Source organism: Apteryx mantelli, chromosome 20, assembly GCF_036417845.1.
Source record: "Apteryx mantelli isolate bAptMan1 chromosome 20, bAptMan1.hap1, whole genome shotgun sequence".
Lineage (NCBI taxonomy): Eukaryota > Metazoa > Chordata > Aves > Apterygiformes > Apterygidae > Apteryx > Apteryx mantelli.
Genome location: NC_089997.1, coordinates 7,723,987 through 7,784,934, shown reverse-complemented (window position 1 = coordinate 7,784,934; position 60,948 = coordinate 7,723,987). Strand labels below are relative to the sequence as shown.

Sequence of the window (60,948 nt, the reverse complement as noted above, 5' to 3'; positions counted from 1 at the left end):
AAGCACAGGTCAGTCCTGCTCCTGTCTGCATGACTCCCATGAAGCAGCCCCTTCACCGCAGCATTTCCTTCTTCAGGGAGACGACCAGAAGCCACTCCAGCCCCGGTGGCTGAATGCCCCAACTCTACAAGCTGCACAGGTAGCTGCTCCTCCATGTGCCCTTCTCACTTGTCCAGGCTCTCCCAGCTGCCCCAGTGACATGGGGGGTTCTGTGTTTTCCAGAGATGGAGAAGATTCGTGCTGTGGGAGGAGAGGACGGGTGCTCAGGCAGAGTGGAGGTTTGGCACCGCGGCTCCTGGGGGACGGTGTGCGATGACTCCTGGGACATGAAGGATGCCGAGGTTGCCTGCAGGCAGCTGGGCTGTGGCCCTGCTGTGTCTGCCCTGGGGGAGGCTGCATTTGGGAAGGGGACAGGTCCCATCTGGCTGGAGCGGGTGGAGTGCAGAGGGACGGAGCGATCTCTCTGGGACTGCTGCACCCAGCCTGGGGACAGCGGTGCCTGCCAGCACAAGGAAGATGCTGCTGTGAATTGCTCCGGTGAGTGGCAGTGCTTCGTCCCCTTGTTCCAGGACATGTTTCCCCAGCTGGGTCCTCACAAGGCCCCTGAGCTCCTCAGAGCAAGGACGTCCCTGGGGAGGTCAGGTGTCTGGTGTCAGGTGGGGAGCAGCTGTTGTGGGGCTGGGTGTCCTCAGGCCTCTGCCCGTGGGACTCCTGCAACCCCTGTAAGCACATCCCCTGGTCTGACGGTGCTGTCCTCCCTATGGCCCAGAGCAGAGGACCCTGGGCCTGTTATGGGGACCCAGAGAAGGACAGTTCAGATGGGACTTTAAGGGGATGTCCGTGTGCACACACACACACACGCACACCCCTCTATCTCTCTCTCTGCTCTGCAGCTGCACCGATGACGACAACGTCACCTCCTCAAGCAGGTAACCTCCCCTCTTCCCTGGGGTTGATCTCTCTGGGGCAGGTTGTGACCTGCAGCCCGAGGGAAGGGGCTCTGTGCTGGGGTGCGAAGCCCCGGATAGGAGGCCCTGGGGTAGGAGCAGGTGGCTTTGGGGAGGGCTTTGATTCACCCAGCAGGGTGGGAACTGCCCTGTGACCCAACCCGGTGCCCCCACCCCCTGCTGCCGTGTGTGTGTGGGGGGGTCAGGACTGGGATGTCCCTGGACCCCCACATCCCCCAGGCCAGGGGCCGCCTCGTCCATGTCCCTGCCCATGCAGATCCCATCCAGGGCCGTGCAAGGGACAGCGGGAGAATCTCGGTGCCTGTTGTCATCTGCATCATCCTGGGGGCCCTGCTCTGCCTGCTGCTGGCCCTCCTGGTGGGGCAAGTGCGAAGTGCCAGGGCTCAGCGCAGAGGTGAGTCCTTCCCCATCGGTCCCAGGGTGGGCGATGCCTCTTGGCAGCCCCGCGGGTGCTGTGGGGTGTCTGTGAGGGGCAAAGATGGAGCTGGGGTGGGGGTGCTGCCTCCTGCCCTATTCCCTGCCCCTCCACTGTTGGGCTGTGGGACGCCAACAACCAGGGGAGGAGAGAGTCCAGATGCAGGAGGAGATGGTGATGGGTGAGGAGAGAAATGGCAGCAAGAGGCTGGGGGAGACGGGAGCAGCAGGAGACATCTGAGGATGCTGCTGGCTGTGCTGTGGGCAGCGCTGGAGGGGAGGCTGTGGGGCAGGAGCGGTGCCGGGAGGAGCCCAGGGCAGGGGGTCTCTCAGTGCGGGTGTCTGGTCCCCAGGCTGCTCTCTCTGCCCAGCCCTTTCCACCCCTTGCAGGGCAGGGCTGTGTTATGGACCCATCTGGCAGAGAGCAGGGAGCTCCCCAGAGAGAGGAGCTGTGGGAGCTGCTCCAGGATCAGACCAGGGACCAGACTCGGGACCAAAAGGGGCATGGGGCTGTTTCTGAAGGGACAGGGTGAGGGTGACGTTGTCCCAGACCATCTCCACAGGGATGTTGCTGTCACTGGGGACGTGGCAGTGGTGCCTGGACAGAGCAGTGGGGCTGGGCAGTGGGGTCAGTGCTGGTCTGGTCTGGGGGGAAGGGCTGGGTGAGCACATCAGAGTCTGGTCTCCTGTCTCCATGTCCCTGTGCCGACCCTGCCTCTGTCGCCAGGCTCCAGGAGGTCTCTGGAGCCCTTCTCTGAGGCCGTGTACCAGGAGATTGACTACAGCTTGACATGGGAGAAGCAGGCGAGGTTCGGTCGCTCAGGTCGGTGTGGGTCCACTTTGGAGGGAGCACGTCTGCAGGGCCCTTTCCCCCAGCCCTGACCCAGGATGGGACCTTGGCAGCCCCCAGGCCAGTGGTCCCCACAGTGCTGGGCCACGGTGTCTGTGGGGAGAGCAGCCCAGGGAGGAGCTTCCTCCTCACCAGCTCTGCCCATCCCAGCCTGGGGCACAGCTCCTCCCTGCCTGCCAGGCTGCCTGTCCAGGGTTGTACCTGGTGGGTGAGGGAAGGGGCTGTTCCAGGGCAGCTCCGAAAGGCCCTTTGAGATGGGGTTTGTCCCATGGGAGCAGGACGAGCCCCGAGCCCTCCTCCCCATGCAGTCCCTGCTGTGTGGGTCCCCGTCCCCAGCAGTGCTGGCCATGAGCAGGGTCAGCAGGGCTCACCCCAATAACACCCGCTGCTCCTCTCGCCAGGCTCCTCTTTGGAGGGGTCCCTGACCAAGCTGCAGCCCGAGCCTGGGGACAGCGAGGAGGAGGATGGTCCTGGGTCAGCACCAGGTAATGGAGGGTGAGGCAGAGGAAGGGTTGGTCTCTCCTCCCTGTAGCTGTGTGACCAACAGCGGTGTCACTGAGTATCACCATCAGGGTGGGGAGGAATCGCCCTCGGGAGTGACTCCAGAGCCATGCAGAGCATGTGAGGGTCACACATGCCTGTCTGAGCTGGGTGCCTGCAGCCCTGAGCCCTGCGGGGTCACAGGGGGACTTCCGGGCTCAACCTGTCCCTGCCTCCGGCAGGCCCTGAGCTTACCTCAAGGAGCCATGCCTCAAGGCACCAGTGTCTCCACAGCCAGCTCCAGTGCAGAGCCCAGCACTGCCAACCCCGTGGCTGGGCGAGAGGGATCCCCGCTGCCATATGCATGCTCCCACAACCCTGGGGGAAGTGGGACGGATGCTGGGTCTCCTGTGGCCCTGCCAACACCAGCATCTCAGCCCCTTGTTCCTGCACATCCTTCCTTCCTCCATTCTGCAGGAGGGCTCTTCTCATTGCCACCAGCTCCCCTCTCCTTTCAGATGTCCCTGTCCTGCCCAGAGGTGACCCAGCAGATGGCTATGATGATGCCAGAGAAGTCTCTGACCCCGGGGAGGATGTTGTTCCTGGGCAGCGAGACTGGGAAGGGCCCAGGGAAGCAGAGGAGGGAAACAGGCCTGGGGAGGCTCAGAGAGGTGAGGGGGAAGTGCAGTGCTGCCGGCTCCTGGGGTGCCATCCCCAGTGCCCAGAGAGTCACTGCATACTGAAAGCCCGACCTCCTGGGACAGGGAGGGAACCTGCGCCAGGAGTTTTCCTGGTGGGGAAACTGGGGTGGGATAAGGGGCCGAACATCTCGGGACAGTAAGAGGAGGGAGAGGAAGGGGATTTACAGCCCAGGAGGGGCACGTGCATGGGGCCAACTGCAATGCACCGGCCTTGCTGCTTCCAGAGGGGAGCCTGCACTCCTGGGGAAGTGATGGGGCCCCAGGAGCCAAGAGAGATGCCCCATCCCTGCTCCCCACAGACACAGGGTACGATGATGCTGAAGAGGCAACTCTGACACATCCCCAAGAGGACACCAAGGCTGAGAGACTGGACCCTGGTGCCCAAAGGTCCCTGAGCCCGGGGCCAGGAGAGCCCACCCCTGCCATGCAGTTGGGTGCACCTGGGATGGAAGAGAGGTCTGTGCAGCTGGGAGAGCCGTGAGTGCCAGAGACCAGTCTCCCTTCTCCCACTGGTAGTGGAAAGAGCTGGGCATTTTGTCTATTTTTATTTGTCTACTTCTATGCCATGCATTGGTATTTGTTCTTATTAAAACCATTTGGGAGTTTGATCCAGAGCTGGTGCTTCCCTCCCCAGGTGTCAGGGTGTCTCCCCGAGGCTGATCAGGGAGGGTGAAGCACCAAGAACCAGCAGTGGGGAAGGGACACGTCTCAGGACCAGCAGGCTCTGAGACAGGCTGTGCGCCTGCAAATGCCCATGGACCCTGGAGTGCGGGAATAGTGAACAGTCCAGCTGGAGGATATTCCTGCTGGCAGAGACATTTCCATCCTGCAAACCACACGCAGAGCTTCCAGCCAAACTGGGTCTCTCTGCAGGGTCCTGTAATGCCCCCCTGGGCAGGGAGGTCCAGTCTCCTCACCCCGGGAGTGCCGCTGCTTGCTCTTTTCCCAGGGGCTCTGCCTGGACCACCCTGGTCCCAGGCAAGGATGCCACCACCGAGAGGCAGTGACAGGGTTGGTCCTGGGCTGTGGCCCCACAGCAGTGAGCCTGGAGGTGACAGCAGAGCCCTGAACACCCCAGCCAGCCCCAGAGGGACTCATTGCCTGGGGATCATCTCCCCACAGCAGTTGGGAGGCAGCTGTGCTTCCCACTGACCCTGCACATGGTGCAGAGCAGCTTGTTGGGGTGCCAGAGGCTGGGATTTCCCCTCCTGTGGCTCCACAGGGTCTCCCATTTCCAGGGGCTGCTCCTGGCTCCCGTGGCCCTCATGGACCCCCGAGCACTCCTGGCACAGCCCAGAGCTGGCTCCTTCCTGGCAGGGGCTGTGAGGCACCAGGGCTCGGGGAAGCCCTGGGATGCCCCCCTGCTCCCATCCACCCCCAGCCCTCTGCCCTCCCACTGATGGGCTGCAAGGGTAGAAGAAGGAGCCGCCTCAGCTGGGGCACCAGTTTGGGTCTGTGCAGGGGAATATCTGTGTGCAGACGCAGGGGACGGGAGCAGTCAGTGACAGGAGAGGACATTTCCTTCAGCAGGGTGGGAGGCAGAAGAGAGAGAGGGCAGTGGGCTGGAGAAGGGACCACCACAATATGCGGGCTCCAGCCCAAAGTCACGGTTCAGCGCCTGGCCTTGGAACAGGCCCATCCCCGAGGATGCTCACAAGGGCATATTTCCATGGAGAGAAGATTTCATGTCCACTCCTAAAGCAATTGCTGATGGGAGCTGAGAGAGGATCCCCGGTCCTAGGCCAGGTTTTAACCAACTGTGCCCCAGCGCCCACAGGTGAGAAACCCCTCACACAGGAGCTGAGTGGGGAGGAGGGTTCAACAGCTGTGCAGCATCTGGCACCCAAACTGCCCTCCCTCCTCCAGCCAGGGGGGGTGTCTCCACACCCCACTGGCTCTTCCTGATGGGTTCCCCATGCCACACACTGATGGGCAGTGGGGCTAAGGCCAAGCACACAAAAACACACTCCGCCTTCACCCTGGCTCATTTCTTTTCCTGCACTGAGCTGACACCTGAGCTACTGGGAGAGATCTCCTGGAATGGGGAGGAGTCACCAAATGCATCTGTATCTGTATCTATATGATCTATATCTATATGTAAAAAACATTGGGATTCTGTGACTAAACTGGCAGTTTCTGATAGTAGCATTTTTTTCCTGCTTTAACTTTCCTTTCCTACACTGAAATTATGTTCCCTACTTTTTCCCTTGCATTTTTCCTCTTTCCTTCCTTTTATCATCCCCCCACCCCACCACTTATGCATCCATCCTCCACTCATTTACTGATTTCAGCCTTGGCAGGCACAGGAAACCATGGGGCCATGCGACTGCCATCAGCTCTCCCTGCCCAGCTGCCCCAGCACAGCTCGCCTCTCCCCCGCAACGGGCACCATCAGGCCGGGAGACAAAATCAGATGTCTCTGCCCAGGGTCTGCTGCCTCTCTCAGGGAGGCAGAGGATAACATCCCCAGCCCCAGTGCTGCCCAGCGCTGGCTCTGCTTCGCAGGAGGCTTTTAGCTCTGGGTCCCAGGAGCCAAGCCGCAGCCCAGCAGTGGGGCTGTGTGAGCCCCCTCCATCCCCCCAGCCGGGCCAGGGCAAAGCCAGGCTCCCTGCTGGGAACAGCCACAGCTCGGTAGTGCTGCAAACAGCAGGACCCTGCCCTCCAGGAGAGGAGGGAGCCAGCAGCTGTCACCAGCACCCTCTCCATGGTAGTGTTTCCCCATGTCGTGCTGGGAGCTCCTCCAGCCCCAGGCCCTGTACTGACCCTCCATGGGCAGCAGCATGCCCCAGGGCTGGGGACATCTTGGCTTCTCTCCAGGACAGAGTGCTGGTGCTGGGGACCTTGCAGAATGGCAGGGCCGTGTGTGCAGAGCTGAGAAGGGATCGCGAGAGGAGCCTGGACCCACAGTGTAGGTGGGAGGGAAAAGTACCAGCACTGCTCAGCGAGGGGTCTCAGACATCTCTGTCCCACTGACCTCAGGGCTCAGCCCCAGCAGCACTGCATGTGCCAGGGCAGGGGGACACTGGGGCACAGAGGGGCTCTTGCTCTGGGGCAGACACCTCCATGCTGGAACACCCGCTCTGCAGGGACCTTGTCCTGCGCCAGGTGCCCCTAACCAGCCTCTTCTGCCCTGGAGCTCTGCCCACACCGAGCTGTGGCAAAGACCGAGATTTACACCTCAGGGCCATAGCGCAGTGCGAGCAAGGGCCGGATCCTGCTCCTTCCCCTCGCTGCTCCCAGACCAGCCGCTTTGCCCTTGGGGCTGGACAGGGGCCTGCATGAGCCCTGGGCTCTGGGACTTGCGTAGCTGCGAGGAGCGCAGGGCTCAGCTGGCGCTTGGTGCCATGTCCAGCCTTCGGCTGTGCTGCAGGAGGGCTGGGCTGTGCCAGCCCTGCTCAGGGTCTGCCCTGCCCTCCTGCCCCTTCCCGGGAACACGGCCCTGCTCAGCCTGGCTCTGGCCCCACATGCACTGCTCTCTGCCAGGGACACCCATGGTGTCACCAGCACAGCCCCAGGGAGGTGGGGCAGGGCAGGGGTGACCCTGGGGGCTCTGGGGGGAGCTGGGGCTCAGACACCACCTCTGTCCTCAGGACCTGGAGCCTCCCTGCTGGCAGCCCCTGCCCTGAGACAGCCCCCTCCCTCCCCAGTCCCTGGCCCATCTCTCCCTGTGGGAGATGCAGGGCTGAAGCCTGAGTCCCATGGGGAAGGGGGTTGGGTTTGCAGCACCCATGTGCATTACTCACCTCCATGGGGGTCTTGCTCTGCGAATACCTTTCTCCCATAGGCTTCCCACAGTCTGGCTGGAGACAAGTGGTGCCAGCTCTGCTCAGCCCCATGGCCCCTCCACCATGGAGTTAGCACCCGCTCAGCCAGTCCTGGGGCTGCATCAGGCCCTGCCCTTCCCCACAGGGACATGTGGGGCTGGGCTCAGCCCTCACATGAAGGACACGCTCTCCCCAGCATCTGGTGCAGGGACCTCTCTGCTCAGCTGCAGAAACGTCACTACACTCACACACATGGACATGGGCCAGAGATGGACAAAGAGTGACAAAATAAAGACATGCCTGTTCCATCCCTCGGATGATGTTTTTGGCATGCCCAGCAGATATTTGCCAGGTCCAAATCTCTCACCTTGGCTGCAGGAAATGGCACACCTGCTCTGAAGCTCCATGCAGAGCCCACAGCAGGGGCAGAGGGGCACAGCACAAGTGTCTGGGTCCATAACCAGAAGGTGATGGATCAAAATGATTTGTTTGCTTCACAAGCATTCATAGACAAAGTGTTTGTTAAAAAAAAAAAAATCTAATTCCTTTGGATATTTTGCTTAGATAATGCTCATTTAGGGAATCCAAACCTCTTGAACAAGATTCTTTTGTTGCTGTCCAGCTGTTGATGGTATTCCCTGTCACAAGTGTCCTTGCAATAGCATCTTCACCTGGGTCAGGTGACAGTCCCTCAGGGGGGTTGTTTCAATGAATCCTGATAATCCAGCTGGCCTGTGGTCCCATGTAACCACTCCAGAGCATGCACGATCCACTCCCATTGATATAGGACTATATCGGATAAATTTGAATGTCATCAGATAAATTTGAATGTCATCCCCTCCCCTGAGCTCTTCTCTCCATGGGGAAGGTTTTCTGACCTGCTTCATGACCTCACAGTGCCTGCCAGCTTGCTGCCCAATCAGATTGCTGCAGTAGAAGTGACCTCACAAACCAGCTCCCAGTCATGCTACATCTACATCTACATCTACATCTACATCTACATCTACATCTACATCTACATCTACATCTACATCTACATCTCCCTGCCCCCTTCAGGAGCTCTCCTCTCTCCTGGGGGCTTCCTCCTGCCCTTCATGACCTCACAGTGCCTGCCCACCCACCCACCCACCCATCTGCCTGCCTGCCTGCTGCTGACCAATCAGGCTGCACTCATAGAGGTGACCTCACAATCACTATGCCAGCAGTGTCATGATCATCTGCCTCTCCCTCCTTCCTCCAGGCTCTCACCTCTATCTCATGGGCTTTGTCATGCCCCTGATGACCTCACAAGCCTGCCCACCTGCTGCTGGCCAATCAGCTGCTGTGAAAGGAGACACCTCACAATCAAAGCCACCAATGTCACCTTCACCTGTCCCTCCCTCCTGCCTCCTCCCAAGCTCTCCTTGCTGATGGGCAGCCTCTGTGATGCTGTTCATGACCTCATAATGCCGCCTGCCCACTGCTGGCCAATCGGGGAAGTGTAATGGAAGTGACCTCACAACCAACACACCAGCCATTGTGCTTCTGCCTGACTCTCCCTCTCCTGCTCCCACTCCCACCTCCCCAGCTGCTGAATCAGCTCCTGTCACCTGCAGTGACCCCAGTGCCTGCTCACCTGCTGCTGGCCAGGAGCTGCTGGGACAGCAGTGATTCACCAGTGATGTCCCAGCTGGCACCTCCACCTGCCTCCCCTCTCCCCTCCTGCTGAGCTCTCACCTCCAGTGGTCAGGTGCATCTGATGAGTCTGATGCCCTCACAGTGCCTGTCTGCCTGCCCAGGGCAATCCTGCTGCTGCAGCTGAAATAACCTCCCAGCCAGCATCCAGTCCTCTCACCTTCATGCATGCTACTGACTCTTGTCCCACAGGGCTGCCATCTCTCCTGAGATGCATTTGATGACCTCTCAGCTCCTGCCTGTTTGTCTACTGCTGGCCAATCAGGTTGTTGCAATAGTAGTGACATAATGATGGCATTTCACCTGGGCAGGCTTTCTGATGATCTGCCTGGGCTCTTCCCACACGGGGAGCTCCACTTCCCACATGACACCCTGTCAGAGGGCAAGCCTACACTTTCTGGAGAGGAGCAATGCACCCTGTTCCCAGCCCTCACCCTTGTTGGGGGGGAAGGATGGAGATTCAGGACAAAAGCTTCCCCTGGAGATGCTGGGGATTGAACCCAGGACCTCCTGCATGCAAAGCAGGTGCTCTTCACTGAGCTACATCCCCTAAGAGCCTGCTGAGGGGTGGGACATACTCTTCTCCCATGATGTGCCCCTGACAAGCACAGCCCTGTTGGCCCCTGGTGCCCTGAGAGCCTCAGCAGAAAGCAGCATTTGAACCCTCCTGCTGGGCCACAGGCTGGGATGGGGGAAGTTGAGATTCCCTCTCAGCTGGGGCTGGTCCTGGACCAGGGCTGCATCATGGAGTGCTGCCCCTTCAACATCTCTGCAGTTGATGGGGGCAGGAGGAGACTCTTGCTGCAAGCGCTGCTCCCACACTCTGGCCCTCCCAGGGAGGGTCAATGGAGAGGAGCAAACCCCTTCCCCGACTCACCTCTGCCACCCCGTGCAGCACTGCTGTGTGTGTCACACCTGTCTTCGATGCCAGCAGCAGGAGCAAATGGGGTGAGGGAAATGCCCTCCCCAGGGTGATGTGCCCACAGCTCCAGTTACCCCCAGGGTGTGCATTGGAAGGGCCATGAAAGCAGGCAGGGCCGATCCTGGGCGGGGAGCTGCCCACAGCCCCTCACCTAGGTATTAGGCCTCCCTCTGCACTGCTCTGCCCACCAGCACCTAGCAGTGGGCAAATGGCAGTGTCCCCTTCCCTGGGGCTGGGGAAGTGGCCCTTTCCCTGGGGCTGGGGATTTGCCTGGGATCAGGAACATTCCCATTCCTGCAGCACCAGGAACTGGACACTGGAGCTGCCCCAGGAGAGCACCAGGTGGGGGTCTCTGTGGCGCAGCAGGCAGCGCATTCGGCTGTTAACCGAAAGGTTGGTGGTTCGAGCCCACCCAGGGACGTTGCCCTGTTGGTGGGGTACCTGGGGGATTGTGCTGCCCAGCACCCTGGGTTTTGCTCATAGTCATGGCCATGTCCCAGCTCTGGGACAGCAGATCTGCTGCTGGCTGGGACATGCATCATGATGTGGGACATCCTTTCTAGACCATGTGGGATGGCCAGAGAGGCTAGAGAGCAGCACGGAGGATGTACATGTGTCCTGTTGACCCTGAGCTGAGCTGAGTTGTCCCATCCCCTTGCCTGATGGGAAGGACAGAAGAGGGAAGAGTGTGTGTCAGTGCCAGGTGGTTGTGCCTGTACATCTCATTACTGAGTGGGGAGAAGGGAGGGTGCAGTGCCATGGGGCAGGGAAAGAGACCAGCTGAGTCCCTGCTCCAGAGACTGTGTGGGGATGTGGGAGTGATTCACACATCTGCCTGATGTGCAGACAGCTCTGCCACAGATCCCCCACCCTGTGGCAGGGTCAGTCCTTCATCTACCCCAAGCACAACATTGGGGTAGAGGACAGTGCTCTCCATCCAGGCTGTGCTTGATCCTTGGCCTGACTTGTTGGCTGGAGAGAGGCTGAGTCTGGAGACAGAGAGGGATGTCCTGGGTCGCAGTCGCAGCTGAGCTCCTGATGAGACAGCAGGGTTCATCAGCAGCAAGAGCTGCCAAGATGGCCAACGCAGCATGTGGGGCTGCAGGAGCAGGGCTTCTCCCTCTGTGCAGGGACAGGGGGCTGCAAGGTGCTGCAGCTGGGCTGGGCAGGGCAGCCTGATGGGTGAGTACATTTGGGTAAGGAAAGGGGGGTTTTTTGTGCTGTGAGCTGATACTGAGGGGATAGAGAACACAAAAGCAAGTCTGTGTGCAATGTTCAGGAGATATTAAAAAAAAAAAGGAAAGTAAATATGGAGAGCAAAACTGCCTGCCAGTCTTTGATCTGGGGCTGCTGTGAAGTCATGGTTTTACAGGCAGCTTTTAGCCTCCCTGCTAGACCCCAGGGGAGTCACTGCCTTTCTGCCCTGCCTTGCGCCCTTTCAGCAGGAAGGAGCTGATGCAGAGGGATGTTCAGTAGGGGTCCCAGACAGGTCCCTCTGTGCTCTTCCTCACACTGAAGTCCCTGCTCCCTGCGCAGATGGTTAAGCAGCCCCCTCCCTGCCACTCGCATTCAGCGCTTCTCCCTCTACATCTGCTGGGCCAGGACGCCAAGGACAGACCCCGCTGTGCACTCTGCTTTGTCTCTTGCCATACAAATCCCATCCTTTCTACAAATCCAGTCTTTCTCCCTCGCAGGCCCACTGCCCTTCAGAGGGCAAGGGCCAGGCTGCCTACTCACCCCTCCATCTCAGTCAGACATCTCCCATAGCATCGCAAATGAGGGGAAGAAATTGCCATGGGCAGAGCAGGAACTTTTAATGCAACCCTACTGGGAGGTTTGGCAGGTCAGATCAAATGACCCCAAACACCCCTTAGGACCTCAGCTTTTACTCTCAGCATCAGTGTTCATGGCCTTGCTTGAGCTTCCCCAACAGCCAGCAGCCCAACTATGGGACTTTAATAACGCTGGGACTTCGCTTGGACCACAAGCCCCCTTCCTCATGGTTCCTTGCCTCTTACGGATGCTTCTGGAAAACAGCTCCAGAGGAAATACTGGGGTTTCTTCAGATGAGTTCTCCAAAAGTGCTCTTCTCTCTTCACTTGCCTTGCTTCAGCAAAAGGCACAGGAAAGGGAAACCTTCCCAGGGCTTCAGATCAGAGGAAAGACAAGAATCCCCTCCCCCATTACTCTGAAGTGATATTCCACCTGGAGGACCACAGAAAAGAAACAGCAAAGATTATTACTGGCATCTGGTATTTTCCAGTGCACAAAGGTCATTTCTCATCCTCCCTTCTGCCCCTTGTCTTCAGCCTTCCTGTCAGCGCTCTTATGCCCCTAAGCTAATACTGGCAGGTCTGCAAAACACATATTTGCTTGGACCAATGAGCTAAATGATCACTGAGCTAAACAGAAACTGTCCATCCCCTATCCCTGAAAGGCCCAGCAGGTACATTCCCTCTAGAAACAGGGTCAAAGGGGAGGTGTTCTTCTGAGGTGTTTCCTGAGAATGCAGCAGTGACAAATGCATTGCAAAACTACAGCATGACCTGCACCTTTTAAAGCAAGGCTCAGACAAGGTCGGTCAACGGCCAAATGAACACGCAGGAAGGGGTCTTTCATACTCACTGCCCATAGAACTGTGCTTTTCCACAAGTCCATATGGCTCAAGGAGGACCTCACTCAGTAGCACGTACTTCTCCTGGCCACCTCTGGATTCTTGTAACCAGCTTCTCAGGTGGTGGCATGCCTTCAGCACTGCCCTTCCTCCTGCCTCGCTCCACCTTCCTTGAGCAGCTCCCTTGGATGCCTGGGAGCACGCTGAAAATACACATTGTGGGGAGGTGGTGTGAGCACAGGGGGAGTTTGGTCTCCGTCCTGTACTCACAAGCTGGGCAGAGACAGAGATCACCCCCAGCTGAAACGCCCAGGGCTGCATGATGTGCCCGCAGGAATGCTCAGCATGCCCAGATACAGGCTCTGTCTTGATGCGGCAAGGAGAGCAGCAGGGTCCTTTATAAAGACAGCCTCTAAGAGACACAGTTACCCCGTCCTCGCAAATGTATTAAACATTGCTCGATGGTCTCAGCTGCTGTGTGTTTAGGTATGGAAAACTGATTGTTCCTGGACACCCAGTGTCAAAGAAGGAGAAAGTGGTGTAAAGGCATTCTTGCCATCGAGGGATCAGGAGTCACTGCGACATGTGATAAAAGACATTCAGAGCTGCTATGAACCTGGTGTCCAGAGGAAACATCTTACCCAAACGAGCACAAGGGTCCAGGGTCACCCTCATCCATTCCTCCAAGTGTCTCACCTGCCATGAGGCACTTTGCCCTCAGCTTTCTTCCCCTTTCTTTTCTGCATAGTCGGAGCTGTTATTTTGGGTGGAGGATGCCTCCCTCTCAAGAGCAGGTGCTGGGCAGGAAGATTTCCTATAAGCAGGAGACAAGAAAACACCTCAGGATAGAATTGCAGAGACCTTTTGAAAAGGAAGGATATGCAGATCTGATCAAGCCTGTGATAAAACTGTGAGGCTTCCAGCTGATTCCTTTTATGTCTTCTTTCCTGGGTGGTCTTTGGCCCTTCCAGACACTGGCTTCTCTCTGTCTTTTAGATTTTACTGTGCAACATCATTTCTTGTGGTACTGTTTTTTCTGTTCTTTCATGTTCTATCCTAGTCACATTATGAAAAAGGAGGCTTGCTGGGATGTATTGGTGAATGATCAGAGTCTCTCTGGGGGCAACAATTTCACACAAGGGGAGCAGATCCTTGGATCTGTCTACTGATCTCATATGCCTGCAGTTCCTCTGGTGACACAGTCAACCCAAAGGCACTGTTTTGGGGATGTTTATGAGAAATTTGGAAAGAAAGGTAAGAACTCCATGTTTTGAAAATGAAAGGAAGTCTTGGCATAGGTTACCAGACTTTGTACCATCTACTCAAGGTGACTCTTCCCAGCACTTGAAAACACACTGATTCCATGAAATAGCTCAGCCCCTCCATTACATACAGCTCCAGGCACAATTTAGGATTCACATTGCCCAAGGACAGTCCTCAAGTTTGCCTCTCTTCTGCACCAACGCCTCAAAAGGAAGAGCAGTTTGCAGTGCACGCCAGGGCACTGAGTCCCGTGGAAATGGGGGAAAGTTTAACTTGGAGCTATCAGCTGCAGGTGGGAGTGTTGGGCTGCCCCGAGGTCTTGTTCCCTCAGGAGTCACTTGAGATTACCCATAGTGGGTAAGCAGCATCACCTCTAGTGCCTCATGCTACCTGAGCCATCCCACCGTCACCTTGGCTCCAATGCCCTGCCAAAGAGGACAGAAGGAGAAGACAAAAACCCCTGCCAGGAACCAGCTGTTTCATTACCTTTCTTGCCACTGGACCCATCTTTTCCCATCTCTTCTTCCCGGGTCGGCTTCACAGGTGCCACGGGTGGTTTTCTAGCTGTACCCTCAAACTTGTACCTGGAAATAGGAAAAAGAAAACAGTCTAAAGGGAGGGCACCACACTTCCTTTGCCCCTTGGGTGAATAATGAGGACACAGGGGCATTTGGGAGCTACTGGGAAGTCCATCTTTTTCCAAAGCAGAATATGAAGAATACACCAGATGCTGGAGGAGTGCATTAGCAAGCTGAGTGACATCGTGAAGACCTCCAGCACCTGGAGGGGCATGAGCTTCCTCACCAGGCCCTTTGAGAGCTTTCCTAGCCTTCCTATGAGAAAGCTCATTTTAACCCAGATCCTCTGTGCTGCCGTTGGGACCATCTCCCATCTCCCGTTCAATGTTCATGTCCAGGCAGAACACAATAATCTCCTCTCCTACAGCTTTCCAGCACCATTTCTAATTCCCGTCTCACCCTCCAAATCACTTGCAGGCCCTCCCAAGCTCATGTCCATCCATCTGTAAAAAGGAACCTCCATCTCCCAGACAAGTAATGGAACAAAACACTGAGCATGATGGGAGCCAGGACAAAGCTCGCCAAAACCCCCTGGGCACAGCCTTCACTTTGGCCTAGATAGGCCTCCCACAAAAAAACTTTTGACCCAGAAAACACATTCAGGACACATTTGATTCATGCAGGTCTCACAGAAGACATGAAAATGTCCCAAGCCAGCAACTAGTAGGGACCTGCACTTTGATGCACATTTCAAAGAGTTACTCTCAGATGAATTTCTGAGCAGCCTTCACAAGCACTGGCAACACAATGCTACCAAACATGCCGTGAGAAGCTGCTCGCTTGGCCTCCCAGGGGCTAAGAAGCAAACATACTCGCTCAGGAAAGATGATGACCTGACCAGAATGGGGCTGAGAAGCAGCAGTTTTGGTGCCTGAGAGGACTGAATCCCTCATCTCTGGCATCTGCAAAGTGACAGACATGTATGAGGTGATGCCAAGAAAATTATCTCAGTGCTCACAAGGGCAGCAAACTTTTCCACTGCTCAGAGAAGAAGCTGCCTCACTGAAATGCTGAATTTCTCCACTCCTCTCAACAGTCCCTCAGTTATGCAGCACAGAAGCTGGAGGGAAATAAATGAGAAAGGGTAAGAACACTGTCAGGCTTTTTGCAAGGCTGAGAATCCAGAGACTCAGTCAGGAGACTAGGTCTTTCCTAATGTAGAACCTGATGGAGGCAAGTACAGGGGAAGGCATTGCACTAGCTGGGGTTCCTGGCGGCTGCGTTTTCCCTGCCGGCTTGATGTGGGGTTAACCCCACAGTCTCTCCTAACATTCAGACAACTGCCTCTGCACCATAGAGGAATGGAGAGGCAAAGCGGGTAACTGGGAGGGCCAAACTTCTGGGGTGTGTTCAAGGGGCAGCTGCTCTGGGACCCACTGCAACAAAGGCTGGAGAAAAGGCCCTGGCCCAGAGAATGGACTGAAAAGACATCACGGACTAGGACAGAAGGAAGAGACAAGAGCTGGGAAGCAGGGCTGGCCTACAGCCTGCTTGCATCTCTGCCTTAACCCTCGAGGGGCTCACCTCAGCCTGCTTTCACATCTCACCTTTCCAGATGCACCTGAAAGACCAGCATGAAGGACAGGGCTGCACTAGAGACCTGGGGAAGGACATCGGTCTCAAATGATTCTCACTTTGACATGCTGCAGCCACGACTGCCAGCGTGCAGATGCACACATAAGGACAGAAAGACCCCCTTCATGCTGGTGACACTCCAGGGCACTGGGAAGAGCTGCTCAGCACAACTAGACCAACACAGCAACAGCAGCAACAGGGGGCTGGTCCCATATGGGCCTTTGTCTGCCTGGGCCTCTGCTTCCTGCCCAGAGACTGGGGTCAGCAATGATCCCTGCAAAAACAAACCTACACAGTCACAGACCTAGAAACGCTACAAACCAAAGCATGAGAGTGACAAATATTCTGACCAGTTGCCATTTGGGAGAGATGAAACACACTCAGGCCCTCCAGCTGCAAAGAGAGAGGACTGAGGTCAACAGAGAGTTCACAGCGATGTCTGACATCCCCACTGGTCTAGGCAAGGGGAGGAGGGATCCATTACTATTCCTCACCACACCAGAGCTCAAGGGCATCCCATGAAGGGATCAGGCTGAGCTTCCAAAGGGACACACAGAAATATTGCTACACAGCTTAAGGGCAAACTGCTGAACTCACTGCCTTACCATCCCAGGCACAGCCAAAGGACGCATGGGTTCAAATGTCATCACTAAAGGGCACTAAACCATGGCTTTCTGGAAGGAGGAAAGTCTACCTGGAAAAAACGCACAAGACCTGCCCTTTCCTTGGACTTTTTTCCCTCAGCACATGGAAACAGGCTCCCGGGCTGGACGAATCTTTGGGTGGACCCAGCACAGCTATTCCCAGGGTGGTCTTTGTTGCCAAATCCTCTGAATGCTCAAGACAAACTGTCTAGGGAGCTGGCATTACTCTAGGCCAGGACCATCCATGTGCCTAAACAGGTCATGGCAGGCTAATAGAACTGCAGTCACTTGTGAGTTAGAAAAGGACTACAAGTAGTACTGCAGAAATGGAAAACTTACCCCAAGAAGAACTTCTACCAGCTGCTCTGTCCCATTCAGCCTTCTCAGAAAGTCTCTGTAAAATCTCATTTTCACATCTACTCCTTGAATAACAAGCATGCCAATGTCCTTCAACACAAGGGCAACATTCTTCCCACTCTCCAGGCAGTGGGAGAAAAGACGCATGGTCTCTTCTATGCAAGCCTCCACTGTTTTCCGAGGAACAGAGATGTCCAAGGCTATGCGAGCATGCTTCAGGGGCTCGGAGAGCTTATGACCTAGGAAGCAGAAAAAGAGGAACACAGTCACTAGCGGAGCAGTTCAGCAGGCTAAAACAGAGCGTCGGCAGCTTTGAGGTCTTCAAGCAAGACACTGCTACAGAGCTGTTTTCTTTAACATCTGGTAAAGCTCCTGAAGGAATCTCATGTCATCTCTCCCTAGGAGAAGTTCAAAGCACTTTGCAATGCTTTCTTCCCTACAGAGATTGAAAGAAAGGGCCTGGCCATCTCCTATGAACATGAGGCACGATGGCAGGACAAGGAGAGGAGAAAGGGGACCAGTTCCCAAGAGGGCGGAGTGGGTGCCAGGTACTTGTGCTCACACTCCGTGCATTCCAGGTTGGGAGACATTTAGCTGTGCCACATCACATGGTGAAAGACAGAAGGAAAACACAAGCATTGCACTACACCCCTTCAGATCCTTCCAGCCACCCCCAGCACCCTCAGAACTGCACAGCAAACATCCCTGCTTTTGGTGCCAGAGGCTCAGCTCTAAGAAGTGCCAGACTGATGTTGACATCACAGAGAACATGTGGAGTCCTTTGAAAGGAAAGACCCACTCCAAACACAACTCGGAGCTCCTGCTGCCCCACAGGCATCACCCATGTCCACTACAGCTGCAGGGCTCACAGGGATGACCAGCAATCACAGCAAAGATGGCCTCTGATGGGTTTTCATACACACTATTGTCCCCATCTCCATTTCAAGGCTCTCTGCAGCTGCCTTTGACCTACTTCAAAGTAGAAGGAGAATGGAAGAGCCAGCATGAATGCCCTTATTCAACTTTACAAGCTCCAGTGTGGCATAAACATGGACCAAAGGTTTTAACTCAATTTGAGGAGAAGCAGCAGCCCCAATACATCTGGCATGCAGCCAGCTGTTAAACAAGTCAGGGAGAGAGGGAGTATAATTGTAATGAGCATTATGATGACATGATAATTAAAAACTGAAGGTGTTCTCAGGACCTGGGGAAGCAATTCTAGGTTTCTAACAGTCACTGCTGAACAGCAGTTATGCACACCCCTAAGATGTCCCAAGGCAAAGCAAAAGTTTCAGCCTGTCTTCTTACCAGGAGCATGGGCCTTATCATAGGTGAGGCCGTGAACCTCTGCAATAGTCTTCGAAAGACAGAACACGGGTCTGCGAACAGCCAGGAAACCATGCTTCCCAACACCAACTCGTTCAGTTACAACACCAAAGGTCCCAAGACAAATAACTCTCACTCCCTGAAAACACAAAGGAAGAGAAGAATTATGAGACTGGTAGGTGGACAGACTGGTGACTTGTCAGCACATGGGGATGGTGCTCAGTGCCCTGCCCAATCCTGCTGTACAAAAGGGACAGACGAAGCACTCAGAAAAGCTTTGGAGAAGCCTTGGAAAAGTTCTTCTGAAGAACTTTCCAGATGTTTTCATCCCCCTCCTCTTCACCCTCTCAAAAATACAAGTCAAAGCAGAGAAATCATCCCTCAGATCCAGAAGATCCAGAAGAAGGCTTTCCTGGGCAGGCCCACGATGGCAGACCCACCTGGTTCAGCATCAGCTGCCGTACAATGTAGTCAGACACACCTTCCCAGGCAGCAGCAGTCTCTGAAAAATAAGGGAAAGACACGTCATGCTCTGGGGGGGGGGGGCCAGCTCACAGCTGTTCAGCCCGTGCCTAGCCAAGGAGATGACAAGTGCAAGCATATCCGAACTGCATCCCCCTCCCCAAACACACCCCATCCCTGACAGGGGCTCAGCAGCTGAGGTGGGCACTGCCTTGAGGCTACAACCTTTATCTGCCCCCAGGAGGGGTCTGCAGCTGAAACAGAGGCATTAGGACATGCAGATCCTACCACGGGACATCCACAATGTGTCCCTGAGCTCAAAGTCTGCGGGAAGGAATTACAGGCAGTGCTCGGGGTCCCAGACAGAAAGTCTTGCTGAGCTGAGGAAAAGCAGAAAGGGTCTCCTTTCCTTCCAGAAGCAGCTCTCACAGGGTGAACCCCCTCCCTAGGGACACTGGCAAGGGATTTTCACCCAGTGAGAGGACGGTGCTGTGCCCATGGCAATCTGGGGGCTCAGGGCATCCCCCAGAATCTCCCCTGCAGGGCCAGTTCCCCCCTACAGGATCTCTGCACACACAGGCTCTGCACAGCCACCGGAGCAGCTCCAGCTCCTTCCCCCGCCAGCAGCTCGGGTGGGCAATGCCCACTGCGAGGCCAGCAGTGACCCTTGGGGCAGGGACTTCTGCCCAGGGTGCCCTGGGACAGCAGGGGCAGCATCAGGGCGAGGATCCAGGAGTCCTGGCGGCCACACTGGCACCTGAGCCAGAGGGGACCATCAGTGGAGGATCTGGCTGCAGCCCCCAGCCCTGTCCACCCTCCCCCTGGCCCAGGGTTTCCACAGCCATGTTCAGAGTTAATGGTCTCTGCAACAGCTCCCGGGAAGAAGATCCTGAAGGCCTTACCATGGGTGGGGAGCGTTGGCACCACCTGCCCATGCCGTGTCCCATGACCAGTGTCCCAGAGCTCCATCTTTGTCCTCCTCGCCCTGGGTCACCCCACAGCAGGAGGTGATAAGGAAACAGCTCCTCTCCTCCTCCTCCTCCTCCACACGTCACCGCAGCCCCGCTCTGCCCCAGCCTCCCCTTGCCGGCTCCCGCTCAGGGTTGGTGGCTCCTCGCAGCAGAGTGGTGCCGAGAGCAGCCCCAGTGCCTGGGCTCCCCCGGCCTCGCCGCGACGTGTGGGGAGAGGCCAGGGCCGCGTGGGAGAGAGCAGCTGTTGCCATGACACGGGATGTCCCCTGTGACCACAACCCGTGTCACAGAGGGGGCACGGCCCCCCTCGCCCCAGTGCCCTGGTCAGGGCTGGCCCTGCAGTGGGCAGGGACTGCATGGAGCAGTCGGGGACTGCCCCTGCCCCCACGCAGGCTGGGCCGCAGGGAGAACCCCGCTGGGGGTCCCGGCCGGGCTGGGCACTGCAGCTGTGCTCACCCGGCCATGGCCCCCATGTGGGAAACCTGGCTGCGAGGGAGGGCAGCGGGCACTGCGCCACACTTGCCCCACAGCGACACAGCGCAGGCGGCTGCTGCTGCCAGGGGAGGAAGTGGTGACAACTGACCGCACCAAAACGCCCAGCAATGACTTGGCAGCGACCAAAACCTTCTTCTGGGTGCTTGAACCAGTGGGTCCTTCCCTTGCCAGTCAGCTTCTCCAGAAAACTTGCAGGGAACTGATGTTCAGCACCGTTAACCTACAGACGTGTTTGAGACCTAGTGACTGTGGCACCTCAGGGCCTGGGGCAGATGGGGACTGAACAGGGGAAGAGGCAGCGCCAGCAGAGCTGCAGGCACCAGCTCACTAAACACATGGGGATCACAGACTGCTCTGCCTGCACTGCTCTCACACCTGCACCAGCTATTGGCCTCCTCACACCAGCCCACAAACACTTAAACCAGCAGAACTGGAGGAGCGCGGGGACCCTGAAGCCACATGTGGGGCTGACCCTCGCAGAGGCGGGCAGCAGCTGCAGGCACTTGGCAGCAGGTTAAACGCAAGCTCTGAAGATTTCACAAAGATGCCGCAAGAACCATCTCCAAGAAACAAGAGACACTCAGAGGTGTTGCACAGACCTCTGCTTTGAACACACTCAAATCTAGGGTAGAAATGTCTAAGTGGGTGAGGAAATAAAAGATGGAAAAGCAACTCATACACACACTTAAATAACAACGCTAAAGGAGGGCTCACCAACTAGGTCTGTAAAAACTTCTCAGCCGCACACTTCCCCACTCAGCAGAAGGCGAGAGGCAAAGTATTAGATCAGCTAAGGCAAAGAGGAAGTCTTGGGAAAACTTCTACTTCAGGAACAGAGAGCAAAAGCACTCTCTAAGGGTTTTTTCTATGTCCTTTCAAAAAGAATAGGAGACACTGGAAGGGTACTTTGGTCTTTTTTCCAAAAAATCATTCCTTTGCCACTGTTATGCTCCCAAACCCAGCTGGTGCCGTCACCGGCCTGACAGGAGAAGGGGCACAAGAGCCGGGGGCTCCCGCGGGGCCAGAGGCGGCCCAGGCCGCACCGCGCCTTCCCCAGCAGCTGCTCGCACACACCGGGCCGTGGCGCCTCTGGCTGCCCCCGCACGCACAGCCGCTCGCTCTGCCCAGCCCGCGGCCCTCGGCCCTCGGCCCTGGCGTGGCAGCTCCCGGCGCTGCGGCTCGAGGCTCCAGGCAGCCCCGCACCGGGAGACGCCGCCCCACGCGGCACCAGCCGCCTCTCGCCCCCTCCCTCCCTCCCTGCAGGGTCCGGGCAGTCCCGGCCCCGCCCCTGCCCCGCCCCTCACCGCCCTCCTCTGCGCCAGTGCGCATGCTCCGCGGGAGGAGGCGGCACTTCCGGCCCTGTGGGGGCGGGGCCTGTGTGTCCATGGCCACCGCCCCTGGTGCCGCCGGCCCCGCCCCCGCCGGGCCCCACTGCGGCGCCGCTCTCAAGGCCGCGGAGAAGCAGCTGCGGCAGCGGCGGGTGTTGGCGGCTGCTGTGCAGGGAGCCCGGAGCGACGCTGTGGCCCGGCGTGTGCTCGTGTGCGCGGAGCCTGCGGCGGCTGCTGCCGGCCGGGGCCGGGGCCGGGGCGGAGGGCGGGGAGCGAGGGGGAGCGGCGCCGGGCTGGCCCTGGGCTGTGGGAGTTGTGCTGCAGGGGAGCGTCGGCGGGGAAACGCTGCTGCCGGGGCGCTGCTGCCACAGGGCCCCGCTCTGCCCTGGGGCCTGGGCGAGTCTGCGCCAGGGGACAGGACAGGATGGGCCGGGCCGGGCCGGGCTGGGAGAGAAAGGTCTGTGCTGCGGGTGGGGGCAGGTGCTGCCTGTGAGCACCCCGGCGACACAGAGGGGTGTTTTCAGCCCGCGCTGCCGCCTGGCAGGTGCAGAGGAGCCCTGAGCTGTGCGAGCTCCATCACTAGTGAAACCGCAGGCAGCAGGTGAGGAGGGAGAGGAGCAGAGAAGCTGCTTTCTGTGCTCCTGCTGCCCCTGGATGTCCTCCCACAGTGGGAAGCTGCAACGCTCTGGGTGCGGGTGGGGAAAGCGGTGGGGGAAGTCGATAGGCCTGAGCTGCTGTTGTGCTGTGCCGGGGAAGTGCAGCATTCAGTTTTCTTGGTTACCCTGTAAAAATTGGACTTGTTTTCTTCAGCTTTCAGTTATGAACATTAGCAAGGTGTCATGTCCAGGGATGGGGAGAAACAAGGGCTGTGAAAAAAGCAGGGCCTGAGCTTAGGTAAGTCTTTCCAGAGTTCGGGTGCTTTTTTGATAGCTTCCTTGCTTCCTGCAGTTGCTAAGGAGGAAAGTAAAAGGATGCCACAAATGGGCACTGTCCTCGCTAGACCAAGGAGACAGACTTCAGTTCACCCTTGCATGGAGAGCGTTTTCAAGGGATTTACAGGTTAGGTCCCACTTTTTCAGTTCGTTTCTAATATTCCTCGACAGCAGTGTCCTCATTCCTTTCTCCCAGGCCCTTGGTTGAACCTAAATGGTAAAGCCAGAGCGTAACTCTCTCATGGAGGTCTGCATTGCTGTTGGAGATGGAGGTCTCTAAGCATAGATTGCTTTTTCCTCGCTTCTGCCTCCTGTCCATGCATGTCCCCTGGCTCTGGCTGGTTTAGCAAATCCAAGCTTTCCCCATTCATTTCTGAATTATGAACAGAAAATGGATCTTCCTGTGTGATCAAACTACTTCTAACCCACCAAGTGCTTGGTAAAGACGGACAGAACAAGAGCCTCATGGATGGTGAGTGCTCTCCTGCAGCTGGAGCAGGATGTGCTTCTGTTTAAGAGCAGGTATTGTTACTGTAGCCAGGTATTTAAACTGTAGTTCTCTCTGAATGTCACATTGGGAATGTTGACTTGTTCTTTCACTCTGCTGGAAGGTTGGTGCTGGCAAGCTGTGACTGAAGACGGCTCGGCGGAAACTTCTGTCTTGCTAAAAGTTGAACTGGAGGATACAGAAATGTTTTGCCTGCTTGAGTTTAACCTTCTGAAATTCCAGACCATGCTGAAGGAGAATGTGTTCAGTGAAAGGTGCAGTGAAGGATCTCAGTTCTGTTGTAGGAAGTTTTTGTGCACCTGACACAAAAGGGAGATGGTCCAGTAGTGATGGTACTGGCTGGGTTTGGGAGCAAAAGATTTGACAAGAAGTGATTTTTTGTTGAACAAAGATTGCAGAATCCTTACAGTGTTGCCTAGTCTTTTTGAAAGCAACTAGAAGAAACCTTAGAAACCGCTTTCAGTGTCTGTTTGTGAAGCAGAACTACTTGCAAGACTCCATCTTTGCATCAGCTGACGAAATCTTTCACCTGACTATTGCCTTGTGCCTGGTGAGGAAGTGTGCAGCTGCGACTTACTGAAAGACCTAGATCCTGAGCCCTGCTTTAGCAGGATGTTATTTCAGTGAGTGTCTGAGTTGCTTTTCTATCTTTTATTTGCTGTCCTAGGTGGACTCTTTTTTTTCTGGAGCTTGCAGAGGTAGTGATTTACATGTTTGCTTATGATCTGAGATGGCTCAGTAACCTTTAGTGTGTTGCTTTCCTTGAGGAAGGAGGCAAACTTTACGTCTAGGCTGAGGCAGTATGCTGTTGCTAGTAACACCAGAAACCTTGGGTGCTCAAAGGGGGTGTTACTGGAAGGCCTGTGAGAGAGAGGCTGAAGATGCTGTGGTGGGAGAAGTAGCTGTGTGTGAGCGGGCTGTTGCCTGGGCGAGGTGTGTGGGGTTGCTGAGATGCTGCAGCAGTGGCAGTAGCTGCTGCTGGAGAGACCTTCGCGTGTTTCTGTGGGAGGTGATCCACGAGGTGCTTGGAAGGGAGAACTTTGGGAGCTGAAAGGTAATGTTGGGAGTCAGGGCCCTGTGCAGGGCACTCAGTCTGCGAGAAACTTGCCTGTGGCTGCGCAACCCTGTTGTGCCTGTTCTTTCCTCAGCATTGAGCCACGTGTGGAGGACCCTGGCCAGACTCGAGCAGGGAAGAGAAAATCAGGAGTTACACCTTATTCAGGTAACGAATATGCCTTCTTGTTCTTGGGTTTTATGTTTTCTGCTTCTGTGCCTCTCCCCATGGGCAGCAGCAAGAGCATTTCAGCTGAAAGTCTAAGATCTTTTGGTCGAGCAAATCTTAATGAGCACTTGTGCTAATATAGCTTCTGTCGGAAGCTATGGAAGAAAACAAGCTCTCTCTGGAAAGAAGAGGGGAAAAAAACAGGAGGGAAAAAGCCCTCCTGGCTAGTTACTGGCTGAAGTGGCTTGGTAAGGTTTTTGTGAAAGGGAAAATGTATGTTAAAAGTGAATGAGAGCCTTCAGTGTGTCAGTGACTTTCTTAGGTGTAGACTGAGCTCTGTTGGAATAGGGGTGACCTTTGTAGTGTCCTGCTGTTTGCAGTGATGGTGGAAGATAAATTCCTTGTGCAGCCTTAGGAGCCCTTTACTTAAATTAAGGTAGAGTTTAGACAAGACTCTTAAATGATCCCTTTGTAACTCTTTGGTGGGTGTTTGCATGGTTTTCTTTGTTTGTTTGTTTTTTGTTTGTTTGTTTTATGCTGGCAGAGCTTCCAAACCAAGCAAGCAGATCACATATTTTCTGGACAAGCCCCGTTCCATTGCTTATATCAAGGCAGCTTCTTTTCCGGACCTTCTCTAGAAAATTGGAGGTATGTAACTTGGGAAGGTGTCCTGAACTGTGCCCTGCAGAGAGGTCAGGTTAAATCGGTTTGCTGACAAACCATTTTCTTCTGTATCCTGCAGTTTATAAGAATGTCATGTGTACACATTTACTATTGTCCCAAAGAGTTTTTTTTTAATCCTGTTTGTTATTTAAAGAATAGTTCACAAGTACTTCTTTTACATGTCTGACATGATTATGCAGACATATGAGTTTTGTAGTTATTTTTGAGTAGGTGCTGGAATTAGGGGCCTAATTTGGTCCAGTGTGGAGTGTGGACATTAAACCCCTAGCAGCTGCCTTGCTTCTGTGCTCATGAACTTTCACATGATATTCGCAAGGCCTTTTTGTCAGAGTTGGGCTTCCTGCTCAGCAGTCAGTGTTAGGAAGCTGTCTGCACTGTCCCCCATAAACTGGCAGCCCCCTACATGTAATTGTCCTTGAAAGTTGACTTGTGCTTTTTCTCTTAACACTCTGCCTTCCTTAAGCACACTTGGATGCCAGCAGCCATATTGCAGCCAGTCAAACGTACACCATGGTGTTCCAATTGCCTGACTCCAGTGTTGTCATGTTTCCCCTTGTGTTGTCAGCTCAGTTCCCCTTGAAGCTCAGCACCTTCAAGACCTTCCAGGCTCCTGTCCTAGGTGCCTTGGTGTGGGCAATGCCTGCTGTGGCTGGCTGAAACCTCAGCGTTGTGAGGGCTGCAGCCTGGTGCGGCACAAGAGGCGTTTGTTGTTCTTGCGTTCGTTCCTGAGCTGCTTTCTTGTGTTTGCTACTCCTTGGGTTTTCTGTCCGCTTCCTCTCTTTCCCCTGTTACTGCTGAAGGGCGAGCAGATTGAAACAACCCTGCCCTTCAAAGTTAGGACTCTGAAACAAGGAACCAGGCTGCTGTTGCTCACTGAGCAGCAAACGGAGGGAGCCAGTGATCCTGTGCTCTGAAACACTCCTGCTGTTTCCGGGCTCTAACTTAACAGGCTTTGACAAGCCTTGTTTAGCTACCTGCTGCTCAAAGGTTCGTGTGCTCATTCCTATGTCTCATGAGCCCTTTCTGCTGTAACTGTGTTTTTTCAGGCCATTGTGGGAGGGCTCCTTGCTGCATTTGAGGAAGGCAAGCCAGAGGAGACCATGAGCAGTGCTTTTAACCTCACTGCCACCCCTAAGGACGTCCAGGCACTAAGGAAGCTTTGCTGGCTCTGGGAGGAGGTAACATTTGCTGCAGCAGAGTGGTGTTCTCATGCAGTGTGTGTTGAAAAATACCCCTTGACAGTGTATGTGAGTTTTCTTTTCAAATTCTTTGCCCCCCCCCCACTGCAGATCTCAGAATTGTCTGTGTTTGGGCTCTGATTTTCAGCCTTGAAGGGTGCAGTATTTCTGAAAGCACCTGCACTTCTTGTCTGGTGCTGCTTCCCAGAGTTGGTCATATTCAAGTCCAGATTAATTGGAGTGGATGACTAGTGTTTCTAGCAAACTCTGAAGAGGTAACCACATGCAGAAGTCTGGGAACAGAAGCTACAACTGGAGTTTTCTCAGGCAGCTGCCTGCTCCAGGGTGGCCAGCAGATTAGCGTGGCTGTGCTTTTCATTTGGTAAACCAGTGTTGTATTTTTCCTCTCAAAGCTCACTGTTTATTATACCGATCACAGATTCCTACATGAATCTTGTGGTGTAAAGAAGGAAGGAAGGCTATCCAGTGGTTGTGCTTTCTATACTTTCTTCTATCCAAAACTAATTTCTGAGGGCTACAGAGCAGTAAGAAAATGGACCAGAGGGGTGTATCTCTCACAGCAGGACTGTGTCTTAGTGCCCATTGACTTGAGAATGCAGAGGGCCTGGTGGAGAGTCAAACTGGCTTTTCCTTAGACTTGGATGAGGAGTGCAAGCAAGCAAGACAAGTCGTTGTGGTTTTATTCTGATTGCAGCCTAAGGTTGTGCTGTGTCTCATTTGACAACTGTGTCTTAATAACAGGTCATAGATATCAGAAAGAAGACCACCAAATGTTTTGATGCAATGGGACAAAAGGGCAGCAAGCTTTGTGAACCTTTGTTGTAACTGCTCAGCCACTGCTTCTTTGCTTTGACCCACAGTAAGGATTTCTCAGGTTTTCTCCCTTGATAGGCGCCGCACAGGCAAGCATGGGACTCAGGATGGTGCAGCCCATAGAAGAGGGGTTTGCTCTGGGGTGCTCCCCAAGGGTTAAGGAACCTTGGGCGTACCACAGCCAGAGTCACCACACTGTGGGGTTGCTGTAGCCCTCCAATAACCCCGTGAGTGCTGAGCAAACCTAGTCAGCCAAGGAGAAGTGACACCACACACTCGCACTGTAAGCATCTAGGTACTGTGGAATTTTGCCCTGGGTTATCTGTTGAACATGCGTACAGTTATTTGTTGGCCATATTGTTGACCATCCTGATGGCTGAGGCCATCAGTTCTGTTGTGTAACCGTGGTCTGGCATGGTTTGGATGGGTAATGAACTAAGCCCGGGAAGGGTAAAAGCAAGTAAGCCACATACCTCTGCGTGGACCTGGACTCACCGTCAGCTGGCCTGCGGACCCGACAACCCACCCATCAGCAGGGACGCCCCTGATGCCGACTGCCAGGGAGAACCTGAATCATCCCAGTGTAGCTTAACAGTGGTGAGAACAATCTGGGGAAAACTATACTGGAGGGGTGGCCCATAAGGACAAGGAAAGGGCTAAAATGCTCATTGTACCGTGCTCTCGTGGCTTAACCATAGAGCTCTCATATGTGTGTATATATAGTTTAGTTCTGTTATATTTCTAGCTTTACTATACTTTTTAGCTTTGTCATACTTGTAGATCGTCTGCTGTTAATTGTTTAGTGTTGTCCAACATCTGTCATATGTGTAGAACCTCTCAGGTCTATTAAATTCTTATACTTGACAAATGCTGATCTCTCGAGTCCAGTGCGACTAACCCCAGAATCTGAAAGAATCCCAGCTGCCCCTCTATTGCCGTGTCACACCCTCCCTCTCCTCCCCATGGGGAAGGGAGTCCCCAGGCGATGCTGGACTCAGCTTTGGCTGATGGGAGGGGAGCACAGGGCAGGGTGGAAGAAGCAGACGGAGCCTCTCAGGGTGCATGAGGGAGTCTTCCAAAGCCCAAGGCTGAGCCAGGGACCTTTGGGTCTTCCCCATGATGCTCTCCTAGCCAGGCTTGTTCTGCCCTGCCCTAGGAGCTCTCATCCCCATGCCAGCCATGCCAGAGCAGAGGCTGAGGAGCTGGAGGTGCCTCAGGCCAAGCTGTGCCAGCCCTGGGGAGCTGTCCCTGAGCATGGGGCAGGCTGAGCCCCTCCTCGCGTGTCCTGTCCTGCTGGGAGGGCAGCACAGGGACGGGGGAACAGCCTGTTCCTGCCCAGGGGCAGTGCGGGACCTTTTCGACAGCCTCTGCGTTGCAGTAGCACTGGCTGCACCCCCTCCCTGTGGCCACCACCGCAGCCCTGCCTGCCCCTGCCCGACCTGCTGCCCTCCTTGCTCCCAGCCCCTCTCCTGGCACCACGGTAACCAGCTCTGCAAGGAAGGAGCTCCCTGGCCCCCCCATGCTGGAGATCCAGCTCCAGCCAGGCAGTGGGATGCCGGCTTCCCCCTCCAGGCCTCCTGGCCCACTCCCCCCGGGCCCCTTCCCCCTTGTGGGGAGCTGGAGCTGCCCCAGCTCAGGGCAAATGGTGCATAAACACTTGAGCTGTGAAACAGAAAAACCTGCTCTTCTAACTGTGCATCATAAAATCAAACCCAAGTGGCTGTGCTTGCTCAGACTCTGCATGCAGCACTACCTGGGTAGGGGTCCAAACCTAAAGCACTCCTTGCACCTTTAATTGAGCTGTTGGGCAAGAGCTGCTGATGTGGATATACAGCGAGCTTTTCTACCTACAGCCTTCCCTGGGATCTGCTCAGTTCCCAGCTTCCCTTGCCAAGGCTTTCTTGACCGTAGTGAGGGGGCAGGTCAGCAGGACAAGGACAGGGTCAGGTCAGGACCTGAGAGGTGCAGGACCAGGCACAGGCATGTCCACAGCATAACTCAGGCAAGGCTTAAGGACAAGGAGAGCAGCTCCTCGGCAAGGGGAGGAGGCCCCCCAATGACGCCAGTCACTCTGTCTCCCCTGTCTTGTGTCCAGAAGATTCCCCTCCCTGTCTGCCTGCAGCCCCCCCGTGCCCACCCCACTGCCCAGCACAGCATGAGAGCCCTGGCCCTGCAGCCCCTCTGGCAGCTCCTGCTGCCCCAGGGACAGAGCAGCCTGTCCTGAGCTGGTGCACAGAGAAACCTCATTCTCATTTCCATCTCCAAATGCTGGCTGCTTCTCTCCTGGGACGTCCCTGCTCCCCAGAGAGCCTTTCCCCAGGTGAGTGTGTCCATGCTGGCCTGCCTGGCCATTCCTGCACCCCTCCCTGTGCTCCCCGCAGGGCCCCGGGCTGGCGGTGCTGCTGTGCAGAGCGAGCAGGCTGTGGGACCATGGGGCTGCAGGGTGACTCCCGACTCCGCATGGGCCATGCTGGTTGGGGTGGGAAGCAGACCCAGCCAAACAGGGCTCACCACGGCTGACACTGCTGGCACATGTCTGCCCTCATGGGTAGTGCTCAGAGTGACCCCAGGGTGTTTGCAGTAGCAGGAGATGTTTTCGGGTGTGCACTAGCTCTGGCCTGTGGTGTTGCACTGGGGATACATGAATCACTCTCCAGTGCCCCTTCCCTGGGCCTACTGGGTGCCTACTGCCTCTCCAGGCATTGCAGAGCCCTCCTTTCCCTATGCATACCTGGATTTAGTGCTTTGTCTTTGGGTGACTCTACCATGGACTGTCCCTTGTTTGGTGAAACTCCGCTCACTGCCCACCCCCAGGCCCACAATATCCCTGGAGATCCCCTGAGCTCTCCTGGGGGCTCAGGTTCCCTTCCAGAAGGATGGGCATCTGTCATCAGCACTGTCACCTGTGCGTCAGCCCCAGGCATGCAATTCAGAGACCATTCAGCATCTCCACTGGCAGTGGTCACCGAGAAATGAACCCTGAATCCAGCCCTTGGTCCCTGAAATGTCACACTGGGACTCTGAGCTCATCCCCTGGAGCCCACAGAGTACAGAGGCAGAGCAGCAGGCCCTTTTATGGTGCAATCCCTTGGGTATATTTTTGACCCCAAATTCTGAAGAAAGGCCAGACTTCAGGCACATCACAGAGGAGATCTCTTTTTATTATAGCAATGTTATTCTGGAGGCCAGGTCTGGCATAAGGGTGCCCATTGCCTTGTCCTGCCTGAACTTACAGGACACATGCACATGGAAACACAACCCTACCGCTACCAGGTTATGAGAACTACTGGACCATATACTCAGAACAGAGTGCAGAAGGACAGCGTGGGAATGAAGAGAACAACTCTGAAAAGAGAAAGTCCTGCTGCTGTTGGTGGACATGTCTCAGGAAAGCTGCAGCCACCACCCAAAGGCTGCAGTGAGGAAATGCCTGCTGTGGCAGTGGGGGATGGTCCTGAGGAACACAGGGTCTGTCCCCACAAGCTGCTGCCTGACTACCCTCCCCTCTACTTCCCCTCCACTTGTAGTTTTGGAGTGCTGGAGAGGGAAGGGACCAGCCCAAGATGACAACTGGCTGCCACCCTCACAGGAGAGGGGTGTGAGATCACACCTTGACAATGGCCAGGGAAGCTGAGCTCTCCTAACGGACATGGGAGCCATGGTCTCACCCCATCTTAATTCGTCTGAGCCTGACTCTGTCCCATGAGTTCCCTTGGTGTCAGTGCAAAGGAGCCACTGCAAAGGGATACTCTCCTCATTGCCCTGAAGGCATCTGAGGGAGCTCAGACTAGTGGGCTCTGAGGTTCCCCCATCTCTGCTGACAAAGGGGGAAGCCTGGCTTCCTGCTTCAACACGGTCCCTCAGTCAGATTCAAACGAGAGATTCCTGAGGACAAGTGGCATGAACCAAACCGTTCCGTCTTTTACAAGAATGCAACAGAGGAAAGGAAAGAAAGAAAGAAGTGAAGAACACACAGCCTTGAGGCCAAATGCCCTGTGAATGATGAGTGGATGCACATGGGATAATTATTGGGACTGACATTGTACCCATTGAACCAGTTTCCTCAGCGCATCCTTGAGCTCCTTGTTCCTCATGCTGTAGATGAGGGGGTTCACTGCTGGAGGCAACACTGCATACAGAAAAGACACCACCATATCGAGAGCTGGGGAGGAGATGGAGGGGGGCTTCAGGTAGGTAAACATGAGAGTGCTGACAAACAGGGAGACCACGGCCAGGTGAGGGAGGCACATGGAAAAGGCTTTGTGCCTGCCCTGCTCAGAGGGGATCCTCAGCACAGCTGTGAAGATCTGCACGTAGGACAGCACAATGAAAATGAAACACCCAAAGCCTAAACAGGCACTAACCACAATAAGGCCAACTTCCCGGAGGTAGGCATCAGAGCAGGAGAGCTTGAGGATCTGGGTGACTTCACAGAAGAACTGCTCTAGGATATTGCCTTGGCAGAGTGGTATTGAAAATGTGTTCCCAGTGTGCAGGGCAGCATAGAGAAAACCACTGGCCCAGGCAGCTGCTGCCATTTTGGCACAAGCTCTGCTGCCCATGATGGTCCCATAGTGCAGGGGTTTGCAGATGGCAACAAAGCGGTCATAGGCCATGACAGTGAGAAGAAAATATTCTGCTGACAGCAAGAAGAGAAACAGAAAGACCTGGGCAACACATCCAGAGTAGGAAATGGACCTGGTGTCCCACAGGGAATTGGCCATGGATTTGGGGACAATGGTGGAGATGGTGCCAAGGTCGAGGAGGGAGAGGTTGAGGAGGAAGAAGTACATGGGTGTGTGGAGGCGGTGGTCGCAGGCTACAGCTGTGATGATGAGGCTGTTGGCCAGGAGGGCAGCCAGGTAGATGCCCAGGAACAGCAAGAAGTGCATGAATTGAAGTTGCCGTGTGTCCACAAATACCAGGAGAAGGAACTCGTTGAGGGAGCTGCTGTTGGACATTGCTCCTTTAGGGCACAGGGACTGTCCAAAGAAGAGAAGAAATTGAGAAGTAAGGAGAGATTTTTCAAGTAAAAAAAAAAAGTTCCAGTTTTCATACGACCTCCCATATTGCCTCTCTCTTTGCTGAGAAGATCTGTGTGCTCCACTTTGCACTGGCTGAGTGTGCTGTGAGGAGCAGGGGCCTCTGCCCTTGGGCTGCAGAGGAGTCAGTCCTGCTGTACAGTGGTGGGAAGGAGCGAATGGGAGGGAGTAGCTCTGACATTCACAGTTTCTGCCAGGTGAAATCCAGCTGTCCTGTGGAAGGGCTTTTCAGCATCTTCACCACCAGTTCTAGTAAATGAGGGTTGAGGAACAGAGTTTTAGGGATTTTTCAACGTTGTTTATTTTCTTTCAGATGTCCTTGTCACCCCTGGGGAGTGTTCCTCAAAGGCAGAAATCTGTGGCATTTCTGCTGTGAGTCCTGTGATGAAAGAATTCACTGTCACTTGGTGCAGAGTGAGGACAGCTAGTCTGTCTATTAGCCTTGATCCCAGCTGTCCTGTGTTCCCACCTCTTTGAGCTGGAGGATGATCACACTCATATGTTGCCCTAAAAAGAAACGAGCCACTGCTGAGAGCAGAGGAGCCCAGTTTCAAACTGCAGGTCTCCAAACTTCTCTCCCTTTCTCAGCTCACCAGAGGGAGGTCTCCACACTCCCCTTCTAGCCAAGGACACACAGGGCTCTTTTCAGCTGCCCCTATTCAGCTGCCCACCACCATTGCCATATTCTTTGCATCTCTGCAGCTTCTTCATGGGTCTCTCAGATAGCACAGAGATGCTATGAGACAGCTGTGCCCTTCTGGAGGGCAGCTTGCAGCCTGGCAGAATGCCATAGGGTCAAATGTCCTAAGGATGGTCTCCCTTAAGGAGAGTCTGCTCTTTTCCCAACCCCATGGACTGCATTTCCTGGAGCCCCACAGGTCAGAAGTGGGTTGGGGCAACCTCCCTCCCATGCAGACCCCTCTGTTGCACAACTCACAGGGTCAGTGTCAGAACTGCAGCTGAACTCCCCCAACGCCAGGGAGCCCGAGAGAAGAGCAGGAGGAGCATGGACAGGAGGGGAAATAAGGAGCAACACCATGATCCTGCTGCCAAGGGAGGCAAGGAGACAGGGACAGGCAGGCACTCCGGAGAGTCTTCACCTTACCCAGATGGGCATGCGGCCTTGCAGACAGCAACATCGCAGGGCACTCACTGTCAGCCCCTTTGTTGGGCAGCATGAAATGGGCCCATGGCAGGTGAGATGCCCCTCTCCTCTGCCGGAGGTCCGGCTGCAGAGGAGGTGGCTCATGCCCTGGACTCCATGGCTGTCAGAGCAGAGGCTCTGCTGGGTGGGAGAGGAGACGTGGGGGGCTTGCTCAGAGGAAGAGGGTGTCTGCACCAGAGGGACTGCCCATGACTTGCCCAAATCCATCCTCCCATGATGATTCTGTTTGTTCATCTCCTTCCCTGCCCATCTCTGCTGCCTGCAGCTGTCCCTGCGGGGAGCTCTTTCTCTGTCCCAACAACTATTCCCAATCACTGCTCACAGACCCCATCCCATCCTCTGTGTACTCAGCTCTGCCCTATAGAAACCTCCTGGCTCAGGGCACTGGGCAGGGGCATCCTTGTGCATGCAGGTCCTAAGGAGCAAGTCAGATAAACCCCGATGAGGCCATAAAGGGGATGCTGGTGCTGCCTGTAGGCTGAGGTGGGGATGAAGGGGTTTGCTGAGGTTTCTCACAAACCCACTGATCTCTGAGAGTGAAGGTTGAGGAGTCCCAGTCCCTTGCCAAACCAGAAAACTCTTTCCTTTTTTCTCCCTGCCAAAATAAGGAAACTGAAAGCGCAGACGCCAGAAGGAAAGATCCTTCCCTTTCAAATAGCCGTTTTTTCACTTTGCTCTTGAAAAGACCCCTCAAATATGCCCTGTGCATGAGGTAGAGCTGTGAGCAGCCCTCACCCGTGCAGCACCCTCTCAACAGGAGAATGAACCTGCCCTGCTGGGGGTCGATCCTCCTACCCAGAGCTTCTCCCCACTGCACCGTGAGGAATTCCCCGGGCAGGCTGAGTGCTGACCCTCACAGGCGGCAGAGTCACTACCTCAGGCACACAGCACCCTGGGGTGCAGGGACACTGCTCTGAATTACAGCCCTGGGCAGTCCTGGGTGCACTCCCTGGCTTCACACCCCTGCAGCATCCCTGGAAGAAGGTAGCAGCATGACCTGTCCCTCTGACAGTGTGGCTGAGAATCCCTGCTCTGAAGCACCTCCTCCTCCTCTGTACTGGAGAAGCCGGGTGAGACATCCTAAAAAAACTATCAGTCATGAGATGAGATGGTTTTAGAAGACCCCTTCAAGAACCCCAGTAGTATTGCTCTACAGCCAGAGACTTACTGTGTCAGGGGCTGTGAAGATTTGTCCCTCCATGAGCTCTCCTCTCTCCTCCCACTCCACACTGCCTTTCACTTCTCTCTGTCTTGTCTCATCTTATGTCAGCAAGAGCACCTGGTGCCTGGAGCCCTGCTGCTCTTTGCAGAGGAGCTGCTCCTGGACAGAGCTGTCTCTCAGTAGTGCTGACCTGTTGCCATGAGCTCCCTTCATCCCAGGAGCCTGGCCCCACTCGGGAACAGTGGCCCAGCTGAAAGTATGACTTTATTTCTCCTTTGTACTCCCTCCTCCTGGGAGATGTTCACTGAGGCAGACTAAAGTAATCATGCAGATCTCTACATTGCAAACAGCTGATGTAATTCAGCGCAGACACTTGATTCAGTGACATAAAAATAACCGAGCAGCATCATGTCAGATGCTTGGCATGTCCAGCACAACCACACGTCTCTAGCAGGTGCAGCATGGCACCTACAGGAAAACCATGCCCTTTTGGAGTAGTTGCTGGGCAAGTGCCCCAGGGCACCTCAGGTTTCCTGCCTGTGCCCAAATAACTGAATGCCACCACTACCTTGAGGCAAAGTCCATCACGTCTACATCCAACTGTCCTGCATAGATGGGAGGCACATCACACCAAGGTCTCCACTCTTCAGTGGCACCTTGTCCTTCCTGGAGATCGCTTCACCTCTGTCACGGGCCCCATAGTGCTACAAATCAGCTCAGGCATTAGAGCCCTTTCCTGCCATTTCTGCACAGTCCAGCTCTGTTGGAATCTCATTTCACCATTACATTGCCACCTGCTAGCTATGCCAGCATGCTTCTGCTCTGAAGTGGAGCCATTACACACAAGGTGTCCTTGGCTTTTGGCAACATATTTCACCACAACCAGTCTGTGCTCTGTGTCTCAGCTGAGGCTCTGCAGCTTCTATCACACTTTTTTCTTCTTGTCCATCAATGAAATTATATATTACCCACTTATTTTACACTTCTGTCTCCATCCATATCTTTACATGGCAATATGATGGGCAGAAGCATGTACAACTGATAAAAGTAAACAACAGCACAATAATAATCAGCACACAGAGATCCCTTTTCTCCTTTTATTTTGCAGTCCACAGGGAAAAACAAAGCACAGGGGAAGGGAAAGCACTGCCATTGCTTTACTCCTTTGCAGCTGTTTCTAATCAGCATTTCATTTTGTTGGGGCTTCTGAGGAGTAGAATTACTGTTAACAGCTCTTTTAAACTTTGTGTGTGAGCATCCCATTTCCAAAGGGAATTCTACAAGGGTGAACTCTTTTTAGGAAAACTGGGTCCAGTTCATCTCTGCAGCCCGTCTCCTCACATGGGACCCCAAGGAAGCTACGGCGTTTTGGGTGACCAAAGTTCAGCCCAGCAGAGCACCTGGGCACTCTTGGGCAGCTCAGTCATCTTGCTCCGGGTGGGTCCTTGTGCACCACAGTGAAGGATGTGGTGGCCCTGGGTCTTCCCATCCAGGCCCACAGCTCCACCGGCAACACAGGGTTAGGGTATGCAGGCAGACACCTAGGCTCTGCCTCAGGGTTGAGATAACTGAACATGGTGTGAGAAACTAGTGGCTATGAGAAATCATTGGACACTGCAGGGAACAGAATGAGACCCTGCCAAGTTCCAGACAGCACGGTGAGCGATGGCTGGATTTCAGCGGTGGTTAAGGGAGAGTTATATGAGAAAAGGACAAGTGTCACACATAACTAGCATATTGGGGATCCTCCGGAGAGTAGAATCTTGCAGCACCAGCAGTACGGAGGTAATGATATCGGAAGCACCATATGAACCAGGGTCACCTAGCTAACCGTACCAGAAATATTAAACTTGAGTACGTAGGTAGTAAAACTGGCACCAATGAAAGAAAAGTACTCAGAGATGAGGTGTTTGTTTCAAAGGGGATAAAGCTGGAGAAAGGGAGGGATCAAGCTGCATCGTGGGAGAAGAAGCATGGGAAAATGGAGGCAGAGGGAATAAAAGGGGCCAGTCATGTGTAAACAAGCTGCTGGCAGGGACACTTCTCTGGCCAGGCTGTGTACCTGCTCTCTGCAGTGTAGCCTATCATTGTATTAAATACTTTTCCTAGCTCTTTTCTGGGTGAGCGTGCTCGCTGTTCTGCGTGAGTGCATGTGTGGAAGGCTTGCAGACGTCAAGGCAGCCAGCTACCAGAGACACCTGTGCGAGGGTGCCTGTGAGGTCTCCTGCAAGCTCTGAGTCTGATTAGCTGGTGAGCAAGAACAGGACCAGGCCGTTTGTATCATTCATGCTCATGAGTGCTACTTGTGTCTCCATGGTGCCTGTAAAGGTACTGTGCCCCTGCTGGAGGTGATTTTTTGGTGGTTGACCATGTCCGTACAGAGTGTGTGTATGCCTCTTGGAAGTACATGCCCAGCCTCGCTGCTGGCAGGACCAGGGAACAGAGAGCTGAAGTAGCCTCCCTTCCAGCGGACCAGGAAGGAGGAATCCCTTTATTCAAAAATCCACTGGATCCAGTGTCCTTTAACAGCACAGGCCCTGGAGGTGCTGCAGCCACTTCGTCTTGATGTCGAGGTCCCGCTTCTCCATCACCTTGTGGTTTCCAAAGGGCACGGAGGCTTAGGCTTTGGGACTGCTGCGTGAAGGACCAGCTTTGGCACACATCTTTCTAGTTCCCCACTATTGATTTAAGCAATACAAATACAGAGATTTTATAAGTGTTTGGGTCAGTGATCCCCTAGAGTCAAAGGGAGTTTTGTTTTTTCTGATCAGACTTTCTGTCTGCCAACCTTTATCATAAAAGTGGCTGGGGTGGGACAGGCAGTGCCATATGCTCTACCCTCCATTTCAAAACCATCCACAGAAAGTAGCACTACTTAGTCAAGCTAAATAGCAGGGGCAATGGCCACTGTTTTGTTGGTGGTGCATAAACAGGACAGTCGTGCTGAGCAAAACTCCATTGTCTGAGGATCTGCTACACATTACTAAGCACATCTTCATCGTGTCCAAGGGTAAAAAAAGGCTGGGGGATATTTAAGCCAAATAACTATCTCAAATATCCCAATTCTGTTTTCTCCTTTTCCACAACAAACATTATTCTCATGTTAAGGATGGCAGGAAGGTATTTGGGTGGAGAAACATTTTTGAGCTCTGTCAGGCATTGCACAAACATCTCCATAGATGCATTATTGACATTTCTGCCTGCTGCGAGACTGCAGATAACACGGGCACAAGAAGAAGGTGCCTTAACTGCAAGCTGACGTGCAGATCTGGGCCAGCACAAGGCCCTGGCTGTTAGTCTTTAAATGGTTTGTCCAGGATTTTGTGAGAGAGGTGCCCAGTCTGCATGGAAAAGCATCACAAATGTAAAAGCTGGGAATGCTTTTTGTATCGTAAAAAGATCTTGAACGTCAGCCAGCACCAGTGTTTCACACCTGTGGTCGAACCCCAGAAACAGGGAAGGGCTGTATTTGCTGTGATACGTAACATGTGCAGGAAACTGGGACAAATCACGTTTCTCTCCTGGAGGTAGCACTGGAAGTAGCGTGGGATGAAGAAGGGGTGGAAAGGTAAGCGTGGTGAGAAGGGGAGTTCAGGAAGGTCACGACTCTCGGGGACTTTCTGGGGTTGGCTCCGCCCACGCCGGCTCCATGGTCTCCTAGGCGAGGGACAGTCTGTGAGGCACCACGCCCCACCTCTATGGTTGCCCAGAGGGTCACTCCATCCCTATGGTCAGGTGGCTCCTCTGGGCTGGCCTCCAGCGCTTCTCTATGCTCTCCTGGCAGAGGGACACTCTGGGATCCCCCTTCCAGCCCCTTTCTTGGGCTGCTGATGGAGACAAAATGTCAGGGCCACCCGCTCATGGCAGATAATGCCAAAGGCTGCGATGGCCCCTGGCTTGTTCGCCCACTTCTGAACAAAAAGGCTGCGGCCTCCTGGAGCTCCTGTCATGTGCGCGTGCGTCCCCTCGCTCCCCGCCCTCCGCCCCGGCCCCGGCCCCGGCCGGCAGCAGCCGCCGCAGGCTCTGCACACATGAGCACACGCTGGGCCGCAGTGTCACTCCGGGCTCCCTGCGCAGCAGCTGCCAACACCCGCCGCTGCTGCAGCTGCTTCTCCGCGGCCTCGAGAGCAGCACCGCGGCGGGGCCCGGCGGCACCAGGGGCGGTGGCCATGGACACACAGGCCCCGCCCCCACAGGACCGGAAGTGCCGCCTCCTGCGGAGCATGCGCACTGGTGCAGAGGAGGGCGGCGAAGGGTGGGGTGGGGGTGCGGCGGGGGCTGCCCGGGCCCTGCGGGGAGGGAGGGGGCGAGAGGCGGCTGGTGCCGCGCGGGGCAGCGTCTCCTGGCACGGGGCCGTCCGGAGCCTCGAGCCGCAGCGCCGGGAGCTGCCGCGCCAGGGCCGAGGGCTGCGGGCTGGGCAGAGCGAGCGGCTGTGCGTGCGGGGGCAGCCGGAGGCGCCGCGGCCCGGTGTGTGCGAGCAGCTGCTGGGGAAGGCCCGGCCCGGCCTGGGCTGCCTCCGGCCCCGCGGGAGCCCCTGGCTCTTGCACCCTTGTGCTGGCAGCCCCGCGGCTCAGTGCCGGCTGCAGTGGCTGTTTGTCAGCGCTGTCCTGGTGGCGAGGGGAGGGTGCGGGTGGAGCCGGGCTTGTGGCAGCTCCAGGCTGGAGGTGACAGCAGGCGTGGTGGGGCCAGCAGAGGTGCTGCTGGTGCTGCCCGTGGGCAGAGCGGGGTGAAGGCGCTTTCTGAGCTTCCTTGCAGACCTGCTGGTCTCTGCGTGGGCTTCGGCATCTCCAGCTCTTGCGCAGGCTTGGCAGCTCCTTTCCCTTCCCCCCACGCCAGCAGCAGGGACGTGGAAGCAGAGGCTCAGGAAGCTCCTTGCCTTTGGTGTCGTCCCTGGCTGGAGCTTCCTGCTGAGAAGCCCCTGGGGAAGTGTCATGGGGACGAGCGGGAGCTCGCTGTGAGCAGCCCTGCCGCACGCAGCCCCTCTGCATGGGGAATGATCCTGGCCTGCCGGGGCCGCTCCTTCCCCCAGAGCTTCCGCAGCCCGTGTTCAGCCTGTTTGTAGTTACTCCTGGATGTCGGCAGGAGAAGGCTGGGTTGTGCTTTCTGTGTGCTGGGAGACCGATGCGGGCGAGTTGTGCCTGAAGGATCAGCATGAAATGTGCCTCTGGCTAAAAGCTGGACAGGGGGACGCAGGCGTTTTTTGTCACCTTGGGTTTTCCCTTCTGAAATACCAGCATGTGCTGACTGAGAATGTATTTTGATAGGAATGGATTTGCATTTAAACTGTACCCCCTCCAATTTTTCTACTCCAATTCAGTAGCATATTGACAGCCAATGTTCTCTGTGTGATAGGAAAGGTGCAGTTAAGGATATCAGCTTTGTTCTGGGGCCCCGACATGGTGGAGAGACCCCCCCAGTCCCCCTGCGTGGTGTGGGGTGAGGATGAGAAATGTCCCCCCAGCCACCCCAAGGAGGCCTGGGTCAAGGAGGAGGAGCAACCCCCCAGCCATCCCAAGGAGGCTTGGGCTGAGGATGGGGACAGATGCCCCAGCTTCTCCATGAGGACCTGGGTCGAGGAGGAGGATGGACCACTGAGCTGCTCCATGGAGGCCTGTGAGGAGGCTGAGCAGAGAGATGTGGTCCTCATGGCCATCGAGGGTGTGAAGGACAGGAGTGCCTACGACACCTCAGCAGCAACCCGCGTGCTAGAGGATATGATGGGCTACTGCACCACCAAGCCAGAGCACGTAAGTCTCCAGCCCGCTGGTGACGGTCCCCAAACCCAGGGCTCTCAAGCACAATTTGAGCCTGGCAGGGGTTTCCCTGTGGCAGCATGCTGGTGCCAACGCGTGTCCCTTCCAGCTGCAGCTGACCGTGGCACATATCTACGAGAACCTGCCATGGATCAGTGAGGCCGCAGCCCAGGACATCCTCAAGGCCTTCCTTCTCCTCCTGACATGCTGCCACCCAAGGGAGGTGGTCGTTGGCCTGCTGAGCTGCTCCCCGACCTGTGACAGGTACACTTGGCCTGCTGCCAGCCTGAGGGCAGCAGCCCCAGGGCTGGAGCTGGGCTCCCTGCAGGCCTCCCAGAGCCACCTGGCAAGGGTCAGTGGGATGCCGGGATGCTGACCTGACCCTTTCTGGCTCGGGTTCCCAGCATTCCTGCGGCCATGTGGGAGGTGATGGTCTCCCAGTCGTCGGCAGCTGAGAAGGTGCTGGAGGAGCTGCTCTGCGTGCTGCAGGAGCGGCCCCTCTGCAAGCCGGGCACCACCGTGCAGGACCTCACCTGCGTCCTGCCCCTGACCGTGAGTGGCCCCACGGGCTCGCTGGGCAAGGGAGGGCTCCCCGTGCATGCAGCTGTGGCACCAGTGAGGGCTGCCATTGCCGTCTTTGCAGGCAGCCCGGGCGCTGAACGTCGTCCTCCTGCAGCACACCTGCAAGCAGGAGGTGAAGGCACTCTTCCCCCGCCTCTACGTGGCCCTCCTCTTCCAGATGTCCTTTACCCTCGTCCACGCGCAAGAGGACATCCCCGCCTTCAGCCACGAGGGCAAACTCATGCCTCCCAGGCCTGTCAGGTACCCTATCGCCCTGGTGCAGCCCCCGCTGCCCATGCCGGAGCATGGGGTGACCAAGCAGTGCTCTTCTCCCCGAGCAGGACGGCGGTGCAAGCCATGCAGGCGCTGCTGTGCTGCAGCGGCTACAGGGAGCAGGTCACTGCCATGCAGCGGCGGGGGGGCTGGGAGATGATCAGCCGGGCCGAGACCCACCTCACGGGGGTTGCCTTGCTGGCCAGGTAAGCCCCCTGCCCTCCTTGGCCCTGCACCCCACCCTGGGGGTCCCACGGGGTCCCGGTGCAGTTTGCCCACCTCACTTGGCCACCACGGTGCCTCTCCCGTCCGTTGCCAGGCAGATGCGGGGGAACCCTCTGGGTGAGCGTGCTGAGATCATCCTGAACCTGATCCTGGTCCTGAGGGGCAAGAACAAATGCCAGGAGATCCCCTCTATGGCCTTCTTCATCGAGGTAGGATGCGGGGTGCTGGCATGAGTGGGAAGGGGTGGCTGGTGGCGGCAGAACTAGGGCTCTGCTGGTGCCTCTGCTAGTCCCCAGGTGTCACCTGTGTTTCAAGCACCCTCTGTGCTGGCCCTCAGCACTCCATGTGCTCTGAAGAACGGCCAGAGGGCTCCAGATGGGGGCAGGACTAGGGGCTGGGGACGTGGGGATGGCGATGAGGGACAGGGCTGGGGTGGAGGGGTGGTGGACAAGGGGACAATGAGGAGGGGATTCAGATGGGGCCGGAGGTGAGGGTCTGCGGCCCGGGCTGGGGCCATGGGGCCATGGCCAGGGCCGGGGGATGAGGATGGGGACAAGGACTAGGGGCTGGGGCCAAGCGGGAGGTGGCAGTGGGAATGCCATGCCACGTGCTGAGGTCCCGGTCCTAGGTGTGGCCACCGGTCCTGGTGCCACCCTGGCCCTGTGCCGTTGCAGCTGCTGCAGTGCCCTGATCTGTGCGCGGCGGCCGAGGAGATGGCGCTGAGCCTGTGCCGGGCGCGGCTGGGCAATGAGCGCCAGGTCATGCGCTGGCTGGCACTCCGCGGCCTCCTCTTCCTCTCCGAGAGACCCGCCACGGTGAGCGAGCGCTTGCCGCCGGTGCCTGTGTCCAGAGCATTTCCACCATCAGTGGTCTGAGGAAAACGCTGCACGTCTCCCTGCAGGCAAGGAAGATGCAGAAGTTGATCCTGCACGTGGTGGAGCAGCTGCAGGACGCTGACGGGGAGATGAACGCCAAGGCGCTGGCGGTGCTGCGCAACGTGTTGCGCCACGCTGACCCACGGCAAAGCGGCCACCTCATGGTGCATCTGGCCCACAACCTCCTGTACCTCTTCCCCAACGTGAGGATGGTGGCAGGGAGCTGGTTGGGGGCCCGTTTTGGTTCCCCCCACCACCACTGCTGAGGTTGCCATGCTTGCCCCGGCAGGAGGTCGGTGTGGTGCGGGAGCTGGCCATGCGGCTCTTCGGGGAGCTGCTGGGCCGGGCAGTAGGCAGGGAGAGGCAGCAGATGAAGCAGCTGGCGCACCTGGGGCTGCTGCCCCTCTTCCTCCATCTCAGAGACCCACGCCCCGGCACGGCACAGATACAGGGCACCGTGGCGGACCATACGGCCAACCGGGGGACACTGTGGGCAGCGGCCGGGGGCCATCCCTGGCCTGGCCATGGTGCCATCACCCATCTCCTCGCTCCTCCCCAGGCTGCCCAGGCAGCCCTCGTGGATGCCGCAAAGCTCCTCGGCTGGAGGCAGCTCCGGAAGCTGGCCGAGACAGCGCAGATCTGGCGCATTGGCGCGTACCTGGTGAGGAGGCCCCAGCAGTGCCAGGCCTGTCCTGGAGGTGCTGGCCCCTGTCCCGGTGTGGCCAGCACCTCTCCTGGGAGCCAGCCCCTGCCCCAGTAGTGCCAGCCCCTGTCCTGGAGGTGCCAACCCATGTCCTGGAGGTGCCAACCCATGTCCTGGAGGCGCCAGCCATTGTCCCTTCTGTGCCAGCACCTTTTCCATCAGTGACAACACCTGTCCCAGCTGCACCAGCCCTGTCCCGGTTGTGCCTGTGCCTCTCCTGGGAGGGGGGATGGGCCCAGTGTTGCCAACGCCTGTCCTAGAGAGGGGCCGGGTGTCCCATGGAGGGGAGCAGGCCCAGCGGTGCCAACACCTCTACCGGGGGTCTCTGCAGGTGCAGAAGGCCGGGCCGATGGCCAGCGAATACGTGCACTGCAGCAGTCGGTACCTGGAGGATCCGCGGATCCTGCTGCACGAGCAGGCCGCATACTTCATTGGTGAGACCCCCCAGGTGCCCGTGACCCTCTCCTCGGCCCGAGATCCTTCTCAGCCTGCACATCCCTCTCCTCAGTGTGTGTGACCCTCTCCCCAGCACTGGGTCCCTCTCCCCAGACCCCACTCCTGAATGCCTGGCTCCCTCTCCCTGGCACATGGGACCCTCTTCCCAGTCCCTAGGTCCTTCTCCATAACGCCTGGCTCCTTCCCCCCAGCCCCCATGTCCCTCTTCCAAGTGCCCACGTCCCTCTCCTCAATGTCTGGGACCCTCTCCCCAGCACCAGGTCCCTCTCCCAAGCCCCTGCATCCCCCTCCCCACCTCCTGGCACCCACTCCTGAATGCCTGGATCCCTCTCCCCAACACCTGGCATCCTCTTCCCAGTCCCTAGGTGCTTCTCCATAACGCCTGGCTCCTTCTCCCCAGACCCCAAGTCCCTCTCCTCAGTGCCAGGTCCCTCTCCCCAGCCCCAAATCCCTCTCCCCTGGCTTGGGTCTCGCATTGTGATGGGCTGTGTGCACCTAGGGCTCGCTGGGCGGCTCCTGGACTGGTGTGGGGAGAAGCTGGAGGAGATGTGCAGCCGTGCGTAGGGCGCGCGGGGTTGGCTGGGCTTGGTGGGAGGAGGCCGGGCCTGGAGACAGAGGGAATTTCTGGGGCATTCGAGAAGGTCCAATGTTTTGGGGCAGGCAGAGAGAGCCCATGCCCTGCGCAAGGCCGGAGGGCTCTTGCAGACCTTCCTGAAGGGAATTTGGGGGACATTTGGGCTATCACTGAGCCCACACAGATCCCCTCGTGCCCTGCTCCCCCTTGGCCCTCTCTTGAGGAAGGGCCTGGGGTCTTCACTCATACAGGGCTCGATCACCACTCCCCTTCCTCCCACCACAGTCCTTCAGCGCTTGGAGAATGACAGCAGCCCCACGGTCCGCTTCATGGGGACGTACACGCTCTTCGTCCTCCGAGACCCCAGGAGAGCATCCCCGGCAGGCTTCACCATGCGAGCTTTGTGCGCCCGCCTGCGGAGAGCCTGGCAGCGGTGGCGCTCAGGCCCAGGGGCCGGCGCGGCCTGAGCACCTCTGAATTCGGCATTCCCGAATCGCCAGTCTGCCCCCTGCGCCGAGCACATTCAGCAAAGCAGGTGGCTCCGGGCCACATCCCAATGGACTTGCACAAGGGTGAAGACTCCACAACCTGCCTGGGAAATCCTGTTTCTGTGTTTGCCCGTGCCCCTATTAAAAACGGCTTTTTCTTGTGTTCACCTGGAAGGCTGGGGCAGCTGGGACTGGTGGGGGCTGCAGCGTGAGGGTGGGAGGAGGAGCGCAGATGCCGTGGAGAGGAGGTGGATGCAGCTGGAGAGCAGGAGGTGACAGAGGCATGGGAGTGTGCATGCTTTGCGGGGCCCTGCAGCAAACCCCAAGGCAAAGCAAGCAAGCCGGTGTACTCGCAGCCACCTCTGGGGCATCTGAAGGCGCGTGATCTGCCCCGCGGTCCCATCAGGACACATCCGTGTGCCTTTCAGTGCACCCCAGGGCCCTCCGTGTGCCCTTGAGTGCACCCCAGGGCTCCTGAAGGGTTTACATGGCATCAGAGCCACCTGCACGTTTTCTCTTCCTTCCCGTAATCAGCGATTACAATTTTCTGCTCTGAAACAGTGTAGCTAAAAGGTGGAGACTTCAATAATATACAAGTACTTCTGCTTTTATACTTTATTATTATTATTATCCAGCTTTCAGAATAAGTGATGGCAACATTCTCCAACTGATATCAATCCAGCGTGTCTCCTAATGAAGTCTGGACACGTAGGAAAAGCAGTGTCCCAGAGGTCAGGCACTCTGTGGACAATCTTCCTCCCCATCTCCCCAACCCTGCTGTTTCTCTCACCAGCCACCTGGGGCTTACATCACTCGGGTTAAAAGCTTCCCTTATTCCACTGAAGTCTGCAACTGAATGCTATAGTTCCTATGCCCCAATTCCCACCTGCTTTCCTTAGAGAACTAGCTGCAAACAGACGCAGAAGGATTTTCTTTTAATTGCAAAGAAACAAAAAATAAAGCCTGATATAGTTTCATAAAAAAGAATGACGCTCTTTGACTGTATGCTAAGTCCAAGCTGCCTCCAATGAGGTCCACTTTCTGCAAGGGACAGCCTTACTAGAAATCTTTTTGAGAGACAGGAAAGGCTAGATGTAAAGAGAATTAAGGACTTGGCTAAAGGGACAGGCTACTGAAAGATGGAGCAAGCTTTGAACTCCCTGCAGTGCAAACCAGCAGCTGGGAATGTGAGTGAACAAAGAGTAATGGGAGGAGTCACAATGTTACAATGTTACAATGTCCAGATAGTGTGCTGTGAAGGTGATGTTAAAAATTGTCAAATTAGTCAGGGCATATGGAAATGGAAGAGCCATACAGCTCCTGGAGATCCCAGGCTGTGTTGGGGGCCATGCTGCTCTTGGGGATCCTGGACCAGGCTGTGCTTCTGTACAAAGCATGCAAAAGCCTTGATGGAAGCCCCTAGAGAAGAGGGATTTTCCTAAGTGTTCAGAGCAACCCAGACAGGACTCACGGCATGTCACAAGAAACCCATCCCATCCACATCAAACCCACTGCTCTCCCCAGAGACCTTCCTGGATCCTCAGGTTGGGAGCAGGAGGGGGTGTGGGGGCACAGCCATGTCCCAGACTTGCCTCCATCAGGCCTTCAGCTCCACAACGTGTCATAGCTTCAAGAGAGCTTCCTAAAGCAACACTTCCCATGCCCCTGGTGCATAGAGAAGACTTTGGGTGGACACACAGGAGACAGGGGAGAGAAAGGGCAGAGACCCCAGAGTGCAGTACTGGGACTCACAGTGTCTTAGATGGGCTGCCACAGGCTGAATAAGCAAACCAAAGAATTAAACAAGTCCTTCCTTTTGCAGTGACTTGGAAAGCCACATCTCTGACAGTATTCAAGGGGGATGGAGTCTCCCTTCTGCAAGATTTGCAGAGCTGGGAGCTGGTCATCTCACAAACTTCTTAACCAGTCAAAATGCAGGTCCTGAGACATTCCACTGTCTTATACATTCCACACCAGAACCCGGACAGCAGCACTGCAGTGTTTGGGCATGTCCTGAGAAGCCCAGGGTCAAAAGTGTGGGAGATCCAGGGTACCAGGGCTGCACAGCCTCCGGGGGGAGCCAGGGTCACAGGAGTATCCAGGGTGCCAGGGAGTGTACCCAGGGGAGAAGCACTGCCCTGAGGTGACACTGAAAAGCACAAGGACCAACTGAAGCCCAGAGATGAGAAATGGCTTTCCCCAGCCTCAGTCAGATGGAAAGCTGTTGGAGTGAGGGAGGGGACCCCGGAGTAACGATGAGTCTCAATATGAGTATGGTCGTTCTCCCTTTATTAGAGCTTACACAAAGTATATATATCATCAAGCAATACGCATGCGTTAGCAATAGTTACATGATTGGTTACAGTCTCTGTCCATATGTATAAAGCGGATACATGATTGGTGCAAAGTTGCTGACTATGCTCCATCGACATTTATGGAACCAAGTTCCGTCCAGACTTGTTTACCAGTTTTGTGAATACCTTCTTTTGTAGTGCTCAAGGCCGCTATATGGCCACGTTCAGCAGGCCTCAGCAGGTTCGCTTGCCTTGGCCTACATAAGGCCGCTTTCAGCAGGCTTGCTGGCCTTGGCCTAGATGCCTTCCTCTACCCCGAAGACGGGATTGCTCATCCCAAGCAGAGCATGCCCGCTCTCAATTAACCATTCCTCCACAGAAAGCTGGGCAAATTTCATGGGAAATGGGAAAAATTCCCCAGGTTTGCTATCAAGCCTGACCCACAGTATTGGAGGCTGGCGGGAACCAGGGTCCTGGAGAAAGCCCTCCGGATGACGTGTGTTAAGGGCATGTACGCTCTTTTCTGGCAGATCATCCCTATCTCAAGCATCACAGACCAAGAAACCTTGCTGAGGGCTTTTAAAAGCAAAGAGCCTGCTTTGGAGCCTAAAGGAGCAAGTCTCCATCCTGACCCATATTGTCCTACAACCAGCTTCTACAAAAAGAGTGACCCACAGGAGAAATCTGTTTCGAAGCTCACCAAAGCATTTCTCAGCCTGTGGCCACATTTTGCACTGTTTCATCCCACATGACTTGGATCCTGTAAAAATGCCAAACCCCAAAACAACCCCCAAACCCCAGATTCCTGCACAGGTCTGCCCAGTGCAGAGACCTGTTGGTGCAGGGGAGCAGAAGTGACTTCTCCAGTGCCCCATTTGAGATATTTCACTGCCTTTGACACCATCTGGAGACATTCCTGAAGGATTTATCAGAGAATTATGGAAAATAACTGGGGTGAAGGGAGGTGACTGCTTTCCAGCATGTGAAGAGAAATCTCTTTGCTCTCTCCCTGGCTGTGCCATCTCCATGGCAGTGACCTACAGAGTCCCCAGATGACACAAGCTGAGGTCACAGTGGGATGTGCCACATCACAGGGAGGTTTCCCCTGTGTCGTGGCGGGTGGCCCTCACTTCCCTGTGAGGCCTGGGCGCTGCTGGATGCTCCTCACATGCTCCCCACTGCTGCCCTTTGGAGTCATCTGTGGCAAGGAGGGGGGGGCGGGAGCTGCATTGGGGCCCCTTGCTGACAGGCAGAGGAGCAACGGTACATCGGAGAGGAGTTTTGGACGACAAGATGGGAAGACAGTCCTTCCTCCTCCCCAGCTGGAGAGGTGAGCTGAGGGTAAGGGGGCAAGCGAGATGGAGGAATGCTGGACCCATATCATCTGCTCAGACCAAGGTTCCTTGTTCCCAGCGCTCCTGCAGCACTCCACCAAGGGTAAGGGCTTTGGGAGATCCTTCCTGAGGTGTCGCACAGAGACTGTTAACTGCAAAAACTGCTGTGGATCCTGGGCTGTGGTGATGGCTGGTCAGGGCTGAGGGCTGCAACAAGAGTCCTGCCTCAGGGTCCCCTCTGGCTTGGGGGACAATGTGGCAGTCAGGACTCCTGGGTCCTGGGACTGGGGCTGCCCTGAGCCCCAAAACTCCTGTTGGGCCAGCTTCATCCCCTTGTGCGGGTGTGGCTGTGTGTGTGGGGAAGAACAGGAGGGGGGAATCCATAGTCAGATTTCCCTGGGATTGGGTCCCCCATTGTGATCTGGCTCTGAGAGGAAAGGGGTCCTGCATCTCAGAGGCTGGGGTGTCCTGCAGCTCCACCGGGGCTCTCAGGAGCCTGACGGAAATGTCCATATAGGAAATGAAACCTTCACCTTGTAATAACCTCAAATTCTCCACATGTTTGGGAAAACCTCTGTTCCTTCCCCCTGCATCCTTTTATGCTTCCAGCTTGGCAGAGCATATTTTGGGCTCACAGATGCCATCTTCAGATGGACACAGCCTCTGTCCTCCTGCAAATTGGGCTCATATATTTACACCCAACAGATAGCTTGTTTGCGAAAGCAGCTTGGAAACAGGTGGGGGACACTATCCCCACTGCACAAGTCCTGGCTGACCCCAAGGATTTTTCTCTGAGCTGAAGTGGGCCGTGCTGGGGTGAGCCCAACACAGCCATCTCCTCCAGCCCCCTCATGACCCCACACCACCACTCCCTAGCCAAGCCCCAGGGCTGCCTTGTGCAGGGGGCCAGGCAGGAGGGGCGAGAGGACACTGCCCTGCTCTGCCCTGCCCTGGGGGCAGCAGGACACTGCCCGCGGGCTCCGGTGCCCTGGCCAGCCCCAGGGCCCCCACACTGGTGCCACAGAGGCCACCAGCACACGCCCCAGCGCTGCCACCCAGGGCGCAGGGCAGCCAGCAGCCCCGCGGGGACCCTGCCGCACAGCCCAGCCACGCCGGGGCAGCGGCCGCACCCCGGGGCCCCGCACTGCCCGCCCACACGGCGCCGCACTGCCCCCAGGCCCCGCCGCGCCCCAGGCTAACGCCCACAACATGGCGCCCGACCGCGGGGGAGGGGGCAGAGCTGGCCGCCAGGGCAGGAGGGCTCAGCGTTGCCATGGCATCGCCCAGTGCAGACCTCCTATTGGCTGTCAGGAGGAGGAGGGCGGGCATCGATTTCACTGATGGCTCTGTCAGCCAATTGCAGTCCAGTATGTAAAAAAAAAAAAAAGGGGACCTGAAAGAGAAGCGGGAGCAAAGGAGGCGAGAAGCGAGTGGGTTTGGTGGGGGCTGCGGGCGCGTTGAAATGGCGGCGGGTGCCCTCCCGCCGGGGCGGGGGCAGCGGGGCTGGCGACGGGGCTGCTTTCCTGCAGGAGCTGCAGCAGGGGCTGGTGGGGCCGTGAGCAGGGGCCAGAGCGACGTGGGCCAGAGGGAGGAGCTGCCCTGCAGGCAGACGTGGCGGCCTGCCGCGAGCAGCTGGGCCGGGGCGGCTCGGTGGGGTTTGGGGGCAGGAACCTTTGGCCCTGTGGTAGGTCTGGGATCCGTGTTAAAGCGTTTCCCTGAGCTGCTGCTGCCAGCGCAGCCCCAGGTGCTGCTCGTAGCTGCATTTGGGAGCTGCTGGGCAAAGTGTGAGCAGGCTGCTGGTGTCCTCGTGAGGTGCCCTTCCCAATGGTGCCTTTTGTTGTGAAAACTGCGTTTCCGAGTGTCTCTGAGAGAGGCTGTCCCCGCATGTCATGCCGTGCCTTAGCTGTTGTTTTTGCTCCCTGCCTCTTGCTTTGCGCCGAGACCTGTGAGCCTGGCAGCAGCGTGAAGGGTGTTTGCAGAAGAGCTGTGTAAGTGTGAGCTGTTTTGCTTGTCAGGGGCCCTGAAAGTTGATGAACGGCCAGTTCTTGCACTTGCTGTTGTTCTTTCCATGCTCCTAGGTCAGGGGAAGAGTTGCTGAATTGTGTCTCTGCTGGTTTCACCAACTGAGATGCCCTGGCCTGAGTCCTTCCACGTGTCTCCAGTTGTCAGGGCCTAAAATAGGAGAATGCTTGTTGTCCTGGATGTGTAGAGGATTTTCTGGTTTTGTTCAGCGTTGGGGAAGGAACCAGATTTCTGAGTAGTGGGAAGGCTTCTCCCTCTGCCTGGGACATGAGGCCCTGCTGTCTTCAGTTTGGTGATCGCTGCTCCCATGCAATCCTCCCGTTAGAAAATGTTGCCAAGAATTACTTGCAGGCTGTTCTCCAGTTCTTAAGTTTCATAGGCTAGGTGTTGATAATGCATAGCAGAAGCTAATCTTTTGGTATAGTAACTGGTAGGCAATGGGTGTTTCAGAGCATTGTGAGTATTATGAGGCCATGATGTGAATCTGTGATGTGATGACACCTCTATGTGAGCAGCTGACAGGTGAGGAGAAGACACATGGCTTGGATGCTGGTGGTGGTGAGGTCACTTCTGGGTTTGTTGCATGTGCTCAGAGGAGGGATTGACCCCTGCAGAGCTCTCCAGCAATACAGAAATGCAACTCATTAATCAATCAGAAGTCGATGTTCCACACCATCTGACACACATTTTATTCCACTCCGTCATCATGAGTTAATACTGCTACATTTGAAATGCAGATGATATTCTGTGGTGAGCATGGAGATGGAGTTTGCCTTTCCACTTGTTGCTAAGTAGAAGCTTGCAGCATCCTCGCAGTCAGCTAGGGAGTCCAGCTAGACTTTTGAGGCTGCTAAGTGAATGTAGTGCTGGTGTGAGCAGTGGTGTGAATAATCTCTTCTTGCCAGGGTGTGTGTGCTTTAGAAGTTGCCCCTGTCAAAACAGCAGGGAGCTTGTGAGATTTTCCTGCAAGGTCTGCATGCTGTGTCTGTCTTTGAGGTGTCCAGCTGCTTTTATGACATGTTTGGAACTGTAACACTTTAGAGGTCTCTGATTTTCTGTCCACGTATGCATTCATTGGAGAATGGGTGCAAAGGCTGTTGGAGGAGACAGAAGGAATGTCACCTCCCCCCAAAAATGTATGGTCCACATTTTCAAAGAGATTTCTTTTTCAGAGAAGTTGAGGCACAGGTGAGAGGCAAGAGCTAGCCTGATCAGCCACTGTGAGGGCACTTCTTCTCTGCTTCCTGGAGGTGGGAAGTGAGCAGGCCCCGGGCTGTGAGCGGCTGTTCAGAGGCAGTGCCTGTTGCAAGCCTTTGGGGGCCTAGAAGGGAATGGAAGGTCTGGAGAGTTGGGCTTTGTGTGTTTTGGGGCACTTGGGGTGCCCTGTGTGCTGCCATGTGTGGTGCTGTGGCCTGTGTTTTGCTGATGCAGAGGTGTGTGTTGGCTGCAAAGCCTCTGTGATGTGCGGGGGTAGCGGCATGTTACAGTGCAAGATGTCCTGTGATGGAGCCAGGTGGTGGCCCCAGTGTTTTTCTGCTCAGCTTGGGAGGAGGTGGCTGGAGAGAGCAGTGCTCTACTCCCAGAGCCCAGCCTGCCATCATGGTGTCCTTCTGGGAGACCTGGATGAGGACTATTGGTGACCGTGTTGCATCCTTGGAGCATCGTGGTGCGAGCCAAGGCTGCTTGCAGTCTGGTGTTTTCTGTCAGCTGAGGTTCAGGCTTGCAGTTTGGGAAGGGTTTGATGCTTCCGTGAGTCTTTGGGATTTTCCTGACTCTGCTGGAGAAAGTTATCTTCTCCCTCCTTAAAGGCTTTCTGTTGAAGCTGGATCATCATTGCATGTTCCCATCTCAGAAAGCTAATCCATTCCAATCCCTCAGAGAGAGGGGTAGTTAATCAAAGCAAATCGAATTTGTTCCTACGCAGACCCTTGCAGAGAGGGGAGATGCCACCTCACAAGAAGTCAGGCCTCTGAGGGCAATGGGTGGCTCTGAGATGCCTGTCCTTGGTGAGTGGTGGAGGCGGCATCTCCAAAGCCTTGGTCCCTTTGTCAAGAGTCTCAGAATAGCAGATTCCTTGAGACTGCAATGGGGGAGACATCTGGAGGTAGGGCTCCAATGCCCTGCTCAAGGCAGGTGCCAGTAGAGGAGGTATCTTGGGGCCTTGTCCAGTGAAGTTTTGGTTATCTCCAAGGCTGGAGATCTGAGAACCTCTCTGGATCCCTGTGCCACAGTTGAGTTTCTCCTCATGGAGAAAAAGGTTTCTTGTTAACATCTAAGAAGAATTTCCCATTGTCCAATATGTCCCTGTTGCCTCTCGTGCTGTTAGTGTTTACCTCCAAGAAAATCTGGCTCTGTCTTCTCTGTGCCCTCCATAAGGTAGCTGTGCACAGCATGAAGATCCCCCTTGGCCTTCTCTTGTCTAGGCTGGACAAAGCCAGCTCTCGCAGCCTCTCCTTATATGCCCCACGCTGCAGCCCCTGACCATCTTGGTGTCCCTGTGCTGGACTCCCTGCTGTGTGTTAGTGCCTGTGCAGAACTGGAGAGCCCAACTGGGAGCTGGTATACAGACATGGTGTCACCTGTGCCAAAAAGAGGGGTAGAATGTCTTGGTGGCCCTGCTGGCTGTGTTTTCACCAATACAGCTCAGCACAGAGGGGAGACATTTGCCCCTGTTTTGTGACTATGTAAGGCCAGCAGAACTGCCAGTAACACTCGATTCTTTCTTTCTTTCTTTCTTTCTAGGTTGCTCCACTCATGAGGTTCCCAGTGCAGTCCTAGAGCCCCTGAGGGTGGAGGCAGGATGCCAGGGTGTGTCCCTGTGCCTGTCAACATCTTGGCCAACATCGTGATCCCTCTGTGAAAGCAGCTGCAAGTGAATGAGATGAGGCTACATATGGATGCGAAGGCTTCCATGAATGCGCCTGGCTTCCGTGGTTGACTTGGGGTGTGGGTTCACCTCCTGGTACCTCTGCTGTGCTGCAAATTCCATGTCCCACAAATGCTGTTACTGCCAGCCCACTCGGCAAATGCTGCTGTGTCCCCTCCTTTTCCTCAAAGTTTGTGATGCCATATAGGATGAGTCCAAGACCCTTATAATAAATGCCAGCATGTCTTGGGTGCCTTTGTGTGAGTGCCCCAAAGCATCCGTAGCTTGAACTGAGGAAGTCTCAGAGCTCTTGGGCTGCTGGCTCTGTGAGGGGTGAAGATGTGCCGTGGGCCAGGTTGTCTGTGGCACCCAGCCCTCAGTGCTCTGTGAAGCCAGCTGTGGAGCCTGGACTGCTGCTGCAGAGGCTGCGCAGCCAGGACAGCTGTCATTTCAGCAGCCGTCCAGTGTGGGGCTGTCTCATTGCTTGGGCCTCATGTCAAAGCCTCTGCACCCTTTTCCCCTTCCCCAGGGCTCCTTGTGCAAGTAACTAAAGGAAAGGAAGGGAGGTTACTTTGGGCTCAGGAGGCCTTCAGGACTCTCAAATGTTTCTCCGTTGTATCTGTATCTTTTGTATTACTAAAGAAAATCCCCATGCCTCCATGTCTAGGGGGAGGTTTGTGAGTGGATGGACGTGGAAAGCAGCAGCGTGCTGTGCCCAAAGCAAGCAGGATCCTTCCCTCTGAAAAGAGCAGCATCACCCAAGGAGCCAGCTCTGTGCCTGATCTTGTGCTGCTCATTTGCACAGGTCTTGTGAGCCTAGAGTACCTTGGCCACCTTGTGGGGTTACTGCAGGAGCTTCTCTGTGTGCCTGGGTTGAGGAGGCAAGAGAAGGCAGCGAGCAGAGCAGTGGCTGGGGAGTGTGCAAGTGGCGAGTGTCCTGCATGCATCTCTTCTTGCTGGCACCTGGTTGTATTGAGGAGAATAGCCAGGTGTGTGGGGCAGAGACAGTGTGTTTGTAGAGTAGGTGGCAGAGCAGAGGTCTGGCATCAGGTTGATGCCTGGTGCAGTGCTGAGTTGATGTGACAGTGTGGGAAACGCTTTGCAGTGCATCTGCTCCCTCAGCTGATCTCTGTCCCTAGAAATGCACTAGAAATGGAAGTGGCATCCTGCTGACATTGTGCAGGTGCTGCAGTGCAAAGGCTCCCAGCTGGGACTTGATGGTACTAAAGGAAAAGCGAGACCAATTGTTCCTTTTGTGATTTGTCCCCAGGGTGACAGAGTGGTGCTGTCCCATCTGCTGGAGAGTCTTGCCAGGAGATGAAAGCCGTTTGCAGAAGACTGTTCTGTACGGAGTGATCACAGCATAATCCGGGTACGTGCAAGAGGCCTGGGTGAGCTTCTCCACACCTCTCACTTCAGCCTCAGCACCTGACAGTCCAGCTCGATGCATATTGCTGCTGTTTGTGTTTGTGAAGTCATTCTTCCTCAGTATCTGCTAGGCCACCAGCAGGCACATTGCTCCTTTTTGTACAGGTGCATGAGCACCTGGTAGAGCAGCAGTATGGAGGTTAGTGGTGTTTGTGCTTCTGGGGATGGTGTGCCTCAGTCCATACTAGGCCAGCAGCATGCACGTGGCTTCGCTGCAGACTGTGAGGTCACTTTTGTTTCAGTACTGAGAGGGCAGGGGTAGGCAATTGGCTGCTGTTTTCGCCTGTGAGGTCATTCTTGCCTTCCTATATAATAGGCCAGCAGATGGGACGTGGCTTTGATGAAGCCTGTGAAGTCACTACTTCCTCGGAATGGGATAGGCAAGCAGCAAGGAACTTCCTTTGATACCCACTGTTAAGCCAGTTCTACATCTATAAATGACAGGGAACAAGGAAACACGATATTGCTGTTTGCGATTCTAAGGTCACTTGTGGCTCAGTTCCTGATAGGCCAGTGCTGGTCATGTGGGTGCTGTTTGTGGTTGTGAGGTCACTTGTGGCTCAGTACCTGATAGGCCAGTGCTAGGCCCATGGCTGCTGTTTGTGGTTGTGAGGTCACTTGTGCCTCAGTGCCTGATAGGCCAGTGCTAGTCCCAAGGCTGCTGTTTGTGATTGTGAGGTCACTTGTGACTCAGTGTCTGATAGACCAGTGCTGGTCATGTGTCTGTTGTTTGTGTTTGTGAGGTCACTTGTGTGTCAGTGCCTGATAGGCCAGTGCTAGGCCCATGGCTGCTGTTTTCAGTTGTGAGGTCACTTGTGGCTCAGTGCCTGATAGGCGAGTGCTAGGCCCATGGCTGCTCTTTGTGGTTGTGAGGTCACTTGTGGCTCAGTGCCCGACAAGCCAGTGCTAGGCCCATGGCTGCTGTTTGTGGTTGTGAGGTCACTGGTGCCTCACTGCGTTATAGCCAGTACTAGATGCATGGCTGCTGTTTGTGGTTGTGAGGTCACTTGTGGCTCAGTGCCTGATAGGCCAGTGCTAGGCCCATGGCTGCTGTTTGTGGTTGTGAGGTCACTGGTGCTTCTGTGCCTTATAGGCCAGTGCTGGTCATGTGTCTGGTGTTTGTGTTTGTGAGGTCACTTGTGTCTCAGTGCCTGATAGGCCAGTGCTGGTCATGTGGGTGCTGTTTGTGGTTGTGAGGTCACTTGTGCCTCAGTGCCTGATAGGCCAGTGCTGGTCATGTGGGTGCTGTTTGTGGTTGTGAGGTCACTTGTGCCTCAGTGCCTGATAGGCCAGTGCTGGTCATGTGGGTGCTGTTTGTGGTTGTGAGGTCACTTGTGCCTCATTGCCTGATAGGCCAGTGCCAGTTGCATGGCTGGTGTTTGTGGTTGTGAGGTCAGTTGTCGCTCAGTGACTGATAAGCCAGTGTTGGTCATATGGCTGCTCTTTGTAGTTGTGAGGTCACTTGTGGCTCAGTGCCTGATAGGCCAGTGCTAGGCCCATGGCTGCTTTTTGTGGTTGTGAGGTCACTTGTGGCTCAGTGCCTGATAGGCCAGTGCTAGGTGCCTGGCTGCTGTTTGTGGTTTTGAGGTCAGTGGTTCCTCAGTGCCTGATAGGCCAGTGCGAGGCCCATGGCTGCTGTTTGTGGTTGTGATGTCACTGGTTCCTCAGTGCCTTATACACCAGTGCTGGTCATGTGTCTGCTGTTTGTGTTTGTGAGGTCAGTTGTGCCTCGGTGCCTGATAGGCCAGTGCTAATCCCAAGGCTGCAGTTTGTGGTTGTGATGTCACTTGTGTCTCAGTGCCTGATAGGCCAGTGCTAGTTGCATGGCTGCTGTTCTGAGTTGTGAGGTCACTTGTGGCTCAGTGCCTGATAGACCAGTGCTAGTTGCTTGGCTGCTGTTTGTGTTTGTGAGGTCACTTGTGTCTTAGTGCCTGACAGGCCAGTGCTGGTCATGTGGGTGCTGTTTGTGGTTGTGAGGTCACTTGTGGCTCAGTGCCTGATAGGCCAGTGCTAGGTGCTTGGCTGCTGTTTGTGGTTGTGAGGTCACTTGTGGTCAGTGCCTCGTAGGCCAGTGCTAGGCCCATGGCTGCTGTTTGTGGTTGTGAGGTCAGTTGTGCCTCATTGCCTGATAGGCCAGTGCTAGTTGCATGGCTGCTGTTTGTGGTTGTGAGGTCACTTGTGTCTCAGTGCCTGATAGGCCAGTGCTAGGCCCATGGCTGCTTTTTATTGTTGTGAGGTCACTTGTGGCTCAGTGCCTGATAGGCCAGTGCTGGTCATGTGGGTGCTGTTTGTGGTTGTGAGGTCACTTGTGTGTCAGTGCCTGATAGGCCAGTGCTTGTCATGTGGATGATCTTTGTGGTTGTGAGGTCAGTGGTGTCTCAGTGCCTGATAGGCCAGTTCTAGTCCCATGGCTGCTGTTTGTGTTTGTGAGGTCACTGGTGCCTCAGTGCCTGATAGGCCAGTGCTAGGCCCATGGCTGGTGTTTGTGTTTTTGAGGTCACTTGTGCCTCAGTGCCTTATAGGCCAGTGCTGGTCATGTGTCTGCTGTTTGTGTTTGTGAGGGCCGTTGTGCCTCAGTGCCTGATAGGCCAGTGCTGATACCAAGGCTGCTGTTTGTGGTTGTGAGGTCAGTGGTGTCTCAGTGCCTGATAGGCCAGTGCTAGTTGCATGGCTGCTGTTTGTGGTTGTGAGGTCACTTGTGGCTCAGTGCCTGATAGGCCAGTGCTAGTTGCATGGCTGCTGTTTGTGGTTGTGAGGTCAGTGGTTCCTCAGTGCCTGATAGGCCAGTGCGAGGCCCATGGCTGCAGTTTGTGGTTGTGAGGTCACTTGTGGCTCAGTGCCTGATAGGCCAGTGCTAATTGCATGGCTGCTGTTTGTGGTTGTGAGGTCACTTGTGGCTCAGTGCCTGATAGGCCAGTGCTAGGCCCATGGCTGCTGTTTGTGGCTGTGAGGTCACTTGTGGCTCAGTGCCTGATAGGCCAGTGCTAGGCCCATGGCTGCTGTTTGTGGTTGTGAGGTCAGTTGTGCCTCAGTGCCTGATAGGCCAGTGCTAGTTGCATGGCTGCTGTTTGTGGTTGTGAGGTCAGTGGTGTCTCAGTGCCTGATAGGCCAGTGCTAGGCCCATGGCTGCTGTTTGTGGCTGTGAGGTCAGTGTTGCCTCAGTGCCTGATAGGCCAGTGCTAGGCCCATGGCTGCTGTTTGTGCTTATGAAGTCACTGGTGTCTTAGTGCGTGATAGGCCAGTGCGAGGTCCATGGCTGCTGTTTTCAGTTCTGAGGTCACTTGTGGCTCAGTGCCTGATAGGCCAGTGCTAGTTGCATGGCTGGTGTTTGTGGTTGTGAGGTCACTTGTGGCTCAGTGCCTGATAGGCCAGTGCTAGGCCCATGGATGCTGTTTGTGGTTGTGAGGTCACTTGTGTGTCAGTGCCTGATAGGCCAGTGCTAGGCCCATGGCTGGTGTTTGTGGTTGTGAGGTCAGTGGTGCCTCAGTGCCTGATAGGCCAGTGCTAGTTGCATGGCTGCTGTTTGTGGTTGTGAGGTCAGTGGTGTCTCAGTGCCTGATAGGCCAGTGCTAGGCCCATGGCTGCTGTTTGTGGTTGTGAGGTCACTGGTGCCTCACTGCGTTATAGCCAGTACTAGTTGCATGGCTGCTGTTTGTGGTTGTGAGGTCACTTGTGGCTCAGTGCCTGATAGGCCAGTGCTAGGCCCATGGCTGCTGTTTGTGGTTGTGAGGTCACTGGTGCTTCTGTGCCTTATAGGCCAGTGCTGGTCATGTGTCTGGTGTTTGTGTTTGTGAGGTCACTTGTGTCTCAGTGCCTGATAGGCCAGTGCTGGTCATGTGGGTGCTGTTTGTGGTTGTGAGGTCACTTGTGGCTCAGTGCCTGATAGGCCAGTGCTAGTTGCATGGCTGGTGTTTGTGGTTGTGAGGTCAGTTGTCGCTCAGTGACTGATAAGCCAGTGTTGGTCATATGGCTGCTCTTTGTAGTTGTGAGGTCACTTGTGGCTCAGTGCCTGATAGGCCAGTGCTAATTGCATGGCTGCTGTTTGTGGTTGTGAGGTCACTTGTGGCTCAGTGCCTGATAGGCCAGTGCTAGGCCCATGGCTGCTGCTTGTGGTTGTGAGGTCACTTGTGTCTCAGTGCCTGACAGGCCAGTGCTAGGCCCATGGCTGCTGTTTGTGGTTGTGAGGTCACTTGTGCCTCAGTGCCTGATAGGCCAGTGCTGGTCATGTGATTGCTGTTTTTGTTTGTGAGGTCAATTGTGGCTCAGTGCCTGATAGGCCAGTGCTACGCCGATGGCTGATGTTTTCAGTTGTGAGGTCAGTGGTGTCTCAGTGCCTGATAGGTCAGTGCTGGTCATGTGGTCACTACTGACTGAGTCCCTCATAGGCAAGGAGCAAGCACATGGCTTGGTTGTTGACTGTGACATCACTTCTTCCCGAGTACCTGATAGGCCAGTAGAAGGCACATGGCTTGGATCTGGATTCTGAGGTCACTGCTGCCTTAGCATGGTGCATCAGGGACACAGAGGGGACACAACTAGACATGGCACCAAGTAGGGCCCCCCAAGGGCCTGAAAACACAGCAAGGCCAACTCTCCATCCCTGGAAGTTCCTTTTACTCCCCCAAAGGCTTTGAAAATGGACTTTCTGGGAACATCCATTTTCAGCCCTGCTCATGTTCACTTCCCACCTCAAGGAAGCAGATGAAGTGGTCCCAAGGGGCTTCACCTGGCTGAATCTTCCCTCTCTCTTGTGCCCAATCTGCTGCCAAAGAGAGGCCTCTGTGGGGATTTTTCTCATGCCTTTCTTTGGGGCTCACATTACCTCTTGTCTCCTCCAAGAGCCTTTGCACCCAGTCTCCAATCAGAACATACTTGGACAGAGAATCGGAGACCACTAACATGTGACAGCCCCGAAGGTGATATTAAAGCAGGTGTACACAGGAAGAACAGGGACCCAGTACGGACCTTGCAGGAAACTCTAACAAGCTCCCTGCTGCTGGACAGGGGTAATTTCTATAGCACACAGACCCTGGAAATCAGAGATTACTAATGCTGCAGGCCTATAGGCTGCTGGGACAGCAGTGACCTCAAAGTCAATTCCTAGACATATGCTTGTTGCTGGCCTAGCAGGGACTCAGAAAGAGATGACCTCACTGTCACCTTCACAGCCAGGTCTCTGTCACTGGCCTAGAAGCCTCTGAGACAGAAGTTACCTCACTATAACTTCCCCAGCCATGAACCAAATGCTGACCTATTCAGCTGTGCAGGCAGAAGTGATCTCAAAAGCACATATCGCAGATGTGGACCTGCTGCAGCCCTATCAACTGCTCAGGTAGAAATGACCTCAGAAACACCTTTCCAGACACATGGCTCCTGCTATCCAATCAGTTCATCATGCACAAGTGTCCTCACAATCAACACACAAGCCTTCTTCTTCCAGATGGCCTATCAGGTACTCAGGCAGAAGTGACCTCATCATCAGTAGCTGAGTCATGTGCCTCCTCCAGGCCTGTCAGCTACTTACAATGAATTGATTTGACACTGGTGACTTTCTGGCATAGCTCTCATAGACAGTGGTGACCTCACTACCCACACCCTGACCATGGGGCTGGTGTCACCTGCAGCTCCCCCTGCCTTCCTCCAAGGCTGAGCCAGCTCCTCAACGGCCTCCCTGATTCACCTCATGGCTTCACAATGCTCATAGTGCAGCAAAACACCCATTATGGACCAGTTCCTACTTCAAAAAAAGATTAGCTTCTGCTCAGGTATTACCTACACCTAGTCTATGACACTCAGGAATTGGGGAACAGCCTGCAAGTAATTCCTGGCAACATCTTCTAACGGAAGGATTGCATGGGAGCAGTGATCATGAAACTGAAGACAGCAGGGCCTCCTGTCCCAGGCAGAGGGAGAAGCCTTCCTGCAACTCAGAAGTCTGGTTCCTTCCCCAATGCTGAACAAACCCAGCAAATCCTCTACACGTCAAGGACAACAAGCATTCTCCTATTTCATGGTTTCACCTTCTGGAGCTCCTGCAGGAAAGCAGCCCCGCTGCTGGCGTGAGGGCACCTGCCGCATTTGAACACACCCACAGCCCCCACCAAACCCACTCGCACCTACTCTCTCTCCTGCTCCCTTCTCTCCTTTCCTCCCTCTCCTCTTCCCCAGCAGCTCCCTGGGGACCTGCCACGGTTCATGGCACGGCCTCCCTCTCCCTGGCGGTTGCTGCAGAGCAGTGCAGCGCCCTGCTCCAGGTGCAGGCCTGGCTGCAGAGGGGGCTACCCTGCCGGCTGCTGGCGTGGGGAGCTGCCTCGCTCCTGACGCCGCTGCCTGAGGGGGCTGTTTGTGCCCTGCCCCGAGTGACCGGCCCTGCAGGGCCGCAGGGTGCCGCTGCTGCATGGTTCTGCCCTGCTCTCAGCGCTGCCCTGCTCTCCTGCTCCTCTGCGCTCCTCTCCTCTCCCCCTTCCCTTTGGCTTCGCTCTTTCACACCTTTTCCTCCCTCTCCCCCTCGCTCCCTCTTTCTCTCCTCTCTCTCCTCTCCCCCAGGTCAGGCCCCACCCCTTCCTCCCCTCCCTGAGGACCCTGCATACTGGACTCTGATTGGCTGACAGAGCTGTCAGTCTGAGGTAGCCCTGCCCTCCTCTTGCCAGCCAAAAGGAGGGCTGCACTGGCGGCGTTGCCATGGCAAAGCCATGGCCACGTGACCCAGCAGCGACCCCTCCCCCGGGCCCGACTGCGCCATCTTAGTGACGGCTGTGATGTGAGAGGCTCCTTCAGCGCTGATGAGCTGCTGTTCCAGGCTGACGCACGTTGAAACACGGTTCGTGCATGGGGCGAGTCAGGACACGGAGGAAGAGGGGGCCGCAGCCCACCTGAAGGAGTCCTGGCGTTTCTGCAGCTCTGCCTGCGGCCTCCTTCCCGACGTGGCCTTTGCGCAGCCCAGGCTGACGTTGTCTCCTCGAGGATTTGCAGCGTGTCCCAGC

At 55.7% G+C, this 60,948-nt stretch overlaps 1 protein-coding gene and 1 non-coding gene across 2 annotated transcripts; one reads left to right on the top strand and one right to left on the bottom strand.

Annotated features, from left to right (window-relative positions):
- Positions 1-10,121: 10,121 nt before the first annotated feature.
- TRNAN-GUU (transfer RNA asparagine (anticodon GUU)) lies at positions 10,122-10,194 on the top strand. The gene has a single exon. It is a non-coding gene; the product is annotated as a tRNA-Asn (tRNA).
- A 5,922-nt stretch (positions 10,195-16,116) lies between these two features.
- On the bottom strand, positions 16,117-31,705 carry LOC136993778 (olfactory receptor 14C36-like). Its single transcript, XM_067308724.1, has 5 exons — positions 30,800-31,705; positions 23,607-23,654; positions 18,113-18,269; positions 16,924-17,043; positions 16,117-16,196 (listed from the first exon to the last, which is right to left on the bottom strand). Exons 1-5 carry the CDS (start codon positions 31,703-31,705, stop codon positions 16,117-16,119), a joined length of 1,311 nt encoding a protein of 436 aa, XP_067164825.1.
- Positions 31,706-60,948: the final 29,243 nt, after the last annotated feature.

Excerpts from the sequence above, each read along its gene's own strand:
- LOC136993778 (XM_067308724.1), bottom strand. The coding sequence starts at position 31,705 with ATGTCCAACAGCAGCTCCCTCAACGAGTTCCTTCTCCTGGTATTTGTG. Across the intron at positions 18,270-23,606 it reads TGCCTCAGCCTAGACGTAAA|GGAGTGAGAGTTATTTGTCT; the intron begins GTTTGCCTCCTT and ends TTGTGTTTTCAG. Across the intron at positions 17,044-18,112 it reads TGATAAGGCCCATGCTCCTG|GTCATAAGCTCTCCGAGCCC; the intron begins GTAAGAAGACAG and ends TCTGCTTCCTAG.